We start from the raw sequence: 72,089 nt of genomic DNA on the forward strand, positions 1-72,089 counted from the left end.
TTACGATTTCCGGATAACACAATTATAGCATGAACAATAGACAATTATCATGAACAAAGAAATATAATAATAACCATTTATTATTGCCTCTAGGGCATAGTTCCAACAGTCTCCCACTTGCACTAGAGTCAATAATCTAGTTACATTGTGATGAGTCGAACACCCATAGCGTTCTGGTGTTGATCATGTTTTGCTCTAGGGAGAGGTTTAGTCAACGGATCTGCTACATTTAGGTCCGTATGTACTTTACAAATATCTATGTCTCCATTCTGAACACTTTCACGAATGGAGTTGAAGCGACGCTTGATATGCCTGGTCTTCCTGTGAAACCTAGGCTCCTTGGCAAGGGCAATAGCTCCAGTGTTGTCACAGAAGAGAGTCATCGGGCCCGACGCATTGGGAATCACCCCTAGGTCGGTAATGAACTCCTTTATCCAGACTGCTTCCTGTGCTGCCTCTGAGGCCGCCATGTACTCCGCTTCACATGTAGATCCCGCCACGACGCTTTGCTTGCAACTGCACCAGCTTACTGCCCCTCCATTCAAAATATACACGTATCCGGTTTGTGACTTCGAGTCATCCAGATCTGTGTCGAAGCTAGCGTCGACGTAACCCTTTACGACGAGCTCTTCGTCACCTCCATAAACGAGAAACATATCCTTAGTCCTCTTCAGGTACTTCAGGATATTCTTGACCGCTGTCCAGTGTTCCATGCCGGGATTACTTTGGTACCTTCCTACCAAACTTACGGCAAGGTTTACATCAGGTCTGGTACACAGCATGGCATACATAATAGACCCTATGGCCGAGGCATAGGGGATGACACTCATCTTTTCTCTATCTTCTGCCGTGGTCGGGCATTGAGCCGTGCTCAATTGCACACCTTGCAATACAGGCAAGAACCCCTTCTTGGACTGATCCATATTGAACTTCTTCAATATCTTGTCAAGGTACGTACTCTGTGAAAGACCAATGAGGCGTCTTGATCTATCTCTATAGATCTTGATGCCTAATATATAAGCAGCTTCTCCAAGGTCCTTCATTGAAAAACACTTATTCAAGTAGGCCTTTATACTTTCCAAGAATTCTATATCATTTCCCATCAATAGTATGTCATCCACATATAATATGAGAAATGCTACAGAGCTCCCACTCACTTTCTTGTAAACACAGGCTTCTCCATAAGTCTGTGTAAACCCAAACGCTTTGATCATCTCATCAAAACGAATGTTCCAACTCCGAGATGCCTGCACCAGCCCATAGATGGATCGCTGGAGCTTGCATACCTTGTTAGCATTCTTAGGATCGACAAAACCTTCCGGCTGCATCATATACAATTCTTCCTTAAGAAAGCCGTTAAGGAATGCCGTTTTGACGTCCATCTGTCATATCTCATAATCATAGTATGCGGCAATTGCTAACATGATTCGGACGGACTTCAGCTTCGCTACGGGTGAGAAAGTCTCATCGTAGTCAACCCCTTGAACTTGTCGATAACCCTTAGCGACAAGTCGAGCCTTATAGATGGTCACATTACCATCCGCGTATGTCTTCTTCTTAAAGATCCATTTATTTTCTATGGCTCGCCGATCATCGGGCAAGTCAGTCAAAGTCCATACTTCGTTTTCATACATGGATCCTATCTCGGATTTCATGGCTTCTAGCCATTTGTCGGAATCCGGGCTCGCCACCGCTTCTTCATAGTTCGAAGGTTCACCGTTGTCCAACAACATGATTTCCAGGACAGGGTTGCCGTACCACTTTGGTGCGGAACGTGTCCTTGTGGACCTACGAAGTTCTGCAGTAACTTGATCCGAAGCTTCATGATCATCCTTCCTCCCCAGTCGGTGTAGGCACCACAGGAACATCTTCCCGCGCTGCGCTACTTTCCGGTTCGGAAGGTGACTATCACCTCATCAAGTTCCACTTTCCTCCCACTTAATTCTTTCGAGAGAAACTCGTTCTCCAGAAAGGACCCGTTCTTGGCAACGAAGATCTTGCCTTCGGATCTGAGGTAGAAGGTATACCCAATAGTTTCCTTAGGGTATCCTATGAAGACGCATTTCTCCGACTTGGGTTCGAGCTTTTTAGGTTGAAGTTTCTTGACATAAGCATCGCATCCCCAAACTTTTAGAAACGACAGCTTAGGTTTCTTCCCAAACCATAATTCATACGGTGTCGTCTCAACGGATTTCGACGGAGCCCTATTTAAAGTGAATGCGGCAGTCTCTAAAGCATAGCCCCAAAATGAGAGCGGTAGATCGGTAAGAGACATCATAGATCGCACCATATCCAATAGAGTGCGATTACGACGTTCGGACACACCATTTCGCTGTGGTGTTCCAGGCGGCGTGAGTTGTGAAACTATTCCACATTTCCTTAAGTGTGTACCAAATTCGTGACTCAAATATTCTCCACCACGATCTGATCGTAAGAATTTTATTTTTCTGTCACGTTGATTCTCGACCTCACTCTGAAATTCCTTGAACTTTTCAAAGGTTTCAGACTTGTGTTTCATTAGGTAGACATACCCATATCTACTTAAGTCATCAGTGAGAGTGAGAACATAACGATATCCTCCGCGAGCCTCAACACTCATTGGACCGCACACATCGGTATGTATGATTTCCAATAAATTGGTTGCTCGCTCCATTGTTCTGGAGAACGGAGTCTTGGTCATCTTACCCATGAGGCATGGTTCGCACGTGTCATATGATTCGTAATCAAGAGACTCCAAAAGTCCATCTGCATGGAGCTTCTTCATGCGCTTGACACCAATGTGACCAAGGCGGCAGTGCCACAAGTATGTGGGACTATCGTTATCAACTTTACATCTTTTGGTATTCACATTATGAATATGTGTAACATCACGTTCGAGATTCATCAAGAATAAACCATTGACCAGCGGGGCATGACCATAAAACATATCTCTCATATAAATAGAACAACCATTATTCTCGGATTTAAATGAGTAGCCATCTCGAATTAAACAAGATCCAGATACAATGTTCATGCTCAAAGCTGGCACTAAATAACAATTATTGAGGTTTAAAACTAATCCCGTAGGTAAATGCAGAGGTAGCGTGCCGACGGCGATCACATCGACCTTGGAACCATTCCCGACGCGCATCGTCACCTCGTCCTTTGCCAGTCTCCGCTTATTCCGCAGTTCCTGTTTTGAGTTACAAATATGAGCAACCGCACCGGTATCAAATACCCAGGAGCTACTACGAGTACTGGTAAGGTACACATCAATTACATGTATATCACATATACCTTTGGTGTTGCCGGCCTTCTTGTCCGCTAAGTATTTGGGGCAGTTCCGCTTCCAGTGACCACTTCCCTTGCAATAAAAGCACTCAGTCTCAGGCTTGGGTCCATTCTTCGACTTCTTCCCGGCAACTGGCTTACCGGGCGCGGCAACTCCCTTGCCGTCCTTCTTGAAGTTCTTCTTACCCTTGCCTTTCTTGAACTAAGTGGTTTTATTCACCATCAACACTTGATGTTCCTTTCTGATCTCCACCTCCGCTGATTTCAGCATTGAATATACCTCAGGAATGGTCTTTTCCATCCCCTGCATATTGAAGTTCATCACAAAGCTCTTGTAGCTCGGTGGAAGCGACTGAAGGATTCTGTCAATGACCGCGTCATCCGGGAGATTAACTCCCAGCTGAGACAAGCGGTTGTGTAACCCAGACATTCTGAGTATGTGCTCACTAACAGAACTATTTTCCTCCATTTTACAGCTGAAGAACTTGTCGGAGACTTCATATCTCTCGACCCGGGCATGAGCTTGGAAAACCATTTTCAGCTCTTCGAACATCTCATATGCTCCATGCTTCTCAAAACGCTTTTGGAGCCCTGGTTCTAAGCTGTAAAGCATGCCGCACTGAACGAGGGAGTAATCATCAGCACGTGATTGCCAAGCGTTCATAACGTCTTGGTTCTCTGGGATGGGTGCTTCACCTAAGGGTGCTTCTCGGACATAATCTTTCTTGGCAGCTATGAGGATGATCCTCAGGTTCCGGACCCAGTCCGTATAGTTGCTGCCATCATCTTTCAGCTTGGTTTTCTCTAGGAACGCGTTGAAGTTGAGGACAACGTGGGCCATTTGATCTACAAGACATATTGTAAAGATTTTAGACTAAGTTCATGATAATTAAGTTCATCTAATCAAATTATGCAATGAACTCCCACTCAGATAGACATCCCTCTAGTCATCTAGGTGAAACATGATCCGAGTTAACTAGGCCGTGTCCGATCATCACGTGAGACAGACTAGTCAAGATCGGTGAAAATCTCCATGTTGATCGTATCTTCTATACGACTCATGCTCGACCTTTCGGTCTTCCGTGTTCCGAGGCCATGTCTGTACATGCTAGGCTCGTCAAGTCAACCTAAGTGTATTGCGTGTGTTCCGAGGCCATGTCTGTACATGCTAGGCTCGTCAACACCCGTTGTATGCGGTTAGAATCTATCACACCCGATCATCACGTGGTGCTTCGAAACAACGAACCTTCGCAACGGTGCACAGTTAGGGGGAACACTTTTTTGAAATTATTATAAGGGATCATCTTACTTACTACCGTCGTTCTAAGCAAATAAGATGCAAAACATGATAAACATCACATGCAATCAAATAGTGACATGATATGGCCAATATCATTTTGCTCCTTTGATCTCCATCTTCGGGGCGCCATGATCATCTTCGTCACCGGCATGACACCATGATCTCCATCATCATGATCTCCATCATTGTGTCTTCATGAAGTTGTCACGGCAACGATTACTTCTACTTCTATGGCTAACACGTTTAGCAATAAAGTAAAGTAATTTACATGGCGTTATTCAATGACACGCAGGTCATACAAAATAATAAAGACAACTCCTATGGCTCCTGCCGGTTGTCATACTCATCGACATGCAAGTCGTGATTCCTATTACAAGAATATGATCAATCTCATACATCACATATATCATTCATCACATCTTTTTGGCCATATCACATCACAAGGCACATGCTGCAAAAACAAGTTAGACGTCCTCTAATTGTTGTTGCAAGTTTTTTACGTGGCTTCTATAGGTTTCTAGCAAGAACGTTTCTTACCTACGTAAAACCACAACGTGATATGCCAATATCTATTTACCCTTCATAAGGACCCTTTCATCGAATCCGTTCAGACTAAAGTGGGAGAGACAGACACCCGCTAGCCACCTTATGCAACTAGTGCATGTCAGTCGGTGGAACCTGTCTCACGTAAGCGTACGTGTAAGGTCGGTCCGGGCCGCTTCATCCCACAATACCGCCGAAACAGGATAAGACTAGTAGCGGCAAGAATAATTGGCAACATCTACGCCCACAACTGCTTTGTGTTCTACTCGTGCATAGTAACTACGCATAGGCCTGGCTCTGATACCACTGTTGGGGATCGTAGCAGAATTTTAAAATTTCCTACGCATCACCAAGATCCATCTATGGAGTATACTAGCAATGAGGGGAAAGGAGTGCATCTACATACCCTTGTAGATCGCGAGCGGAAGCGTTCCAATGAACGGGGTTGATGGAGTCGTACTCGCCGTGATCCAAATCACCGATGACCGAGTGCCGAACGGACGACACCTCCGCGTTCAACACACGTACGGAGCAGCGACGTCTCCTCCTTCTTGATCCAGCAAGGGGGAAGGAGAGGTTGATGGAGATCCAGCAGCATGACGGCGTGGTGGTGGATGTAGCGGGGATCTCGGCAGGGCTTCGCCAAGCTTCTGCGAGAGGGAGAGGTGTTGCAGGGGGAGAGGGAGGCGCCAGGGGCTGTGGTGTTGCTGCCCTCCCTCCCCCCACTATTTATAGGCCCCCTGGAGGGGAGGCGCCGGCCCTGGAACCCATCTACATGGGGGGGGGGCGGCCAAGGGGGAAGGGGGGTGGCTTCCCCCCCAAGCCAAGTGGGGCGCCCCCCACCCCTAGGGTTTCAACCCTAGGCGCAGGGGGAGGGCCAAGGGGGGCGCCCCAGCCCACTAAGGGCTGGTTCCCTTCCCACTTCAGCCCATGGGGCCCTCCGGGATAGGTGGCCCCACCCGGTGGACCCCCGGGACCCTTCCGGTGGTCCCGGTACAATACCGATAACCCCCGAAACTTTCCCGGTGGCCGAAACTGGACTTCCTATAGATAATTCTTCACCTCCGGACCATTCTGGAACTCCTCATGACGTCCGGGATCTCATCCGGGACTCCGAACAACTTTCGGGTTTCCGCATACTAATATCTCTACAACCCTAGCGTCACCGAACCTTAAGTGTGTAGACCCTATGGGTTCGGGAGACATGCAGACATGACCGAGACGCCTCTCCGGCCAATAACCAACAGCGGGATCTGGATACCCATGTTGGCTCCCACATGTTCCACGATGATCTCATTGGATGAACCACGATGTCGAGGATTCAATCAATCCCGTATACAATTCCCTTTGTCAATCGGTATGTTACTTGCCTGAGATTTGATCGTCGGTATCCCAATACCTTGTTCAATCTCGTTACCGGCAAGTCTCTTTACTCGTACTGCAATGCATGATCCCGTGGCTAACTCCTTAGTCACATTGAGCTCATTATGATGATGCATTACCGAGTGGGCCCAGAGATACCTCTCCGTCATACGGAGTGACAAATCCCAGTCTCGATCCGTGTCAACCCAACAGACACTTTCAGAGATACCCGTAGTGTACCTTTATAGTCACCCAGTTACATTGTGACGTTTGGTACACCCAAAGCACTCCTACGGCATCCGGGAGTTACACGATCTCATGGTCTAAGGAAAAGATACTTGACATTGGAAAAGCTCTAGCAAACGAACTACACGATCTTTGCGCTATGCTTAGGATTGGGTCTTGTCCATCACATCATTCTCCTAATGATGTGATCCCGTTATCAATGACATCCAATGTCCATAGTCAGGAAACCATGACTATCTGTTGATCAACGAGCTAGTCAACTAGAGGCTTACTAGGGACACGTTGTGGTCTATGTATTCACACATGTATTACGATTTCCGGATAACACAATTATAGCATGAACAATAGACAATTATCATGAACAAAGAAATATAATAATAACCATTTATTATTGCCTCTAGGCCATATTTCCAACAGTTCTCCGCTTAGTTACTTTACCGTTGCCATTGTTACAATTACTACAAAACTGCTACTGTTACCTTTGCCACTGTTACCGTTACTTCCATACTATTTTGCTACTAAATACTTTGCTGCAGATATTAAGTTATGCAGGTGTGGTTGAATTGAAAACTCAACTGCTAATACTTGAGAATATTCTTTGGCTCCCCTTGTGTCGAATCAATAAATTGGGTTGAATATGCTACCCTCGAAAACTGTTGCGATCCCCTATACTTGTGGGTTATCAAGACTATTTTCTGGCGCCGTTGCCGGGGAGCATATCTCTATTCTTTGAGTCACTTGGGATTTATATCTGCTGATCACTATGAGGAACTTGAAAGACGAGAAAACCAAAATTTATCCCTCAACTACGAGGGGAGGTAAGGAACTGCCATCTAGCTCTGCACTTGATTCACCTTCTGTTTTGAGTAAGCTTGCGACACGTAAGCCTGCTTCTGCTATTAATTCTGATATGTCGCATGTTATTGATGATGCTACTTCTGCTATGCATGATACTTATGATGAAACTACTTCTATGCTTGATAATACTGTGCCACTAGGTGAATTTCTTGATGAACAACTTGCTAGGGCTAGAGAGAATGAAATTATTGAAACTGATGATATTGATGAAAGTGATGATGAAGATTCTCCCCCTAGATATGAATTGCCTATTGTGCCTGAGGGTTATGTTATGGATGAAGAAACTGCTAGAGACTTTCTTGCTTGCAATGATAGGAATGATCTTATGAAATTATTAGCTAAGCTGAAAGAAAAGTCTTTGAATGCTAGAATGAAATATGACCCTGCTTTTGTACTTCACCTATCTGTATTACTGATAAGGATTATGATTTCTCTGTCGATCTGGAGATAATTACTTTGGTTGAATCTCATCCTTTTTATGGCTATGAATCTGACACTGTTGTGGCACATCTTAATAAATTAAATGATATAGCTACCCTATTCACTAATGATGAGAAAACTCGTTACTACTATATCCTTAAGTTATTTCCGTTCTCATTAAAGGGTGATGCTAAAACATGGTTTAATTCTCTTGATCCTGGTTGTGTGCGTAGTCCCCAGGATATGATTTATTACTTCTCTGCTAAATATTTCCCTGCTCATAAGAAACAAGCTGCTTTAAGGGAAATATATAATTTTGTGCAAATTGAAGAAGAGAGTCTCCCACAAGCTTGGGGGAGGCTTCTCCAATTACTTAATGCTTTGCCTGATCATCCTCTCAAGAAAAAATGAAATACTTGATATCTTTTATAATGGACTAACCGATGCTTCCAGAGACCACCTGGATAGTTGTGCTGGTTGTGTTTTCAGGGAAACAACAGTTGATCAAGTTGAATTGCTATTGAATAATATGTTGACTAATGAAAATAATTGGACACTTCCTGAACCAACTCCTAAGCCAACTCCGAAGAAAAGGGGTATTCTATTTCTCAGTCCTGAAGATATGCAAGAGGCAAAGAAATCTATGAAAGAAAAAGGTATTAAAGCTGATGATGTTAAGAATTTACCTCCTATTGAAGAAATGCATGGTCTTAATTTGCCGCCTGTTGAAGAAATACATGGTCTTGATAACCCGACACAGGTAGTAAACGTAAATTCTCTCTATAGATTTCATGAAGGTGATATTCCTCATTATAAGTCTGCTAGACAATGCTTAGATGAGTTTGATAATTTTACAAACAAGAAAACTTCAATGCTTATGTTGGTAGACAATTGAAACGTAATGCTTATATGATTGAACACTTGAGTGATTATATGTCTAGAGTTAAAGGTGAACTTAAACTCATTAGTAAACATGCTTCTATGGTTACCACTCAAGTAGAACAAGTACTTAAAGCTCAAAATGATTTGCTCAATGAATTAAATAGTAAGAAAAATGATAATGTTGTTAGAGTTATGACTAGAGGGGGTAAAATGACTCAGGAACCTTTGTATCCTGAGGGCCACCCTAAGAGAAATGAGCAAGATTCTCAGAGAACTAATGTTGATGCACCTAGTCCTTCTAAGAAGAAGAAAAAGAAAAATGATAGGACTTTGCATGCTTCCAGTGAACCTATTGTTGACACACCTGAGAATCCCAATGATATTTCTATTTCTGATGCTGAAACACAATCTGGTGATGAACATGAACCTAGTGATAATGTTAATGATGATGTTCATGTTGATGCTCAACCTAGCAATAACAATGATGTAGAGATTGAACCTGCTGTTGATCTTGATAACCCACAATCAAAGAATCAACGTTATGATAAGAGAGACTTTGTTGCTAGGAAGCACGGTAAAGAAAGAGAACCATGGGTTCAGAAACCCATGCATTTTCCTCCTAAACCATCCAAGAAAAAGGATGATGAGGATTTTGAGCGCTTTGCTGAAATGATTAGACCCATCTTTTTGCGTATGCGTTTGACTGAAATGCTTAAAATGAATACTTATGCTAAGTATACGAAGGATATTGTTACAAATAAAAGAAAGATACCGGGAGCTGAAATTTCCACCATGCTTGCTAATTATACTTTTAAAGGTGGAATGCCTAAGAAACATGGAGATCCAGGAGTACCAACTATACCATGCTCCATTAAAAGAAACTATGTTAGAACTGCTTTATGTGATCTTGGAGCCGGTGTTAGTGTTATGCCTCTCTCTTTATATCGTAGACTTGATTTGAATAAGTTGACACCTACTGAAATATCTTTGCAAATGGCCGATAAATCAACCGCCATACCTGTTGGTATTTGTGAGGATGTGCCTGTTGTGGTTTCAAACGTTACTATTTTAACGGACTTTGTTATTCTTGATATTCCCGAGGACGATAATATGTTGATTATCCTTGGTAGACCTTTTTCGAATACTGCAGGGGCTGTTATTTATTGCAACAAAGGCAATGCCACTTTTCATGTTAATGGTAATGAGTATACGGTACACTTTCTGAGGAAGCAACCTCAAGTCCATAGCATAAATTCTATTGGAAAAATTCCATCAATTATTATTGGAGGTTTTGAATTTCCTCTTCCTACTGTCAAGAAGAAATATGATATTCTTATTGTTGGGGATGTGCATATCCCCGTTGAGGTAACCTAGTGTTATTCGAAATTTCTCTGGACCCATGTTATTCGAAAAGAGTTTGTTAACAAGACTTGATCAACCTTGTTAGTGGATTCCTTTTGATGAGCATGAGATGGATGAAGTTAGAAAGCACAACTCTCTGTACCCTCCTTTTACTTTCTGTTATTTAGATTAAATAAAGAAAAAAATAGTATTTTTGTCTGTTTTTTGAATTGTCCGTGCAATAAAAAGATACCCCAAAATAAAAGTTCTCCAAATGCCCCGAAAATGAAATATGTTTTTTCTAGAATATTTGAGAATATCTGGCACTGAGAACACATCAGGGGGAGCCAGCACCTGGCCACGAGGGTCCAGGGCACGCCCCCTGCCTCGTGGGCCCCCAGTGGCCCCCGCCACTTATTCCAGCACCCACACACTCCTTCCTCCCAAAAAAATCACCAACCAGCTCAAGCACGAGTTCTAGCTCATTTTGCTGCGATTTTCGATCTCCTTGCTCAAAGCTCCACTAACAAAACTGCTTTGGGGGATTGTTCTTCGGTATGTGACTCCTCCAATGGTCCAATTAGTTTTTGTTCTAGTGCTCTATTCATTGCAAATTTTTGCTGCTTAGGTGACCCTGTTCTTGAGCTTGCATGTCAAATTTATATGGTCCCAAGTAGTTCTAATGCATGATATAGTCTCTAGGCACTTGTGGGAGTAGTTGCTATCAATTTTGTTGAGTGTGGTTCACTTTTATTTTGAGTTACTAAAAATTTCAGAAATTTGCAGAAAGTAATGAAGAGATTTTTCAGGGGCTCTTCGAGCCGAAGCTCGAAGGACAAGAAAAGTGAAGAGGATAAAAGGCCCAAATATAATCTCCCTCGCACCACGGAGGTTCGGCCGTGTGAATGGCCTTGTGATGATTTCTTGACAGCAGCCGAGATTCATGATGATTTTTATTATTTGGCTAAGAATGCGGGCCTCACCGACTTCCTCCGTGACCAGCGTGAACAGTATCTCCTACTCACTAATATTTTTGTGCAAAATTGTCATTTCCATGCTATTTGATCACCACCTTCAGTGGATTTTTATTTATATGATGAGTATAAGGAGATGTCCCTTTATGATTTTTGTGAGGTTTGCAAGTTACCCTTTGCGGGCAGCATAGATGAACCACATCGTAATGATGTGGAAGGGTTTATTGATATGATTGTTGTAGGGTAAACAAGGAAGGTTTCCGATGCACGAATCACTAGCATACACTTTCCTGTTCTACGTTACTTTGCAATATTTGCTAGTAGATGTTTAATCGGTCGCGGAAACTGTGGAAACCTTAGTGCCCCTGATATTGTTATTTTGTGCCATGCCTTGTTTCATGATAACACTTTTAGTCTAGGCGCTATTGTTGCCAAGCGGTTAAATCTGAACCGTACGAAGGGTTCCGTCTTGGGAGGTATCTTTGCCTCGCGCCTCGCTGCACACTTGAACATACCTATTAGGCATTATGAGAAAGAAGAAAAGATGCTGTCTCCTGGTTTTCTAGACTATAAGAGTATGGTAGCACATGATTTTATTGTTAAGAATAAGAAAAAGATGCTTAACTATAGACTAATATTTCATAAAAATTACTTTACGACTATTACTTTGCCTGCTCCTTCTTTGTTCAACTTATCTTCAGGCAAGTACCTTGTTTTGCCGGAGGCCATTCATGCCTACCGGAACCTCACACCAGCTCCAAAGCCAGAGCCGGAGCCACAACTTGATCCTCACTGTCAGTCTGTTTACCAGTGGGATCCGGAGGAGATCGCCAACTAGTGGCACCCCGAGGATCCTTCTCAGTACGACCCAGCTACAACTTTGGATATCCGCCAGGCCATCCATGGGCATAGACCAACTTAGGCCAAAATCCTAAGCTTGGGGGAGTACGTATTTCTCACCGACATTACATTCATGTTCACACACTCATTCTAGTTGTCGGTGCTCATACTTTTTCATTGTACTATCCATGCTAGTTTATTTTCCTTTTTCTCGCTTTCTTCTTGTGTGCTTGAATAACCTTAAGAAAAACCAAAAAATAATTAGTTGTAGCTTTTAGCTAGTTTACTTTCCATGCCTGTAGTAGTAATAATTAAAAGAAAACCCAAAAAGATTTTTCGTTCTTCTTTTGCTTGTTGGGAGCTTTCCCGTGTAAATAGTTTTATTTCCTTTCTTTTCTTTGGGGGTCGAGAGGAGAAGACCATAATGAAAATGTTGAAGTAGCTCTTATATGCATTGTTGTTGATTTAACCAGGAGCCCATATTACTTTGTCTTCTCCCTTGAATTAATTGCTTGCATATTCCAGCTTAGTCCAATTGTATGTGCACTATTATTATTATCCAAATTGTTCGGTCGTGCAAGTGAAAGGCAATAATGATGATATGTAATGGACTGATTGAGATGAGAGAAGCTGGTATGAACTCGACCTCTCTTGTTTTTGTAAATATGATTAGTTTATAGTTGTTTATGCCATGCTTAATTAGCTAGGAGTTTATAATGGTTTACCTTGCGTGCCAACATGATATTAAAATGGTTGTGATGTGGTGTGATAGGGTGGTATCCTTCTTTGAACGATTCGAGTGGCTTGACTTGGCACATGTTCACGCATGTAGTTGAAATAAAATCAACATAGCTTCCACGATATTTATGTTCATGGTGATTTATATCCTACTCATGCTTGCACTCATTGTTGATTAATCTTAATGCATGTTCATGACTGTTGTCGCTCTCTAGTTGGTCGCTTCCCAGTCTCTTTCTAGCCTTCACTTGTACTAAGCAGGAATACTGCTTGTGCATCCACTTCCATAAACCCCAAAGTTATTCCATATGAGTCCACCATATCTTCCTATATGCGGTATCTACCTGCCGTTCCAAGTAAATTTGTATGTGCCAAACTCTAAACCTTCAAATGAAATTCTGTTTTGTATGCTCGAATAGCTCATGTATCAACTACGACTGTCTGTATCTTCCATGCTAGGCGGGTTATTCTCAAGAGGAGTGGACTCCGCTCCTCACTCACGAGAAAATGGCTGGTCACCGGGATGCCCAATCCCATGCTCAAACCAAATCAAAACTCCCCCAGGATTGTGTTAGTTGGAGGCACCCGTTGTTTCGGGCAAGCCATGGATTGATGCTTGTTGGTGGTGGGGGAGTATAAACTTTACCATTCTGCTTGGGAACCGCCTATAATGTGTGTAGCATGGAAGATATCGAGATCTCTCGATTGTTATGTTGACAATGAAAGTATGCCACTCAAAATGTTATTTATCTCTATTTCAAAAGTGAGCTCTGGCACCTCTACAAATCCCTGCTTCCCTCTGTGAAGGGCCTATCTATTTACTTTTATGTTGAGTCATCACCCTCTTATTAAAAAGCACCAGTTGGAGAGCTTGCTGTCATTTGCATCCATTACTATTAATTTATATTGAGTATGACTATGACTGGATCTCTTTTACCATGAATTACAATGTTTAGTCAATCCTTGATCTTCAGAGGTGCTCTGCATTTATGTTTTGCGGTCTCAGAAAGGGCTAGCGAGATACCATCTTGTTATATCATATTATGATTGTTTTGAGAAAGTGTTGTCATCCGAGATTTATTATTATTGCTCGCTAGTTGATTATGCCATTGATATGAGTAAACATGAGACCTAAATGTTATCGTGAATATGGTTAGTGAATAATCTTTGCTGAAAACTTGAATGCTGGCTTTACATATTTGCAACAACAAGAGCAAACAGAGTTTGTAAAAGTTTTTCTTTATCACTTTCAGTTTATCAATTGAATTGCTTGAGGACAAGCAAATGTTTAAGCTTGGGGGAGTTTATACGTCTCCGTCGTATCTACTTTTCCAAACACTTTCCCCTTGTTTTGGACTCTAACTTGCATGATTTGAATGGAACTAACCCGGACTGACGCTGTTTTCAGCAGAAGTGCCATGGTGTTATTTTTGTGCAGAAATAAAAGTTCTCGGGATGACATGAAACTTCACGGAGAATATTTTTGGAATTAATAAAAAATACCGGCAAAAGAATCAAGGCCAGGGGGCCCACACCCTGTCCAGGAGGGTGGGGGGTCCGCCTACCCCCCAGGGCGCGCCCCCTGCCTCGTGGGCCCCCTGGTGCTCCACCGACCTCAACTCCAACTCTATATATTCATGTTTGGGGAGAAAAAATCAGAGAGAAGGATTCATCGCGTTTTACGATACGGAGCCGCCGCCAAGCCCTAAACTCTCTCGGGAGGGCTCATCTGGAGTCCGTTCGGGGCTCCGGAGAGGGGAATCCGTCGCCATCATCATCATCAACCTTCCTCCATCACCAATTTCATGATGCTCACCGCCGTGCGTGAGTAATTCCATCGTAGGCTTGCTGGACGGTGATGGGTTGGATGAGATTTATCATTTAATCGAGTTAGTTTTGTTAGGGTTTGATCCCTAGTATCCATTATGTTCTGAGATTGATGTTGCTATGATTTTGCTATGCTTAATGCTTGTCACTAGGGCCCGGGTGCCATGATTTCATATCTGAACCTATTATGTTTTCATGAATATATGTGAGTTCTTGATCCTATCTTGCAAGTCAATAGTCACCTACTATGTGTTATGATCCGGCAACCCCGAAGTGACAATAATCGGGACCACTCCCGGTGATGACCGTAGTTTGAGGAGTTCATGTATTCACTAAGTGTTAATGCTTTGGTCCGGTGCTCTATTAAAAGGAGGCCTTGATATCCCTTAGTTTCCAATAGGACCCCACTGCCACGGGAGGGTAGGACAAAAGATGTCATGCAAGTTCTTTTCTATAAGCACGTATGACTATATTCGGAATACATGCCTACATTACATTGATGAATCGGAGCTAGTTCTGTGTCATCCTATGTTATAACTGTTGCATGAATAGTCGCATCCGACATAGTTATCCATCACCGATCCAATGCCTACGAGCTTTTCACATATTGTTCTCCGCTTTAGTTACTTTACCGTTGCCACCGTTACAATTACTACAAAACTGCTACTGTTACCTTTGCCACTGTTACCGTTACTTCCATACTATTTTGCTACTAAATATTTTGCTGCAGATATTAAGTTATCCAGGTGTGGTTGAATTGAAAACTCAACTGCTAATACTTGAGAATATTATTTGTATCCCCTGGTGTCGAATCAATAAATTTGGGTTGAATACTCTACCCTCGAAAACTGTTGCGATCCCCTATACTTGTGGGTTATCATTGAGCACCTCCACAAGCTACGACGCCACTGCTTTTGCAACAAGCAGTCTGATGATGGCTTGAAACATAATTCATTGGCAGCATCGGATTTGATTTACGACCCAAAAAGCAAAGGTGGACTAGGCATTATCAATTTAAAATTACAGAACCAAGGCCTCCATGTCAAGCAGTTACACAAATTTAATAACCGGATGGATATCCCCTGGGTGAATCTGATTTGGACCAAGTATTATGAGGACATTATCCCGCACGCGTCCGATACTTGTGGCTCCTTTTGGCGGCGTGGTACGTCTCCAACGTATCTACTTTTCTAAACATGTTTCCTCTTGTTTTGGAATATAATTTGCATGGTTTGAATGCCCAAACTAACGTTATTTTCAGCAGAACTACCTTGGTGTTGTTTTTTGTGCAGAAATAGAAGTTCTTGGAATTGGACGAAACGTGGCGGAGAATTGTTATTGAATATGTTAAAAATACTGGTGCAAACATCGACTCGAGGGGGAGGCACTAGCTTCCCACAAGGCAGGGGGCGCGCCTACCCCCAGGGCGGACCCCTAGTACCTTGTGTGGCCCACCAACCTCTTTATGACCTAATTCCAACTTCATATATTCCGTGTTCCCGAGAAAAAAATAAGAGAGAAAGTTTTCATGGCATTTTACGATATGGAGCCGCCACCACCTCGTGTTCTTCATCGGGAGGCCTGATCTGGAGTCCGTTTGGGGCTCCGGAGGGGGCAATTCGTCGTCGTCGTCATCAACAACCCTTCTTCATCGACAGCCTCACGATGCTCAGCACCGGGAGTGAGTAATTTCATCGTAGGCATACTGGAGGTAGATGAGATGGATGAGATTCATCAAGTAATCGTGTCAATTTGTTAAGACTTGATCCCTAGTATCCACTATGTTCTGAGATTAATGCTGCTATGACTTTGCTATGCTTAATGCTTGTCATTAGGGCCCGAGTGCCATGATTTCAGATCGGAACCTATTATGTTTTCACATATCTGAGTTCTTGATCCTATCTTTAAGTTATATGCACATGTTATTGTTCTGATCGTAGGCCACATGGTGACAAAAATTGGGATACTCTCCGGGGATGACTGCAATTTGAGGAGTTAATGTATTCACTATGTGTTAATACTTTGTTCCAATTCTCTATTAAAAGGAGCACCTTAATTACCCTTCGATTTGCATTAGGACCCGCTGCCACGGGTGGGTAGGACAAAATATGTTATACATGGGACGCGGCTTTTTTGCTCATAGATGCATATGCACCCATTGTCGAAAACACACATTTTGAAAAGTTGAAAAATTCGGAACAAAAATCCTGCGTGTATATCCGGACATTTTATGTCCGTTCACAAGGTTTCGGTGAAAAACGACGTTTTTTGTGGCTTGTGTAAAAAAGATAAAGAAATGCCTCGTGAATAGTTAGAATGGAGCATCAGAAATTGTCTTTTTTACACAAGCCACAAAAAATGTCGTTTTTCAGCGAAACCTTGTGAACGGACATAAAATGTCCGGATATACACGCAGCATTTTTGTTCCGAATTTTTTAACTTTTCGAAATGTGTATTTCGACAATGGGTGCATATGCACGTAGGAGCAAAAGGAAATATCCCTTATACATGTTCTTATTATAAGTATGTATGACTATATATAGAACACATGCCTACATATGATTGATGAATTGGATCTATTATAAGTATGTATTCACTAGGTTTTGACTGTCACATGATAAATGTCATACAAATATCCATCACTACTCCATGCCTACGCTTTGCTCATATTGTCGTTGCTAAGTTAGTACTACTGCTGCTATTCCACTTACTAAAAAACTGCTACTGTCATGTTAAAACTACTACTACTAATGTTACCGCTGCTATCAAAATTATCATATTACTGTGCTACTAATAATTCGATGCAGAGAAACAACTTCTCAGGTGTGGTTGAATTGACAATGCAGCTGCTAAGGCTTATAAATATTATTTGGCTTCGCTTGTGTCGAATCCATAAATTTGGGCGAAATACTACCCTCGAAGACTGCTACGATGCCTTATACTTATAGGTCATCACGGCGTGATATAATGCTCATGTTAGATGTTTACCGTGGTGTAACCAGAGTCAAACTGGGCAATGGTAGTACGTTGCTCTTTTGGAAGGATTTGTGGCTTGACCATACCCTCATGGACTCGCACCTGAAAGCTCTCTCATATGCTAGGGATGAAGATGTCTCTGTTCAAGCCCTTCTAAGATCAAGCACTATTGGCCAAGCTTTCCGTCTGCCTCTATTGACATAGGCTAGAGATGAGGCCAGATCAACTCAGCTTCTGACTGCTGGGGTGGATCCTAGTAGCGCCTTACTTGATGCATGGAAATGTGATTGGTGCAACAATAGTCTTGCTCTAGCAAGTTTTATTCTCATTGCTTCAAATATGTCCAGGCCGATGTAGACTTCTCCTGGATTTGGCGATCTAAATGCACTAACAAGTGGAAGGTTTTCGCCTGGGCTCTTCTGGCAGATCGCTTAAACACTAGAACCATGTTACGCAAACGTCACTATGTATTGACCGACAACACCTACAGCTACCTACTGTGTACAAACCCACCCGAGGAGACTATGGCTCATCTGTTCTTCAAATTCCCCTTCATGACAAACTATTGGAGCTCAATTGGTTTGACCTAGTCGAACTAGGATTGTAGACTTGTTGTGATGCATGATGGGAGATCTAGGTGGGGAAGGCCTCTCTTCGTGGAGATACTTATCATTGTTGCATGCACTATTAGGGAAAACCTTATACACAGAATCTTACTAATAGAGAGGGACAAAAACAAGCGCTACTACTACTTACCAGTAGCGTGTGGCAACCAAACGCGCTGCAGCTATGTTCATAGCAGTAGCGCGTCTCAGGGAAGAAGCGCTACAACTACAATTCCCCTACTGTTCTCGCCAGGCTACCAATAGTAGTAGCGGGGTTAAGAAAAGCGTGTTGCTGCAAAGGTTGTTGTAGTAGCGTGTTTCACGGAGAAAGCGCTACTGCTAATGAAAGAAAAATAAAATAAAAAACATATGGAAAAGTAAATGAAAATGAAAGAAATAGAAAAAGGGGAAGGAAAAAAGAAAATGTGAAGGAAAACAAATGAAAATAAAATAAAGGAGAAAGGCATAGCAGCAGCGTGCTTTCAGGACAGGCGCTATAGCTAACTTAGCAGTAGCGCGTTTTACCAGCCAGCGCTATAGCTAAGTTAGCTATAGCTAATGTAGCAATAGCGCCTTTCCTGGACCGCGCTACTGCTACTTTTGACTTAACCTCGCGGTTCTTTCTTCCCCACGGCCACTTCCCCCAAATCGAACTCATCTGTTATCGCCGCCGTCGTCGCCCTGCATTGCCGTCGGCCGCCGTGCGCTCTCCCGTCGCCCTCCGCATGCCCTCGATGCCGCCCCCGACTCCGACCTCGACGCCACCCCCGACCCCGACATCGATGCCGCCGTCTGCCGCGCGCCCGACCCCGACCTCGACGCCGCCTGCCCCTCCCTCGCCGCCGGCACCCGAGGTGAGCACGCCTCCTCCTCCCCCTCCCCTACCTCTGCCTAGCTAGGGTTCCTAGGGTTCATCAAATTTTAGAGTGCATCAAATTAGTTAGGGTTCATCAAATTAGATGCTAATTAGGGCATTAGTTCCTAGGTAGGTTCATCTAATTAGTTAGTAAGAACTAGGGCAGTAGTGTTTAATAGAATTAGTAAGAAAATTAATAGAACTAGTTGAACTAGTTTATTTTTAGTAAGAACTAGTTGAATTAATAGAACTAGTGTATTTTTAGTAAGAAAATTGATATAACTAGTTGACCTAGTTTATTTTTAGTAAGAACTAGTTTATTTTTATTTATAGTAAGTTTATTTTTAGTAAGAACTAGTTGAATTAATAGAACTAGTTGAACATGTCACATTTGTTGTTATTTTTTTAATTGAAGCAAGTATTCCCGCATCGACGTCGACGATGTCTATCCCGCATCCTCGTCGTCGAATCGGCGGAGGACACCTGCTTGATCAGAGGGGCCATGTCCGGGACTGGGCTCCGCCGGGCTGGTACTGGGAGGTGCTACCTACCGGGAGGCGCAGCTTGGTGAGGAGCCAGCCCGTCGTTGACCCGAACCTTCTTTGGTGGCGGTTGCGTGGGCCATTGATGGTGCAGAGTCTTGAGGACCCCGCGGAGGTTGTACGTCACCGTGTCAGCGAGGAGGACGAGCACGTCCGTCGCTACTGAAGGAAATATGCCCTAGAGGCAATAATAAAGTTATTATTTATTTCCTTATATCATGATAAATGTTTATTATTCATGCTAGAATTGTATTAACCGGAAACATAATACATGTGTGAATACATAGACAAATAGAGTGTCACTAGTATGCCTCTACTTGACTAGCTCGTTGATCAAAGATGGTTAAGTTTCCTAGCCATTGACATGGGTTGTCATTTGATTAACGGGATCACATCATTAGGAGAATGATGTGATTGACTTGACCCATTCCGCTAGCTTAGCACTCGATCGTTTAGTATGTTGCTATTGCTTTCTTCATGACTTATACATGTTCCTATGACTATGAGATTATGCAACTCCCGTTTACCGGAGGAACACTTTGTGTGCTACCAAACGTCACAACGTAACTGGGTGATTATAAAGGTGCTCTACAGGTGTCTCCAAAGGTACATGTTGGGTTGGCGTATCTCAAGATTAGGATTTGTCACTCCGATTGTCGGAGAGGTATCTCTGGGCCCTCTCGGTAATGCACATCACTTAAGCCTTGCAAGCATTGCAACTAATGAGTTTGTTGCGGGATGATGTATTATGGAACGAGTAAAGATACTTGCCGGTAACGAGATTGAACTAGGTATTGAGATACCGACGATCGAATCTCGGGCAAGTAACATACCGATGACAAAGGGAACAACGTATGTTGTTATGCGGTCTGACCGATAAAGATCTTCGTAGAATATGTAGGAGCCAATATGGGCATCCAGGTCCCGCTATTGGTTATTGACAAGAGAGGTGTCTCGGTCATGTCTACATAGTTCTCGAACCCGTAGGGTCCGCACGCTTAACATTCGTTGACGATATAGGACTATGAGTTATGTATGTTGGTGACCGAATGTTGTTCGGAGTTTTGGATGAGATCACGGATATGACGAGGAACTCCGGAATGGTCCAGAAGTAAAGATTGATATGTGGATAGTAGTGTTTGATCTCCGGAAAGGTTCCGGAATCCATCGGAAGGGGTTCCGGATGATTCCTGAAATGTTTGGGCACGAGACCACTTTATCTGGGCCAAAGGGGAAAGCCCACGAGGTTTTTGGAAAGCGCAAAAGGAAGTTTTGCGGAGTCCAGGGGCCAGACGCCAAGGTCCCTGGCGTCTGGGTCCAGACGCCGGGAACCCTGGCGTCTGGCCCTGGAGTCCGAGAAGGACTCTTGCCTTTCGTGTGAAACCGGCTTTGTGGAGGATTTTACTCCAAGTTTCGACCCCAAGGCTCAACATATAAATAGAGGGGTAGGGCTAGCACCCAAGACACATCAAGAAACACCAAGCTGTGTGTCGGCAACCCCGTCTCCTCTAGTTTATCCTCCGTCATAGTTTTCGTAGTGCTTAGGCGAAGCCCTGCGAAGATTGTTCTTCACCAACACCGTCACCACGCCGTCGTGCTGCCGGAAATCACCTACTACTTCGCCCCTCTTGCTGGATCGAGAAGGCGAGGACGTCACCGAGCCGAACGTGTGCAGAACTTGGAGGTGCCGTGTGTTCGGTACTTGGATCGGTCGGATCGTGAAGACGTACGACTACATCAACCGCGTTGATATAACGCTTCCGCTTACGGTCTACGAGGGTACGTAGACAACACTCTCCCCTCTCGTTGCTATGCATCACCATGATCTTGCGTGTGCGTAGGAATTTTTTTGAAATTACTACGTTCCCCAACAGCTACATGGTTGCGTTGGACGGCAGGTTCTCCAACACCTGGCAGGTTCTTCAGGGATCTCACTAGAGCTATGATCCTGTGATGGTTCCTTATCTTTGGGTGTCCATCGCCCGCGCCGATACCCGTCGTTCGCTAGGGTTTTAGTTGTATTAGTGATGTTATATGTATGATACTATTGGAGATGTATTAGTGATAATATTCGACGATGTACGGACGCAAGAGATTAATTTAGTTTTGCTTATTGAATGCATGCTAATTTAAATACTTATTTATTTTACTATTTGGTTTTTCTTATTGAATGCTCAAATTGGAGAAGTACTCCTATTTTGAATGTTCAAATTGGACCCCACTATGCAAGGCGTATGCATTTGATTAGTTGATAGCTTATAGGGTTTTGGTTTTTGCAGAAATCAAGGAGCCCCTCCATCGTCCCCGCCATCGTCCCCGTCACCGACCCCCTCCGACCTCGAGGTGAGACCAGCCAAATCTCCAAGTCAATATGAGTCCTATAAGATATTTTGAAACGTTTTTGTTCATATTTTCAACCATTGAAATGCAATGACCATCAAGTTTGAATGCTCATATGATGTAGATAAAAACATGTATATCTTGTGTTGCTCAAATAGGATATGTGCTTGCCCAAGTGGTCGGTCATGTTTGCAGGTTACACCTTCGAGTGGCCTATGTTTTGCCGGAGTGTTGATTAATTTCCGTTCCAGCAAATTTCAGGCGCTCGATATGTCCTTTTTTAGCAATGGTCATGCCGGATTTTTCCGTGAATTTTGGCATGACTTGTGCTACAATATGTACGAAATATCGAGTGGCCTGGATTTTCTAGAAAGATAATTAAACGACATTTTGGGTTGACTTTAAGTCTGTCGAGGCTTCACCATATATGAGAGGACGAAGAATCCCGACTGTTGTCGTGGGGGTCGCTTCTCCTTCGTTCCCGTGTGCTAGACATTTTGGTGTAATGCACTCGGGGACAAAAGGAGGAGCGATCATCACCAACGGTCGAATGTATACACCACGCGAGCTGAGAGTTTTCAAGAAAAAGACTTGGCAGACCGATAGTCAACCGGTGATGAATAATAATGATCTAATTTAGTTTTTGTAGTACATATATTGAATTGTACAAGTTTAATCTTTGAATTATGGACCTAGGAAATGTCGTTATCGGACGACGAAAGTCTCCCGGGGGAGTGCGACTGGTGCAACGACGACCGGGGTCTGTGCGACAGGCCTCACCTGGACGAAGGGCGGCGCTTCAGCATTAAGCTCCAGGAGACCTTCAATGTTGAAACGGTACGCAACGACGACAAGTATTTTTTTTCGTAATTAAGCACGACTTCAACTATTTCAACGTGTAATTTTTATCTTTTACAATTCGAGTAGCTTATCCCATGCCATGCAAGATGCTATGTCTTGGAGAGGATGGATTTTGAAGACCATGAAAGTTTTGAAACAAAGAAAATTCACCTAAGGACCCATCATGGTATGGATTTTGAAGTAAATCTGTACAATTTTGAAAGCGTAACCCATTTTGGTTGCACAAATTGGGAAGCACTTTGCAAGATGTATGGTTTTTATGAGGGTATGCTTGTCACCATGGATCTTGGTGATCCTGACATCGACCAAGACAATATGGACATTTGGGTCCTTGTTGATACGCTTCCAATTCTAGCGCTATGTGAGTTTCTCAAACATAGTTATTAACTAATTTATATTATTTATTTCAAAATAGTTGACAGCTTATTTCCATTGACAGCTTATTTTTATTCTTCAAATAATGTGCGAAGATGGTAGAAAGAACCTACTACACCGATGGCTCTGAATTAACTTATCGGGAGAAAAATCATCTGGTCGCATTTTGTACTGATCTTGAATTACAATATCTATTATCAAACTCCTCCACATTAAGGTCAATACGTGCCACTAGTGCACGTGTTGAACTACGGTAACATCCATGGAGATGCCATGGTAAGATTTTTTACTATTACGACATCCGTGCATCTTTTGCATAAATTCTTCTAAAACTAAACTACATTGCTAACTACGAAGTTATTACTATGTTTTTCAACAGAAAATCCCCAAGGATTGTGTGGCTCATCTGATGTATCAGAATGGTCGCCTTGATGTTTTGAACATACAGGCAGGTCATCCTACGAATCACACATGTCCATATCGGATTTCTAAAACCGATGAAGACATGATAATCAAAGAATGGAAAAAAGTATGGTCAGTCGTAGGGAGGTTCTTGGAAGCAACATTGTGCGAAAGGCAAGAATTGGACACAGGATAATCTCCATTCTCCATAATGGAGAGTCAGGGGCTATCTTGTTTTATGCTATTTTACCTAAGAGAAGGTAGTATGTCCTATGAGAGAGAAGTAGGTCCTAGGTACAATGTTTATTATGTGGTACAATGTGTTAGAGTTGATGATGATGATGATGATGATGAGTTGTGATTATGACTAGTGACCAACTTGCTATGTGATGTCTCATTGATGAAAACGATGATCATGAGGAGGTGTTATATGACAATGATGTATTATGATGATAAGTTGTTAATGATATGATGATGATGATATTTATTATATTATTGGGTGAAAGAACCGCAGATTAGTTTCAGATGGATGGCAAGTGGATGTCCATCCACTTGAAACTAGTACATGGTTCTTTCACCCAGTGATGTAATAACTCATTATGATGTAAAAACAATCTTTAAATTGCTGCTGTATGAAAACTTATATAAAGGTGTATGAATACAACATGAAATAAAAAAGAAATATAATACGAAATAATAGTAGTAGCGCCCTTTCCATGAAGCGGTACTACTAAGTGGATATAGCAGTAGCGTGTGTTAACCCACGCTACTGCTAACCTTTAGCTGTAGCGCCTTACTAGTAGCGCTGCCTCCCGCGCTACTGGTAGGCCTAAAACCCGCGCTACTGCTAGGCTTTTCCCTAGTAGTGATGGGGGGTTTGGAAGGAAAGAAACAACCTGCACTTTAGAGGGGTTGCACCATCACTTGAATCATGGATTCACATGTTGAAAAAAGATCTTTCTATGATGGTGCACAAAACCAAGGATAGTCTCCATCCTTTTATTCACTCCTTTGTAGCCTCCCTTTAGTTATTGTCCCTTCTTCAGACTTGTAAATCCAGTGTTGTATTGCTCTGCTACTTACCCTCCCCCCTCTCTGCTTTGTACATATGTAACCTTGACTGACTGACTACTAATATAAAGTGAATGGCAGCCTCTCCCACTTTCATAAGTGCTAAAAAAACAAATAACCATCAGAAAAAGAAGCAACAGTCCATATGACATGAGAAGGGGAGTGATCCCTCTCAAACCTGCAAAACTCAACATTCTGGAATTTCAAGGAGATAACACTGAACATTGGATTCAGACAATTGAGTAGTACTTTGACACTGTCCAAACACCACTAGAAAAGAGAACTGATTTTTTTTGTATCTTACCTAAAGGGAACAACAGTTCAATGGTGGTGCGGGACTGGGTTTCATGCTCAAACACTACCCTAGCACAAATTCTGCAGACACCAGGACATAGATTTTCTGAAAGTTCTATATGTGATAATGTCAAACATTTTCATGCTTTGCTGCAACAGGGAACTATGGGCAGTATATTGAGAAATTTGAAAGAGCTTTGAATTTAATGAGAAGAGACAATCCAAGCCTACCAAATGATCCCTACACCAACAACTTCATTGTAGGCTTGTCTGACTACATACAAGCACACCTATAGTGTAACAAACCTAAATACCTCCAAGATGTTGTATGGATGGCTAGAAGACTAGAGCAGACAACCAATATTAAAATGCCTGTTTTTATTCCAATGTCTGTGAGGAGGCAATTCAACTTTGGCGTACCAAAGCCTCCAGTGACCTTGCCACCTAATCAATCTCTAATACAACAAGCCGGGCAGAAATGATATATTTCAAATGCAAGGAACCATGGGTTCCAGGACATAGAAAAAATTGTAATCAATTAAAATAACCAAGTGCATGCCTTGCCATCCAAACACTGAACCAACTGAAATCATTTACATAATTGAAAGTGAAGAAAACCTGGCTGAATTTCGAGCCCACTAGGGAGAAGAGGAATGCATTCAGTCATGGCTATTGGTGCAACTAAGAACACATTTACAGTCAATATTCAGTTAGCACCTACCCTAAAAACATTCAGTTAGGACCAGTGCAAGACACTACACTTAGTGATAGTGGCATCACATCCACTTTCATGTCTCCTGGGCTTGCTAATCTCGTTTCTGGTTACTCCAACAGTGAAAGTGAAAGTACTAGTCGCAAATAGGGGGACATTATGGACATAATTTGCTTGCAAATCATGCTCATACAAAATTCAAGGGATTTTTTACAAATGACTTCAGAGTGATTTACCTGACAACTTCTACGAAACCTTCTCAAATTTTTACCACAATATTGATGCCATATGAGGGTCTCATGGCAAATTTCATGTTGTTCAAACTTTGTTTACCTTTTGAACAATTAAAATAACAATGACCTCCATGTTTGGGGTCGACTCTTTGCACCGTGAAGTGTGGAATTCCTTTACTTTCCTTGAATAAGTCCTAATCATAGACTAAAGACCAGAAATAGATTTTTTTACCCAATTTTGCAAAAACAACCATGCACTTGTAGTTCAAATTTGACTGTTTGCACTAAATGCCTAGAAATGCAGTTAATGACTTCAATATAACAAACAGACCCTAAAAATGCAAAAATTTACATGTGTCATGTAATGGTGTATATTGAGCGTAGAAAAAAAATTCAAGGTCAACCGATGAAGCAACCGACACTTTGCCTTCAAATCTGGCATGTTCCCTCCTGAAAACCTATTCTTCCTTCGAGATGGTCCGGTTTCTAAGCAGTGTAAGTGAATTTTTTTGTGAAACCTTCTCAATTTTTTGCCACATCATATTGATGCCATATGAGCGCAACATGCCAAGTTTCATGTATTTCAGTCTTTATTTGAATTCTTTGGAATTTAAATAACATTAACTTCCATGTTGGGAGTCAAGTCTTGCCCCCCCTAGGTGTGAATTCCCTTTTCTTTTCTTGGATAAGACCTAGAAATAGAATAAAGACCAAAAATATGATTTTAACCCATTCTTTCAAAACAAATCATGCACTTGCAGTACGAATTTACTTATATGTACTATGACTAACAATGCAGTTAATGACTTAAATATAGCAATGGGCCCAAAAATCACAAATTTTGACATGTGTAATATGTCATGGTTTATCTTGAGTCTAGAAAGAGTTTCAAGCTCAACCGATGAAGTAACCGCAACTTTGCCTTCAAATTTGACCGATTCCCTCTAGAAACCTAGATACTTCCTCGAAGATTGGTCGGCCTCTAAACAGTGTACGTGATGACTTGTGAAATCTTCTAAAAATTTACCAGAAAACATTAATTCATATGAGGGTACCATGCTAAGTTTCATGTTTTTCATACTTCATTTGCATTTTTTTCAAATTAAAATAGCAATAACATCTACTTTGTGTTGAGTCTTGGGACACCGAGGTGTGGAATTCATTTCGATTAGGAATGACTGGAATCAGGACCCGGGGATATAACGTGGGGCCTGATCTTAGGGCATGACGATGGTCTGACTTTGTCTGCAATCAACAACTTGACTTGTGCACCCCCCAAATGATTAGCGGATGCTCGGTGATCACCGCCAATATGTGATTTTATATATAGTCGTATGTACGCGCGTAAACCGGGCGGTGCCTGTATTCCTCCATGATTCTCTCCGTAGCCATGTGAGCTTGTAGCCCAGAACACGCCATACGCGTAGTCGTCTCGTCGGATGCAACTGCAACTTGCGCCGGCTCGTCGTTCTCACCTCATTTTGCCTGTTGGCCTGCCTATAAATTCTCGAGTCTCCAGCGATCGAGTACATATCCTACGAGTCCAGTAAGAAGGTTCATAGACAACCAATATGGCCGGCGCCTCCACCAACGCCATTGCCCTTGTGCTTGTGGCACTCCTCTCTGTGCTCGTCACGTCCGTCCGTTCTGCGGCCAACTACGACACCTCCGCCGCTAGATCCTACAACTCCGGCTGGCTCCCCGCCAAGGCCACCTGGTACGGTGCGCCCACCGGCGCCGGCCCCAACGACAACGGTACGCCCATATATACACATTTGCATGCATCACGTACCTCGTGCTAATGCTGTTCTCCTCCATTTGGATTTGCAGGCGGTGCTTGTGGCTTCAAGAACGTGAACCAGTACCCCTTCTCCTCCATGACGTCCTGCGGCAACGAGCCTCTGTTCGACGCCGGCGCAGGCTGCGGCAGCTGCTACGAGGTACGTACGTAATACTGCATTAATTAATCCCACACCAGACAGTGTCGGTTAAATTAGTTGGTCAAACTCAAACCTATCATGTGCCTGCAAAGTATGGATCCATCAGGGCGTTGACCTTTAATTTGGTTTGCTCGGCCGGTGTTTCATTCAGATCCGATGCGTCGCTGCCAACAACCCATCGTGCTCCGGCCAACCGAGGAGGGTGGTCATCACCGACATGAACTACTACCCTGTGGCTAGGTACCACTTCGACCTCAGCGGCACAGCGTTCGGGGCCATGGCCAAGAATGGCCTCAATGACAAGCTCCGCCACGCCGGCATCATCGACATGCAGTTCAGGAGGGTGCGCTGCAACTTCCCGGGCATGAAGGTCACCTTCCACGTCCAGCGTGGATCCAACCCCAACTACCTCGCGGTGCTCGTGGAGTACGCCAACGTCGACGGCACCGTGGTCCGCATGGAGCTCATGCAGACCAGGAACGGGCGCCCGACGGGGTCCTGGGAGCCAATGCGCCGCTCCTGGGGATCCATCTGGCGGATGGACACCAGCCGCCCGCTGCAGGGGCCCTTCTCCATGCGCATCACCAGCGACTCCGGGAAGACGCTTGTGGCCAACAATGTCATCCCGGCCTACTGGCGGCCGGACAAAGCCTACTGGTCCAACGTCCAGTTCTACTGATTGGCTTACTAATTACGTACTTCTCTGATCGCTGCCGAGTTGGTGCTCCCAGAGTTCTCACCAAACGGTACCTATTGTTTGATAAGGCCGGCCTTGTAAGTTGTAATGCAATTATGCAAATGCATAGGTCTTCAGAGAGGTATTTCCGTATTTGCAAAAAAAGGAACTGGTATTTTTTCAAGTACCGGTGCTTAAACTTATCATCGATGTTTCTTTTAGTGTGTGAACTTGAAAAATATGTTGAACTTATCATCGGAGCCTAAACTTAATTACCACTCTTGTTCAAGTTCAAATCACGTTCGGATATGTCTGTGTTACTAACTAGGCATGGCAGCTTGGCGTGGGGCCCACTTTCAGTTCCAGGATAGGCCGACTTGCAAAGTATACAGTTCAAACCAACAATCACATGGGTTTCAAAATCCTGAACTGCACGACTGGTGCTACCGCTTCACCCAATTATGTTTGCTATCCTGAATGCATAGATACACTTTTTTTTTGGGTTGAAGCTAGATTTTATTGCTCAAAATCCGCATGTAGCGGGATACAAAACGGACCATGGGGTTGGATCAACCACGAGTGTCTCCCCTGATCCAAAGAATGAGAAAAACAAGGTAGTCCACTAGTTTCATAATTTGCTGCTCTTCCTTCAAAAATAAACTTGCAATTGACGCCCACTACTCTCTCTCTCTCTCTCTCTCTCTCTCTCTCTCTCTCTCTCTCTCTAGTTTCGCTGATTATAGGTCCATAAGCTCCATGCGTGCCTTTTATGATATCATTGACCACTTGTTTTGCATCCGAAGCAACAACAAAGTCTCTTAGATGAAGATCCTCCGCTAATTACAATGTCTCTCGACAAGCTATCGCTTCCAATGTGGGCACATTAGTAACGCCATGAATAACTATCGATGAACTGCCAAGAAGTTGTCGTTTGAATCACGACACACCGCCGCCGCAGAACTGCCAAGCCTTGATCTTGGCTCTCCCGCATCCACGTGTATCTTAGCGTATCCAGCCGGTAGTGCTTTGGGTCTGGCTCAAGCTGAGCTAGCACCTGGTCTTGTCTCCACATTTTTCTTCGGCAGTGAATCAATATCAACGATAAATCTTTGGATAAACTCATTTGTGGCAGCCAGACTTTGGAAAATCGCATCATGAGTAGCACTACGGCGCGCCCACCATATTGCCCATAATGTGACTGCCAATCTGACAAAACCTGCAAGTGATAATGAGTCGAGCATGGCGAACAGCCACTGTTTTGCGTTTGGCTCTGTCGTCTTGCACAAATGTTTAACGAGTTCTCCATCTACCAAGGCCCAAACACACCTGGCCATAGAGCATTCAAGGAGGGAGTGTCGCAGGAATCATGTGCTCCACATAGAGTGCACTGTTTTGTTGTCGACATATTACGCTGAGCCCTAATATCCTCCATGGGCAAGGCGCCACAAAAACATCTGCACCTTACCAGAAACTTCCCTGTTGTTACTGGATGATCCAGCCGTGCCATCCAACCACTCTTCCCTCCCTCTTTTCGTTGCCATCATCATACGATAAGCTGATCTTTTCGTTGGGCATAGATACGCTTTATGAACCCTAAGCTCATCCTGGAGTTAAATGGGTTGCCGTCAATGTGCCCCATTTTCCACATGTTAGTACTTTTTCCTTTTTTTCGAAATTATACAAAAATATGTAAACTATAATCACAATAATAAATAAATGTTTGTGTACTTTTAAATATTCATGTAATTAAAATAATACCTATGAATCATATTTTAAAATTTTAAAAAGTAATCATATATTTAATTAAAATAATGTTAAAGTTTCAAAATGTTAATCTAATTTTCAAATCTTCATGTTTTTAAAATAATATTCATGTGGTCCTTTTTAAGAATGTGTTTTTTCTTTCTAAAATTTATAAGAATTATGTAAATTATTTTAACAGTAATACAAATAAGTTAAACTATTCCTATATTATAAATAATATGCATAAAAATTTAACTTTCTTTTCAAACATGTTAAGGTAGGTTTTAAAGATATTTATGTATTATTTTAAAAAACATGTAACTATAATAATTTTATGAATTATAAAAATGTATGTATGATTTTAAAAGTGCTCATTGTAGGATCTATAATCTTGGCGGCACACTAGGCTATTAATTATGTTTCCACATATATTTTTCAATTTTCATTTATTTAAAAAACATATTTTGAGAAACACCTAAATTTAGTAAAACTCTTGAAATTTTTATTAAAACTATATAATTTTTAAAACATGGACACTTTATATACATCATGAATATTATTGTAAAAACATGATGATTTTTACAAGTGTATTAATATTTTAAATAGAAATGTATACGCTTTTTACATTTATTTTTATTTAGACATATGAATTTTTTTACATATTTATTATTCATAATTATTACTATAGTCACGTGAATATTTTTAAACTAGATGAATATTTATTTTAACCATTAAATGTATACGTGCAATGAACGTTGATATATGGAATAAAATTAATTGCACATTGAAATTAGGTAGGATATCAGTTGCACGTTAATTATGTCATTAAAGCAATTGTCGATATTTGTTATGATATTAATTACACGCTTAACAAGTTGAACACTCACCATTGGAACAATCTAGGTCTTCGGATTGACATTGTTTGATGATGGCACATATTAATTGGATTTGGCCTTTGTGTCTTTTTATATTGATATAGATTATAACATTCATATTTTTATAATTTCCAGAGAATGTGTGATATGGGCGAGGTTCAACACCTAGTTTTGCTCATAGTATTTGTTCTTTGTGTTGTGCACTGACAGGTAGGACATGACGTCATAGAGACGTATATTTTGCAAGTCAGCCTGTTCCAACATTGCAAGTGGACCCCGTGCACATGCTGATATGCCTAGTAAGGAACACGGACGTATCCAAACAAGATTTACACCATATTTGAACAAGGGTGCCAAGTACTAGAACTAGTTCGGCATATTTTTCAAATTCAGACACTAAAGTGAACATCAGTGGCAAGTTCAAGCACCACTGGTCTAATTATCTCTTATTTGAACATAAGTGGCAAGTTTGACATGGTTTATTTTCACAACCACACCAAAACAGCTTACATTTTATATGTTCCATGAACTGCTAGATAACTGAACAATCAACATTGTCTAGCCCTTGTTGTTGGGTTTTCTACATTTTTTTCTATGTTACTTCTTTCTTCATTTATTTTTTTATTATATATATTCTTCCAACTCTAAATTTACATAGATATTTTTATAAATGCATGATTTTAAAAAATATATTATATATTTAAATAATACAATTATTTCAAAAATATTAATCATTTTCATAAAAATGAACTTTTTAATTACATGAACGTTTTTTAAGGCCTGATAATTATTCATAATTACATGAATGCTTCCTGAACAATTTTTACAAAAGTAGACAACCATTGCTCTAAAAATACATGAATACTCATGAATGTTTATGTTATTGCATGTAACTTTTCAGAAATAGGGATTATTTTTAATTACCGAATTTTTTCTCAAAATACCAAATTTTTTTTATAAAAACTTAGTATTTATTATCATACATACTACACCAAAAAAGTGGAACAAATATCTTTTGCCTTTCAAATGGGCTGTACTGAGGCCAACCCATTAGCAGTCGCTACAGGCGAGCAACACTGTTGGGAAAACCTTATTTGCCGCATCATACGACAAATAGTTGGCACTTCGCACAGCGGCTCATTTCTGTTTCTATTGTTTTTTCCTGTTTCTTTTTCGGTTTCAAGTTTATTTTTCAATAAATTCTAAACTTTATCAAAATTTCGTAATTTCAAATTTGTTCAGATTTTCAAAATTGTTTGTTTTCAAAAAATGACTGGAATTCCAAAAATTTATTTGCATTTTGATAAACAATTAGATTTTTCTTTATAATTGTTCAAGTTTTCGAAAATGCTCGGAATATGTTCAAAATTCAAAAATAATTGCTAGATCTTAATTTTTAGGAATATTTCATGTTCGCGAATGGTTCACGGTTGAAAAATGCTCAAAATTAAAAAAAAATCAAGATTTCGTAAAACATTGTACATTATTTTGAAAAACTGTTCAAAAATGGCCGGCCCAATGCGGTTCCGTGCATGCAAAACAATGGCAATTTGTTGCAAAGAGCGGGGAGCAACTAACCAAGGGGTACCCCTTGTGTAAGAGGCATAGATTTGATTTCACAAGAGGCACAGTTGTGCCTCTCGAAAAGGGAAAAACATGTTTTTTTCCCTTCTACGAGTGTCACATATTTGCATCTTGTCGAGACATAGGTTTGCTTTCTCGAGAGGCACATCTCGAAAAAAAAGAAAAAACACATTTTTTGCTTCCATGAGATGTAGGATGTGTTTGGTTGCTTGAATTTCCCTCAACCAGGCCCGCGCGGAAAGTTCGTGACTCCTCTGGTTGCTCGCATGCATTGTTGGGTCTGCATCGCATGAAATTTAAAGTGCCTCTAGGCTTGGCTCGCTGGTAACGCTTAGATCTGCAGTTTCTGCAGAGCCAGGCCCGCTCGATGCATGTGGGCGGCCGGGACTGCATGTGCGGAGCAACGCTCGAGAAGCCACGTAGCTTCCTGAAGCACCGACAGTTATTACCCTCACCGCCACCTCACCACTTCCTATCCCCTCTACCCACTCTCACCGACGGCAGCGGCGGCGACAGCGTTCAGCAGATCGGAGAAGAGCAACGCGGCCTCCGCCCCCTTCACCGACATTCACATCATCACCTTCGGCACAACAATGGCGGTAAGCACTTGTTTCACCTCCTCATGTACTCTTTCGCATTCGATCCACGTTTAGGTTCGATCCGCGTTAGGGCAATGGGGAATCGGGGTAAATAGTCATAGGAGTGAACATAACACCGTCATGAGTTCATAGTACCGATGGATTTGAGGTTACCGAACGTAATTGAGTACAAGGGTAATGTCGGTTGGGGGTAAATCTTACGCAGTAGTTCTAGATCTTAGCCTCGGCTACCCTGGAGGCATGGAGCCGCGGGTACCCTTGCCCTTCTTCTTCTCCTCGAGCTGCACCACCGTCTCTTCGTCCTCGCTGGAGTCCAGATCGATTGGCATGCTGCGGTGTCCTGGCTCTGGTGCCCTTACAACCATCGCCACTGCAACATCTTCTTCCACCTCCATCGCCACCACTTCTTGTTCCTCCTCCACCGCCACCACAGTCCCTGACGTGAAGTATGCTGCGGCATGATGGTCATGAGGACACATGTACTCTCTGTACTTGGCCTACCTTGAACTCCGTCGAGTGTCAGAGTCGGTCTGAATCATGGCCCAGCGAAGGATGACGATTGACATAGCTCCCTTTGCTAGGTCAGGAATCAACGTCTCCAACTCCTCCGGTGTTGCCTTCTTCAGCATCGCGTTTGACTCTTTCTGCATGTCTGCCATGCCCGTGAAGTTGGAGCAGACTTCCATGGTGTCCTCAAACTTGATGTGGTCACCGAGCGAGCACCCAAGAAAGAAAGCGGTCCATCCAATGCCCCAAGGGAAGGGGTTGGAGTTGCTGCTGGAGTTCATGGCGTTAGATAGGAGGGAGAGTGAGAGACAGAGAGATGATCAAGTGAGATGGTGGGTAAGTAGAGGGTGGGTAAATAAAGGGGTTATGGATGATGGCGGTCAACCTCGGAACTTTGTGCTCTTCATAATGCGTGCTCTTTGTAATGCAGATTGACACGGCCGGACAACAAAGGCAAGGAGGTGGGGCAGCCCATGGAGGTTGGGCCGACCACGCCTAAGGATGTGGCCACGAATGAGGACATGGTCCATTCCATCGTTAACCATCGCTCTTCATGTCCTTGTCCTCGGTGTAGAATGTGTAGCCGTTGATATCGTACGCCTCATAGGTCATCAGGTTGTGCTCGGCGCCCTGTGACAAGGCGAATATGAGTTTTTTTCCGCGGAAGAATCCTCATGTAAATGGTACGACGGAAGCTTCTCCTTGAACCAACGCGTGAAACATGAGTTGTGCTCTTTGATTATATCTCCGTCCGTCCTCTGTTGGCCTCGGTCATTGTACGTCTTCTCAATAAAGGTTTTGTGCTCTACCACCCTAGGATAGACCACGTCTATGTGTTGTAGCGTGACTAGGTTTGCTCTTTCAAAGTCGGCGAGTCGACCCTCGAAGTCGACATGCATTTCGCGGCGACCATCGCGGTGACCCCATCCAGTGAGCCTGCCGAGGTGCCTGTTGACGGGCAGACCAACGGGATTCTCGATGCCTAGATAATTCGTGCAGTAGGAGATGCACTCTTCGGTCAAAAAGCCCCTGGGTATGCTTCCCTCTGGATGTGACATTTGCGAACGTATCCTTTGATGACACCATTCATCCTTTCGAATGGCATCATGCTATGCAGGAACGTCGGCCCGAGTTGGATGATATCCTCCATGATATGGACCAGCAGATGCACCATAACATCGAAGAATGCGGGCGGGAAGTACATCTCAAGCTCGCATAGCATCACCATGATCTCTTCCTGTAGCCTTCTGAGTTGCCTCACGCCAACCGACTTCCGAGAGATGACGTCGAAAAAGTTGCATAGGCCAAATAGCGTTTCACGGACGTGCGCGTCCATGATCCCACGGATTGCAACTGGAAGTATCTGCGTCATCAGCACGTGACAGTCGTGAGACTTCATCCCGCTGAACTTCTGCTTCGCTGAGTCTAGGTATCTGCTTATCTTCCCCGCGTAACCGTAAGGAAGTTTTACTCCTACGAGGCAGGTGAAAAACTGCTCGATCTCCTCCTGACTTAGAGTGAAGCACGCGGGAGGGTAGTCATTTCCGGTCTTCTTGGCCTTTTGGCCTTTGCGACGACTTTGCGTGTCCTGCTTCGCCTCATCATCATCATCATTAGCGTGAAGCTCCTCCCTGATGCCCATTGATTTCAAGTCTGCCCTTGCTTTCGGCCCATCTTTGGTCCTCTCTAGCATGTTGAGCAGGGTACCAAGCAGACTCTCGCACACGTTCTTCGTGATATGCATGACATCAAGGCTGTGAGGCACACGGAGGATCTTCCAGTACGGCAAGTCCCAGAAAACAGACCTCGTTTTCCATACCTTCAACAGCGGCTCTGGCTCCTTTCGCTTCTTTCCCGGCTCTGGCGCCTTTCGCTTCTTTCCCGGCAGTGGGCAATCTTTCCAATTTTTCAACAGCTCGTCTATTTCCTCGCCGCTCCTCGTACGCGGGCGTCTTCGGGGTTCGATTTCACCATCGAACATATCCTTGCGTTTTCTCCATGAGTCATCGTCGCGAAGCCACCTTCGATGTCCCATGAACACGGTTTTTGAAGACCCGGGATCTCTATCTAGCTGGCGATACGTTGTGTCATCCATGCACCTGACGCATCCAGAAAATCCGTGGACCACCTGCCCCGCGAGATATCCGAAACCGAGATAGTCGTGCACCGTCGATCGTGAGCAGTGCGGCTCTCATAGGGAACTATTCTTTCTCTGTGGCATCCCACGTATTGGCTGGCGTTTTCCACAGTGTGTCTAGCTCCTCTTTCAGCAGCCCCAGATACAGATTGATGTCGTTCCCTGGTTGTTTCGGCCTTTCAATTAGCATACTCATGTGAATGTACTTCCTCTTCATGCACAATCAGGGGGGAAGGTTGTACATCCACACAAACACAGGCCAGGTGCTATGTGTGCTTCTGTGGCTGCCAAACGGATTGACTCCATCGGTGCTCGCGCCCAGCACGATGTTCCTTGGATCGTCCCTAAATTCTGGGTGTTCGAAGTTCAATACTTGCCACTGGCTCGCATCCTTAGGGTGACTCAGCATCTTGTCTTTTTTATTTATCTCCGGATCATTTCCGTCATCTTCTCGCTTCTTCTGCTCCCTATCCGCGTGCCAACGCAGGAGCTTTGCTAGCCTAGGGTCCGCGAAATACCGCTGCAGACGAGGAGTGATCGGAAAGTACCACACCACTTTTCGAGGAGCTTTCTTCCTCTTCTTGTATCGAGTGACGCCGCACACCGGACATATGGTAGACTCCGCGTGCTCGTCCCGATAAATGATGCAATTGTTCATGCACACATGGTATTTCACATGCGGTAAATCCAGAGGACACACGATTTTCTTCGCCTCCTCGAAACTGGTCGGGCACTTGTTCCCCTTGGGAAGACGTTCGTGCCAGAATGACATGTTCTCGTCGAAGCATGCGTCGGTCATTTTGTGTTTTACCTTCATCTCCAGAGCCATGAGCGTTACTTTCATGCGGGGTATCCTCGGGCCTGCATCCTTCATACAATGGAGTAACCGCGTCTATCTCCAGTTGATCCAGCTTGGCTTTCTCTCGGGCGACAGCTCTTGCGTTATCCGTCTGCTTGAGAAGCAGCTCTTGAATATGAGGGTCCTGCACCCAGCCCATCGATGGTCCATCGTCGTCTGCTCCGGCATCTTCATCTTCATGATCATGCCCTTCGTCTTGATCTTCCTCATCATCATGTCTGGCATCTTCCACATGATGACTGTGTACTGCATCACCGTCGTGATCATGTCCTGGAGATTCTTCGTCTTCTCGCCCGCCCTCTCCGCGGTGGTTGTCTTGCTGCCCTTCCTCATTTCTTGCCCGGCCCCCATGGACGACTTCATAGTCATCTTCATCACCTTGCCACCGATAGCCATCCATGAAACCACGCAAGAGCAGGTGGTCCCGCACCTGTCCGGAATCCGGGTCCGTAATAAGGCTCTTCAGCTTGCATCTTCGACACGGACATCTTATCTCCGTCTCGTTCTTTTGAAGGATCTCGGCCTTCGCGGAGCTCAAAAACCTATTCACGATGCCTTCGGTCATCGTGCGGACCATGGTCGCCTGCGGGGTAGAGCAAAACGATATTTTAGAACCAAGAAAATTTTTGGCATGACTTTGCCTAAAAATAGAACAAAAAAGAATGCATAGTGCCAAATTCTCGCCGAAACGGAAATGAATCAACATTCCGGGAAAATATTGGCAACTATCGCATTTCAAATACCGGTACCTGCAAACACAAATATATGCAACATCACAAACATATGCAACACCACAAACATACGTAGATCTAGGCCATAAAAAGTGCATGTGCGTGTTGTTGGAGAGAGAAAAAAGTAGATCTACAACATAAAGAAAGATTTCCCCTTACTTACCTATCAAAAAAGGTAATTTAACCACTTAATTTAGGTGAATCTATGGTGCAAATGATGTGAGGAGGAGGAGGCAACCGAGACAAGCTTGGAGGAGGAGGTGGAGAGAATGAAGTGGGGAAAGTGAGTGTGGTAGGTGGCTGTCCAAAATATCTAGCTGATCTCAGATTACCAATGGCGCACCACCTAAAAATGCGCCATTAGTAACCCTGGTTACTAATGGCGCACCTGTTACGTGGTGCGCCATTACTAGTTTTGCAAAAAAAAAAATATAATTGTTAGTAGTGGCGCACCGTGGTTGGCCATTACGCGGTACGCAGGTGCACCGTGGTTGGCCATTACTAGTTTTGCAAAAAAAAAAATTGTTACGTGGTGTGCCATTACGCGGTACGCAGGTGCGCCATTACTAGTTTTGAAAAAAAGAAGTAAAAAAATTGTTAGTAGTGGCGCACAGAGCGTGTGGTGCGTCATTACTAATTAACTAGTAATGACGCACTGTGCCCTGGTGCGTCATTAATAGTTTTGGAAAAAAATAAAAAATAAAATTTGCTAGTAATGACGCACCGTGTATCTGATGCGCCATTAGTAATGAGGAGAGGACACTAATGGCGCACCTGTATAGCATTGGCACACTACATACATGATGCGTCATTAATGTTCATATTAGCTATAGCCCTTTTCCTAACAGTGCGGGTGGCAAATAGGATCTGCTGAGCGACACATAGGAGCTCCCATATGCGAATCGGGTGAGCAAGCATGGCAAGGAGAGGGACTGAGCCGTGGCCCGCAACACTGATGCGAGCATCTGTGCGCCAACATGCGTGGTTGTATCTTGCCCACAAAGGGACACGAGAGCTCCTAGGTGAAGCTCGCGAGCATAAGGAGAAAGTGCTTCCGTGCAGGGCGCTATTTTAATGGGTCGGCCCTTTTGAGTGCCGCCATACGAGCAGAAAAATTCCCAAAATCAAACTTCTCTGGGAATCGAACTCACAACCCCTCGACAAAGGGACATTCTTCGTTATAGCATGAGCTACTGAGTGTAAGCGACTAATCTACCGTGCGCACATTTAAGAACTAAATCCAGAGTAGATATTTCTTTTTTTGAAAAGTTTCAATCATTTGTTGGCAAATTGCAAATTATTTTCTCTAAAAAACGCGAATAACGTTTGAAATAGTGAAGAAGGTTTGGAAATTCGAAAAAATAAATAAAAACATGAACAGTTTTCGAAAAAGTGAAGAATAGTTGAAAACATAAAAAAAATGTAAAACATGAACAATTTCTTAAAAAGTGAACAAAATAAACATGAACATATTTTTAAAATATTTCCAATATTTTTAGACCGTGAACAAATTTTGTAAAAATGAAGAAATTTTGAAAATGTGAACAAAATTTGAAAACATGAACCAAAAACTACAATCAATTGTGATTTTTTATTCCCGATTTTTTATCAACTATGAAAATTTTTATAAAAAAGGAAATTTAATGTATGGTGAACTTTGTTTTTAGCGATGAACGGTTTTTTATACACAGTGGACATTTTTAATGTAAGGCGATTTTTTTAATATGCTAATGTACGGTGGACATTTTTTTACAAACAGTTAGTTTGTTTTAATGCACGGTGAACATTTTTGAACGGTAATTTTTTTTGAAAAATATGAGCTTTTCTAGAAACATGAACAAAATTAGTAATTTTATTATTTTTTAAAGATTTTAACACATTTTTAAAACGTGAATAATTTGTGAAAATTTTGAACTTATGAGAAAAAAACTGAAAAAATAGAATAGAAGGAAAAATAAGAAAAAATAAAAATAAATTAAAAATATAATTAAAAATTGTAAAAGAAAAAGAAAATAAGAGAAGACAGGCTTAGGGAACCTTCTGGAAAGTTCCCAAAACCGGTTGATCCCGAAATGGGCCGGCTCGTGTGGTCTTGTCCCGCGCGGGATCCTAACTGTGTTCGCCATCAGGACGCCTAAATGGGCCGGCCTATAAGCATTAAGGTAAATGTATATATTGTGTTTTTTTGTTCGTTTTCCGTTTTTCTTTGCAAGTAGAGAGACTAATAGTATTGCCAAGTCAACTCTACACCGTTTTCAACAACAAAACTAGCTTGTACTACTCCGTACAAGAAATCGATCAAACTTGTAGTACTAACGAATTAAACCAGCAAGTAAGGTGAAAATCTCATCGTTTAAACGCGGTCAACTCGATGGCTTACATGTGCAACGAGAAGTAATTATGGATGCAGTAACCCTGCAGACTACATCTAGCCCTTCAGCAGAGTCAATTCTGTTAGCATGATTTCCACCGCGTGGCCCAACGGCCCATCGGGCCTTTGATCTCAGGGCGCTCAACCACCCATGGTTGACGGGCCCGTGTGGCACTGCGCTATATAAACAGGGTGGGGTCTGGCGGCATGACTCACGAGGCTCGTTGCGTTGCCACGCCCCCCACCAACACTCCGTACCGATCTAGGGTTCGCAGCAGCGACGGGAAGCGCCGCCACCACTTTGCCTACACACATCCTGCCTTCACCGCCGCTACAGCTCCACCATGGCCACTGGCTCGGGCTCCTCGTGTCAAGCGGAAGGTGAACTACCGATCTAATCTAGCCTACCCGATCCAGAGAGTCTATCAATGGTATCAGCCAGATTGGGTTTAGGATTTTCGGTTGAAATCAAAGAATTATCCCTCCCCGAAGAACCCTAAAGTGACAGGCAAACAAACTCACCGGAGAGGGCCTCGAGCTTGCTGGAAAAGTTGCGCTGCCGCACAGGCCGCGCCATTCCTCTCGATCCCGACGCGCCTCGGCATGCCGAGGTTTCGGGAAGAAGAACCACCCCGAGAGGGGCAAAGGGCGCCGCTCGCCAAACCGCTCGACGGCGGCGCACTCACCACAAGGGGAACGCGCCACCGGCGAAGGGGATGGCAACGGCAGCCGCCGCCATCGTCGTTCAACACGAAACAGAAGGGGAGCGGGTGGTGGAAGAAAGAAAGGAGAAAAGGAGGGAGAAAGGGAGGGGGAAGGAGAAAGAGAAGGCGGCCGGATGCGCTGCAGTGGCCTTCCGAGGCCGTCGTAGGCTCGCCGGCGGCGCGAAGGGGCCGCTAGAAGAGCAGCCGGCGGCGGAGAGAGAGGAGCAGCAAGTGGCGCGCACACGCGCCGGGGGGGGGGGGGGGATGAAGTAGGGTTCCCCCCGCCAGCGAAGGATACCGTTTTGATCGGCCGATCGGCATGCTGGACTGTCGGATTTCGAAACCCTAACAGCCGGTGTGGGCTCTTGGGCCGAAAAAGAGGAGGCCCAGCCACACGCGCTGGGCCGACCTCGGCTGGGCTACCTTTTCCATTTTTGATTTTTTCGGTTTTTTTTATTTGTCTAGATTTTTGGGCAAATTTCACATAGTTTTTTCTATTGAAATTGATCCAACGAAATATTTGTCTAGAAAATAGAAAAGTAAAACAGATGCTTCTGAAAAGTAAAAAGTTCATGAATTTTTTATTCATGTTTTTCCGCTGCAAATAAATAAAAGTGCTATTTTTAAAGTAAAAAGAACTAAAGTAAAATTAAATTTTAAAAAAGCATGTTTAAAGATGATTCTGTTATTTTTATGACCAACATTGTAAATAGCATAATCATGATTTTCTATTATTATAAAAGGTGCTTTTATTTCTAGTTTTGCCCAATGGTGATATAGATTTAATTGCATAAACAGTTGTATGTTTTAATTTTGACCAACGTTGGATTAATGCATGCAATTGTTGTCAGGATCTCACTCATTGTGGTTTCAGGAGGGTACCACTTGATGAGTTTCCTCAAGGATGTTCCAACCCTCCGAGGTGATAATTACACTGAATGGAGAAAGAAAGTTGACTTGGCTTTTGTCTATGATGAGGTGGACTGGGTTGTGGCACTCCAATGCCGGTCAAACCAGCAGAGCCAGTCAGAGATTCAAAAGATGATGATACTGCTTGGAACAAAAAGAAGAGGGATCATGCTCCAGTGGAGATGGCATATTCCCTCGAAAACCAAAAGTGGCTCAACGCCAATAAAAAGTGCATGACTTTCATAAAGAACACAATTGAGAACGCTATTGTGGGCTCAATTGTAGAGTGTACTTCCGTAGCGAGTATCTTGAAAAGATAAGGAGCCAGTTCACTGGTTCTTCAAAGATATATGCTACCCAGTTGCTAAAGCAGCTGGTGATAGAAAAGTACACAGGCGGTGGATATGGCATAAGAGAGCACATCCTCAAGATAAGCAACATGGCAGCTAAGCTTAAACCCATGGATGAAGATTTGGAGCTCAAGCCTGCACTCCTTGTTCACCTGGTCATGGCTTCACAGCCAAAAGAGTTTGACACTTTTGTTGTCAACTACAACATGTCACCTGGAAAATGGGACATTGAAAAGACTATAGGCATGTGTGTGCAAGAAGAGGAAAGACTTAGAACCTCATATGATGGTTCTCTGAACTATGTGAAGGATAATAAGAAAAAGAACTACAATCAAAGTGGCAAAGGTTCCCTTTCAAAGCCACATGGAAAAGCTAACACACACTATCAGCATTAGCAAAAATCCCTTCCAGTGGACAAAGATACATGTCTCCACTGCAAGCAGACTGGGCATTACAAGAAAGATTGCCCTGTTTGGCTAAAGTCAATAATGGCAAAGAGAAGTAACAACATTGTTTCCTTTGTAAATGAATCCTTGTATACACCGAAATCTACTTGGTGGGTTGACTCAGGTGCAACCGTTCATGTTGCAAATTCATTACAGGAATTCCATTTGACACGGACTATGCAAAGAAGCAAAAGATGCATTAAAGTTGCAACCTGGTCATGGCTTTATTTATAAGTTCGGGCACTTGCCTTTACTCTAAAATAAGCAAGTTCGCTCGACAGGTGCCAGTGTTGACCCTTGCTAGCTTGATATCTTGACGATGTTTCCATCATACAGCTTGGGTTGTTATTACCTGTCATAATTTGGTGTCGATTAGTATTTCCTTCATAGCTTCTAACTGTGTGGTTCTAACCCAAAATGAGCTCAGCGATTCAACTATCTAATATAACATCATTATCAAGAGCTATGAATATTTTTTTTCCTTCTTCATAGTTTCCATCAGTATCAAGACATTCGCAAGATTGGGCGCTAGTGGATGGGTGACTATCTCCACTTTTGATCTTTCTATTTGACATTGTATAACATATGATGGTTTCTACAGATCAGTCTTCTATGAGCCCGCGAGAGAGGCGTGGTCTACATCAAGGATTATTACGATGGCGCAGACCAGCAGTTGTTCGAGCAGGCGAGCGTCAGCTCAGTGGGGGCAGTGGAGCAAGCGAGTTGTCTGTAATGCATTTTTCATGCCATCAGGTTGTATCTCCGTAGGTCTTCTTTCATGTGCTATAAATACAAACATATTAGCCCCATCCGAAGAAGTTTATATCTTAAATTTATCTAGATATGGATGTATCTAACACTAAATGTATCTAAGACATGCTTTTTGGGACGAAGGGAGTACGTGCTACCTTTGGACCAACTGTAATGGGTGGTCCTCATTATCTCTACAATTAGTTTAAGTTGATTTGAAATTATAATTTTTCAACACATGCCTAATGTCCTCTATACATGTGCACTGGATGCTTGCTTTCCTAACAAATCAATCTGTAATAAACATCACATCGTATAACTTGATTGTTTCTAGAGACTTATCCAAGTGACTTGCGATGCATATGAATAGAAATGCACATGTACAACATGGACCAAACAAGCCAACTAAATAGGCAGCAGCAAACTAGGCACCACCATCACGTCTAAGCGGCGCCACCAGGTGGCGCCCCAACCACTAGTATATATCAAACATAAGTAGCTTGTCAGCCCAGGCGGGATACATATGCATGCTGATAAATTCATCGGCAGTAGTAGATGGCTCGACGATGACAATACATATACGTACGGATGGCGTACGTATTCTCTCGTGTTTTCTGGCTGCAACTTGCACACTCTTGCACATGCAGTGCACTTGGTACCCATATAATCGATTTCAACCACATATAAGCTTACCATATAAGCAGCTTGGCAGCTAGCTAGCCTGTTAAATTCAACGTACGCGCAGGGCAACGGCAGACGCGTAATCTACTCGGAACAAATGTCCTCGTAATACTTTCTTAGTTATTAGACGAACGCTACACAATTATTCAACAACAGAAAGCTACATGTATGGACAAATGTAAACACTATATAGTATACCTCCAAACTAACTAAATGCTTCCGGGACAAATACTAAATATCTCCAGACTTGGTATCATAATTAAGCTAGTCTTGATGCCAACTAATAATGGAGCACATGTCGACACTGATGAATGTGCCGATCCATCCAGAATATGGCAGCACACATAGCATATCCCATCCAAATCCTGCTCGTGGTTCTTCTGCCATGTGCAAGAGAGGCTAATAGTATTGCCAAGTCAACTACTCTCTGCACGGTTTTCAACAACAAAACTAGCTTGTGCTACTCCGTACAAGAAATCGATCAAACTTGTAGTACTAACGAATTTAACCAGCAGATAAGGTGAAACCCATGTCGCTTACACTGTCAGATACACCATTTACCGGTGGACTGTTAAGATTGAATACTTATCGTGGCGGTGAAAAACTAAATACCGACGTGTGTCAAACGTTTATATGTACTTAGAGCATCTTCAGCCATGTACCTCTAATTCGATCCTTCAAACGCCCGCGGACGCGTCCGGTCAGTGACCAGGCGTGTCCGTTTTGAGCCTCTATTTGTTCATCCATGCAGCCGCAATCCCCATTTTCTTTCTCATATGTCCGGTCATTTGCACGTGATTGGTGGAGATAAACAGAGAGAAAGAAAATAACGAATAAAGAAAGAGAATGAGGACATGTGGACATATGTGGCAATTTACCGGGCGCCCCCGGGCGTGTCCGCGGGCCCTCATATCGTCTCCATATTTGAGATGGATAAGGGGGTTCGCGGACAGCTAGGACATATAGGGAAGATATGAGGGGTCCGGTTGGGTCATATTTTTCCTTCTTTTTCCTGTCCAGTCAGTGACCGGGCACGTCTGCGGGCACACGAGAGATGGTTTGAGGCTTCCGGTTATAGATGCACTTATATTTCCTTTATAAAATAATATAAGATCATTTAGATCATTATTTTAGTGATCTAACTGCTTTTATATTAGTTTACAGACAGAGTATTTACGAGCAGAGCAACTTTAAGGGCCGTCAACTCGATGACTTACATGCGCAATCAGAAGTAATCATGCATGCAGTAACCCTGCAGACTACATCTAGCCCTGCAGCCAATCCAGCAGAGTCAACTCTTGATCGTTTTCCTTAGCGTAGAAGTACGTTTGGGATACCTCAACCTGCAAGTTTTGTGGCGAGATCCGATAAATCCTGCAGGATCAACTCATTGCACGGAGCAGTGCTTGCAAGTTGCAACGGCTAATGCAGTCTAAACAATACTATCATATAAGTAGTTTGGCAGCCCTGGACAGATGTACGATCCCTGTTATTCCTTGCAATTAGTTGGGCCCCGTTAATTTTGGAACAGAAGCAGGTCAAACATATAACTAATGGCGTACACCAATGTGAACAGATCATGGAAAAATGGGTGAAATATTTGAACGATACAAAAGGAAGCCACGGAAGCGTAGATGCCAAAGAATATGCCAGCTGAAGTGGTTCCTGCACGCTATAAATACACATCACATTGTAGTCTCTCTAGCACAAACCAAAGCCATTGCAACCCTGAGATTATTAGGCCTTAATTAGAAGCTCTTTGCATCTTAGTCCACAGCTCTGAGAGCTCCAAGAAGCAAGGAAAGGAGGAGCCTAGCTTCCAGCCTTAGGGGAAGAAATGGAGATGGAGGCCGGCTCTATGGGTGACACAGTGGCAGGCAGGTTCTCGCTGCCGGTGGACTCGGAGAACAAAGCCAAGTCCATCAAGATCTTCTCCTTCGGCAACCCTCATATGCGTGCCTTCCATCTCGGATGGATGTCCTTCTTCACCTGCGTTGTCTCGACCTTCGCCGCCGCACCCCTCATCCCCATCATCCGCGACAACCTCAACCTCACCAAGGCTGACATCGGCAATGCCGGGGTTGCCTCCGTCTCCGGTGCCATCTTCTCCAGGCTAGCCATGGGTGCCATCTGTGACCTTCTTGGTCCACGCTATGGTTGTGCCTTCCTTGTCATGCTCTCTGCACCGGCAGTATTCTGCATGTCCATCATCGATGGTCCTGCTGGATACATCACTATCCGCTTCCTCATCGGTGTGTCGCTTGCCACCTTCGTGTCATGCCAATACTGGGTGAGCACCATGTTCAATAGCAAGATCATTGGGACGGTCGGCGGCTTGACGGCGGGATGGGGTGACATGGGCGGCGGCGCCACACAACTCATCATGCCTCTTGTCTTTGATGCTATCATCGCATGTGGGGCAACACCTTTCACGGCATGGCGTATTGCATACTTTGTGCCAGGGTTGATGCTGGTGGTGATGGGCTTGCTCGTGCTCACCACGGGGCAGGACCTTCCTGATGGGAACCTGAGGAGCCTCCAGAAGAATGGTGACATGAACAAGGACAAGTTCTCCAACGTTCTTCGGGGTGCCGTCACCAACTATCGCACTTGGATATTCGTCTTCATCTACGGCTATTGCATGGGCGTCGAGCTCACCACCAATAATGTGATCGCGGAATACTACTACGATAGCTTCCACCTCGACCTTCGTGCTGCCGGAACCATTGCTGCAAGCTTTGGCTTGGCAAACATATTCGCTCGGCCTATGGGTGGCTATCTCTCTGACCTTGGTGCCCGTTACTTCGGCATGCGTGCTCGCCTCTGGAACATCTGGATCCTCCAGACCGCAGGTGGAGCCTTCTGCCTGTGTCTGGGACGTGCATCTACCCTCCCCACCTCCATCACATGCATGGTCCTCTACTCCATTTGTGTTGAGGCGGCATGCGGTGCTGTCTACGGCGTCATCCCATTCGTCTCTAGACGCTCCCTCGGTCTCATCTCCGGCATGAGCGGAGCGGGCGGTAATGTGGGAGGCGGGCTCACACAGTTTCTCTTCTTCACGTCGTCACAGTATTCCACGGGCAAAGGGTTACAATACATGGGCATCATGGTCATGGCGTGTACTCTCCCTGTTGCGCTCATTCACTTCCCACAGTGGGGCTCCATGCTCCTACCGCCCAGCGCCGACGCCACCGAGGAGGACTACTACGGCGCGGAGTGGACGGAGGAGGAGAAAAACAAGGGACTCCACATCGCGAGCCTAAAGTTTGCCGAGAACAGCATCTCTGAGCGTGGCAGGCGCAACGCCATCCTCGCTGCACCCACCACCCCACCTAACAACACACCACAACACGTATGACTCAGATTTTTTTTAACCTCATGTAAACCCTGTATGAAAGCATGTACATGGCCCTGGGGTGGAGGTGGTGCACCCTATGACGACGGTGTGGTATGATTCCTGTCCACACCGCGTGACTTTGTGGGCGCCTAGCAAAACACCCTTAGAGGAGGCCCCTTAGTGTGTGTGTACATGGATGCTAGCTAATCTTTGCTTGTATCATGTGATGAGAAGAGATCAATAAGTGGAAATTAATGCATCGTCTATGCTTGCAACTTGTGTTTGCTTTTGTGAATGTACATATTAGCTTGGGAGATGAAGACTTTTGCAACAACAGTGCAACACGTCGTACAAGTACACAATTTGTCATTGTCCTGTAGCTGGCGTAGATGACCTTGGAGTGTCAACTATGAGCTAGCTACTCCTCTAAACTTGTTTACTCCAGCTAGCAAAACCTATCTGGTGAAGAATATACACCTCCTGTCTCTAGCTAGCCAGCTCTTGATACATGGAGTACCACGTATGGTCAATGGACTTTAGGTCGCCGTACTTGATTATCTTGCATGTGTACGGCCCCAATGCCACGGACTTCATATTATCTTGGAGTGTCGGATAAGAGCACATGGTTGTAGGTTGTAGCTACCTTGCGAAGTTTTCTTTGACGAACCGTACATCGGTCTACTTTTGATCTTCACCAACCGTACGTCTAAATACAACGCACCTCCCCATTTTCATGGGACGTCAGACTTCCGATCGCCGTACCGAGGTACCGTACTCTTTGTTGCACGTGCATGCAAGAGAGAGGCTGACGACGTGCTTAGCTCAGCTCAGCTAGAGTCAACTCTTTTGAGGTTCGGATTTCGTAACGAACGACCGACGTGCCCACGAATACTGCAATGCATTGCTTATCATATTAATGGGTTTGTAGAAGATCGCACAGCTTCATAAGGAACGTACGGCGCGAAAGGGTGCCGCGCAAAGGAGCACGTCTCTCTACTCAACAACTACTCAGGCCATATGGTATCTTGCCTTGGACGTGTGTATGCCGTGTACTGGTTGCCATGCGCTTTACACGGCTTGTTTTACGGTTCACCAACCATCTACAGCTCAGGAGAGCTCAGGCTATAGATCACCCGTCCATGTTTCAGCCAGAATATCATACTACTCCGCACACAATCAGCAGCCAGTCGGCAACCGCCATGCGCTTGCATGTGTTGCAGCTAGAGCCAGCGACCATTTGCACGGTCTACTATGACTTTCTCTACAAGAACTAGGTTTAGACGTCGTATATAGCCAGCTAAAGAGTGATACCAGGATCGAAAGTAGCTTGCAATGGCTCCTCCTCCTTAGAAAGCTGATGCTTTGGATATCAAAACCGTTTTCAAAACATAACTTTGACCACGATTTTCTTTTATAGACCGGCTTGAAACTGAAGTGCCACGCAAAGGGGCTCATCCATCTTATTAGCAGTCAGCAACACATGCATCAACTCCGATCTTTCAGGGGGTCAAATTTTGTGGAGTACTTGTATATAAGACTCTGTTTTCTACAATGAAAATGGGGGCCTGGAGGGAGTAGGGCATGTCGAAGGCCTTAATTTTGAAAAATTCAAAATTCATCCTTTGGACGCCATGAGGTTACCTGTGGAGTGAGAATTAATCATGCAGTGTACTCAGCATTCTCCATCACATGAATACTTAGATAAAAAGATGATGCTTTGGATCTCAAAACCATTTAAAAAAGATAAGGGCACCCCCAACGCTATACCCTAAAACGGAATTATCCGTCCGCACGGACCGCATGCGGACGCGTCCACGGACACGATACGTGAGCCGGCCATCCAACCATGTCCCTTAAGGGCCTGTTCTGCAACGCTCCAGCTCCCAGCTTCATCAACTCCACGCCTGAAGCTGAGCCGAACGCTCTAGCTTCACGAAGTTAAAATCTGAGAAGCTGGCGGACGTCTACGTGCAAAAACTGAGGAGTTTCCGAAGCTAGCATTTGCCAGCTCTCAGAAAACGGAGAAGACAGAGTTGGGTGAAAGTACAAAGCAATGCCACCGCCAAGTGAACGATCGAACCGGTACGAGGGAAATGTCACGAGCGAACATAACGATTCACCAGCCAACCTGCCACATGGGCTGAAAATAACGTCCACACCCACCAATCCGACCAGGCCCATGCCTCTTTCACAGCCACTTGGGCTCTCAGCCCACTCCAAACACTAACTTCAGAAGCTGACGCTGCCGATCGATTTCCAGATCGCCACCTGAAGCCAGAATCCACGCAAGAAGCCAGATTTGAGAAGTTTTGCAGAAGCTGGGACGTTGCAGAACAGGCCCTAAATAGGCATAAAATCCGAACAACAACGATGGGCCAGGTGAACCGAGAGGACAAATCACATGGAGTATGAGGACATGCGGTCCAACTAACAGTGGGCTAAATGGACTCCCACCACTAGTAGAAAAATTACCTTACGTTCGCATCATTAGTCCCGGTTCGATTATAGTAAGGTGACCATTAGTCCCAGTTTCAACGGCTAGGGCACGTGCATCATTAGTCCCGGTTCGTTTTGTACCTCTAGTCCCGGTTTGTGATACAAACCGGGACTAAAGGGGTGCTGGCAGGCTGGCGTCAGGTTAGGGCCCCCACAAGCACCTTTAGTCCCAGTTTGTATCACAAACCGGGACTAGAGATATACCTTTAGTCCCGGTTTGTATAACCAACCGGGACTAAAGATGCCCCTATATAAACCCTTCGTCCAGCCCGAGCCCATTTTCCCATTTCCTCTCCTCTGTTCTTCCCCTTGCTCGAGTTCATCTTCCATTTTTGCCAAGATTTGTCAAGATTTGAAGGCACCCCATCTATCCAAGTGTTCACAAAGGTTAGCAACTTTGTCCTTTCATCTCTCATTGCTAGATTAGATCGTGCAATGCTCTATAATTATAGTGATTTGTGGGTTTTACTTTTGGAGTAATTATATGTGGGAGTTATATTTGATTTATATGCAATTTGAGCTCAAATTAACTTCTTAGTTTGCATATGTAGGTCTGGTTTACTTAATGCCTTCCCGTCCCCGTCCTAACCACCGTCGATCGCCCGCACCGCCCCGTGTCGCCGGCACCATCTTGGTGGGCCTCTTGTTCTTATCCTTTTTATGTAAAAAAAACCCAGGTTCGTATGATTTAGATAGTTACTTGTATAATTTTCTTACCTGTATGATTGTTTGTTATACATAGTGGCATGATTTTGATATCCGTCCCCGTCGGCCCTCGTCCGGTTTATGATTCAGATGTCGTACATATATTCTCTTTTATAACTATTTGTTGCATTTCATGTTTATGACAATTATGCCCATCAAGTTGACATAGATATTTTATCTAGAAGGTATGTGAACCAAAAATTGCGACCGACCCTCTTGTCGAGAAGTTAAATTTAGTTGAAAAAGAAAACGTGTATTTGAAAGAAAAATTGAAGAAAAGAAGATGAAACTGGAGTTGTATGTTGCCGATGTCGTCGATAATCACAAGATCAAGATGGATGCAATGCGCTTGAAGATTAGAAAGATTAGAAGATATGTCGTTAATAAAGAGGCTTGGTATCACTTTGCTGTTGGATCAATTGTTACCTTAGTTGCGATCTTGATCGCATTTGTTGTTGCATTTAAATGCTTTAGTTAGAGAGTTTGTATGTTGTTTTATGAGAATAATTGTGTATGAACTAGGTTTGGACGTCATATGTAGCCAGCTAAAGAGTGAAACCATGCTACTTCTTGAGCTTGCATTGATTTTTCCCTTGAATAGAAAAGAGTGATGCAGCAAAGTAGAGTAAGTATTTCCCTCAGTTTTGAGAATTAAGGTATCAATCCAGTAGGAGACAATGCACAAGTCACCAAATACCTGCACAAACAAACATCAACTTGCACCCAACGCGATAAAGGGGTTGTCAATCCCTTCTAATAGAGATAGATAAACGGTAAAGTAAATATTTTTGGTATTTTTGGTTTATAGATTGTAAAGTAAAAATTGCAAAGAAAGTAAATCGGAAACTAAAATTGTAGATCGAAAACTTATATGATGTAAAATAGACTCGGGGGCCATAGGTTTCACTAGAGACTTCTCTCAAGATAAAAAATATTAGGTGGGTAAACAAATTACTGCCAAACAATTGATAGAAAAGCGCAAAGTTATGACGATATCTAAGGCAATGATCATGTATATAGACATCATGTCCGTGTCAAGTAGACCGACTCCTGCCTGCATCTACAACTATTACTCCACACATAAACCGACTCCTGCCTGCATCTAAAGTATTAAGTTCATGAACAACAGAGTAACACATTAATAAGATGACATGATGTAGAGGAATAAACTCAAGCAATATGATGTAAACCTCATCTTTTTATCCTCGATGACAACAATACAATACGTGCCTTGCTGCCCCTACTGTCACTGGGAAAGGACACCGCAAGATTAAACCCAAAGCTAAGCAATTTTCCCATTACAAGAAAAACCAATCTAGTTGGCCAAACCAAATCGATAGTTCGAAGAGACTTGCAAAGATATCAAATCATGCATATAAGAATTCAGAGAAGATTCAAATAATATTCATAGATAAGCTGATCATAAATCCATAATTCATGGTGCACACGGTTCTATTAAGCCCCCATCCCCGTATTGTACACCGTAACATCAACCTGAGTGCGATGAAGGCATCCCACATGATATAAATTTGAATCGTGTGCTAATAAATTGATCATCTGTGATCCCTGACCCATCATGAATGATTAACTTGGCTAAGCTGTGTGTGATTCCTTTTTTTCTAAGCAAAATATGTGTGATGATTAGAATAATCACAAGCAATTTGCGGCAGCAAGTCGTGTCTGATTTTTAACACATGGTTCTAGTAATTCAATCGAGTGCGATGATGAGGCATGTTACACACATTTCAGCTCAGTTCATCGTGTGTGATGCAGGCACACGATTAGCTCCCATAACCATGTGCTATGATTGGTACCACCAACAATATGATCACGGAATACTACTACGATAGCTTCCACCTCAACCTTCGTGCTTCCGGTACCATCGCTGCATGCTTTGGCTTGGCAAACATATTTGCTTGGCCTATGGGTGGATATCTCTCTGACCTCGGTGCCCGCTACTTCGGTATCTGTGCTCGACTCTAGAACATCTGGATCCTCTAGACCGCATGTGGAGCCTTCTGTCTATGTTTGAGACGTGCATCCACCCTCCCAACCTCCATCACATGCATGGTCCTCTACTCTATTTGTGCTGGGGCGGCATGCGGTGCTGTCTACGACGTCATCCCATTTGTCTCCCGACGCTCCCTTGACTTCATCTTCGGCATGAGTGGAGCAGGCGGTAACGTGTGAGGCGGGCTCACACAGTTCCTCTTCTTCACGTCATTGCAGTACTCCACAGGCAAAGGGTTACAATACATGGGCATCATGGTCATGGCGTGTACTCTCCCTGTTGCGCTCGTTTACTTCCCACAGTGGGGCTCCATGCTCCTCCCTCCTAGCAGCAACGCCACCGAGGAGGACTAGTACGGCGCGGAGGGGGGGGGGGGGGGGGCAGGGACGGAGGAGGAGAAAAACAAGGGACTCCACATCTGAGAACAACATCTCTGAGCGTGGCAGGCGCAATTCCATCCTCGCCGCACAGGCCACCCCACCTAACAACAGGCCCCAACACGTATGAGTCAGTTCTTTTACCTCATGTAAACCCGGTATGAAAATGTGTACACGCCCCAACAAGTCTGACTCAGTTTTTTTACCTCGTGTAAACCCGGTATGAAGACGTGTACATGGCCCTGGGATGGAGGTGGTGCAACCCATGACGACCGTGTGGTATGATTCCCATCCACGGCGCGTGACTTTGTGGGCGCCTATCAAAAGTTCAAAACCCCCTTAGAGGAGGCCCCTTAATTAGTGTGTGTGTACATGGAGGCTAGCTAATCTTTGCTTGTATCATGTGATGAGTAGAGATCAATAAGTGAAAATTAATGCATCGTCTATTCTTGCAATTTGTGCTTGCTTTTATACTATTCACTCATTACAAATGGAAGGTGAAGACTTCTGCATCAACGGTGCAACACGTCGTACAAGTACACAATTTGTCCTTGTCCTGTAGCTGGCATAGAAGGCGAGACCCAGATGACCTTGTAGTGTCAACTATGAGCCACCAGCTACTCCTCCAAATTTGTTTACTCCAGCTAGCAAAACGTACCTGTTGAAGAATATACACCTCCTGTCTCTAGCTAGCCAGCTCTTGATACATGGAGTACCACGTATGGCCAATGGACTTTTGGTCGCCGATGACAATGCATCTTGTATACAGATAGAAGTACCAACCACCGTACTCCGTACTTGATGATGGTGCATGTGTACGGCCCCAAATGCCTGGGAGTTTATATTATCTTGGAGTGCCGCATAATAGCACATGCATGCTTGTAGCCACCTTGCGAAGTTTGCTTTAACCAACCGTACATCGATCTATTTTTTTTATCTTCACCAACCACATTTTCCGTACTCTTTGTTGCACGTGCATGCAAGAGAGAGGCTGGCGACTAGCTTGCGACGTGTTCAGCTCAGCTCAGCTAGAGTCAACTCTTTGAGGTTTGAGCGATCTTGCACTTCGTGTACAAATTAAGAAGCCCGTTTGGGTTTCGTAACCAACGAGTGACGTGCCCACGAATACTGCTAGGAGATCTTATAGGATATGCATTGCTTATCATATAAGGGGTTTGGAGAAGAGCCTACTGCCTAGTGCCTACGGCTTCATACGGAACGCACGGCGCAAAAGGGTGCCACGCAAAGCTTGTCCGGTTCCTGGCATTAGATTAGTGATGACAATGCTCTAGGTCAAACTCTCTGGACGTGTGTATGCCGTGTACTGGTTGCCATGCACTTTACACGGCTTGTTTCACGACTTCACCAAACCATCTACAGCTCATGAGAGCTCAGGCTATTGATCACCCGTCCATGTTTGCAGCCCGAATATCATACTACCCCACACACAATCTACCATGACTTTCTCTACAAGATCTACGTACGTTTAGACTTCGTAGCCAACTAAAGAGTGAAAACAGGATCAAAAGTAGCTTGCAGTGCGGCGCTCCTCCTTGGAAAGCTGATGCTTTGGATATCAAAACTGTTTTAAAAACATAACTTTGACCACGATTTTCTTATAGACCGGCTTGAAACTGAAGTGCCACGCAAAGGGGCTCCGCTCATCCCTCTTATTAACAATTAGCGAACATGCACCAACTCCTATCTTTCGCGCTGGTCAAATTTTGTGGAGTACTTGTAAGACTCTAGTTCCTTTAATGAAACTGCTGGCCTGGAGGGAGTAGGGCGTTTTGAAGGCCGTGGTCGATGGAGGCCTTAATTTTTTTTTAAATTAAAAAATTTCAGTTTTAGGAAATTCTGAAAATATATATATATATACATATACAAGGATGTAATGTAAAATTTTCACGATGAAATACCTTGAATTGCAAGCTGCAAACAAAAATCTAGGACTTTGAGGATGAACAGTATATGTGCTGAAAAGCCGCAAATTTGTTTTTTATCATGAAAAATTGCACATATGTACACTATGCCTCTCGGTATACATGTATTAAAAAAAAACTGAAACGTAAGAGCGTGAATTTGATTTATCTTATCAAAATTATGGCCTCCATAGAGCCCAGCCTTCATTTAGCATTGTTGGGCTTGGAGGCTCCTTTCATTGAAAAGGAAAACATTGTGAAGTTAGCATGCGGTCGATAGACATCACGAAGAGTGCCAACTATGGGCTAGATAGTCCTCTAAACTTGTTTACTCCAGCTAGCAAAACGTATGCTCTCGAAAAAAAAAAGCTAGCAAAACGTACCTGCTGAAGAATATACACCTCCGGTCTCAAGCTAGCCAGCTCTTGATACATGGAGTACCACGTATCGTCAATGGACTTTAGGTCGCCGATGACAATGCATCGAGAAGAATACAGATAGAGGTACCAACCACCGTGCTCCGTACTTGATGACCTTGCATGTGTACGGCGACATGACCTGGGACTTTATGTTATCTTGGAGTGCCGCATAATAGCAGCACATGCATGCTTGTAGCCACCTTGCAAAGTTTGCTCTGACAAACCGTACGTCGATCTATTTTTTGATCTTCACCAACCATACGTCTAAATACAACGCACCTCCGCATTTTCATGGGACGTCATTCAGACTTGCGATCGCCGTACCGTACTCCTTGCGACGTGTTTAGCTCAGCTGGAGTCAACTCTTTGAGGTTGGAGCGCTCTTACAAAGAAGCTCTTACCACGAATACTGCAACGAGATCTTATATACAGCTAATGAGAGCTCAGGCTATAGATCACACGTCCAGGTTTGCAGCCAGAACATCATACTACTCCACACACAATCAGCAGCCAGTCAGCAACCAAAATGCGTTTGCATGCATTGCAGCTAGAGCCAACGACCATTTGCACGGTCTACCATGACTTTCTCTACAAGAACTACATTTAGACTTCGTAGCCAACAAAAGAGTGAAAACAGGATCGAAAGTTGCTTGCAGTGCGGCGCTCCTCCTTGAAAAGCTGATGCTTTGGATATGAAAACCGTTTTCAAAACATAACTTTGACCACAATTTCCTTTTATAGACCGGCCTGAAACTGAAGTGCCACGTATTGAGGTTCATCCCTCTTATTAGCAATCAGCGAACATGCATCAACTCCTATCTCTCCGGGGGCCAACATTTTGTGGAGTACTTGCAAGTCTCTATTTTCTAGTACAATGAAAATGGGGGCCTGGAGGGAGTAGGGCATTTTGGAGGCCTTAATTTTGAAAATTCAAAATTAATCCTTTCGACGCCATGAAGTTACCTATGGAGTGAGAAGTAATCATGTAGTGGACTCAGCATTCTCAATCACATGGATAGTTAGATAAAAAGTTGATGTTTGGATAAAAAAAATTCTAAAACATAAGGGCATCTCCAACGCTATACCGTAAAACAGGCAGACTATCCGTCCGCGGACCGCGTTTGGAGCCGGCTATCCAACAATGTCCCTTAAATAGGCATCAAATCCAAACAAGATCGGCTAGGTGAACCCAGAGGATAAAGCACATGGATGTGAGGACATGTGGTCCAACTGACAGTGGGCCAAATGGACTCCCACGTGGTGTCTGGACTCCTGCAAAGCTCCATCAAATTTACTTCCGGTTTGAAGGAAAATGGACAATGCAGACTGGTCCGCGAACATTTAGGGGACCATGTTAGATGACAAAAAGTATCCAGACCGCGTGGTCTGGACATTTACGGGCGCTTTGAGGTACTGTGTTGGAGATGCCCAAACCTGCATTAACTCCTATCTTTTGGAGGTTTCAAAATAATGTGGAGTAGCACGCAACCATGCATAGGAGAAATCTAGCTCAACATGCAAACTTGAATGAGAATTTCCAATTTATTATGCTATTTATATTTAATACGTATTTTACAAATATACAACAACCAAACACATTGAATCATATGTATTTTTCAATTTTAGTTATCTTATTATTACTCCAAATATTCATGTTTTACGCAATCAATCTGACTGAAATATATTTTGAACATTTCCACAAAAATGTGGGGGGGGGGGGGGGGGGGGGGGTGGGGTATCATCTAGCTATTCGTAGTTTTGCAGCCCCCCCAAAAATTAAGCGATGCATTTCTCTATGTTATCACCGCATACATTAGACATCCCTGTTTGATAAAGTAACATACAAGTCCTTTATAAGACAAATCAAATGTTAGACTTCATACGAATATTGGTATCGTAGGTGGTGATAGTTTTTTCTTCTTCTACAAACTAGATCAAAGCTACAAAATTTTAACTTAAAAACTAAAACACCAGATAAAGAGGAACATAGAGTGTAGTACACCCCCATATATAGGGGAAATACATCCTACTACCGAGTGTAACTACACCCATGTCTTTGAGTATATTCACATACTATATATAAGACTAGATCAAGATCGCGCCTTGGCGCAAGGGTGCCGGTCCCAACGTTTTGATCAAGCAGGTAATGCCAAGATGGAAGCCAAATTATTAATGTGATACAGTCGCTCCAATATACTCCCTCTATAATAACTTAATGTATAAGGAGCTTTGGTATAAAAAAGGTCTTATAAGATACAGAGGTTTGTAGCTTCCATAATTTCATCTGAATCTCTTAAATAGAAAGAAACACACATACATTTACTCATTATGTTCCAATCAATAAGGTGTTAATTGGAAGGACTGGCTAAGAATAAGCCACTTCTAAGAAAAAGTGGCCCTTTCATGCCTGTCATAAGAAAAATGTACATTAATAGTCATATTATTTTAGCACCCAAAAAACTAAATTTATCAAATTACAGTACTCAGATCCCTAGTTGCCTGATCTCCTTTTCCATTTTGAGAGCAGGAGTAGGAGAGGCCTGGTGCTTGATGTATTGAGAAACTCAAGTAGTCCACGATTGAGTCTACAGCTCTTCCTTTCTGCTAGTGCTGCATTCCACTCTTTTACAGGCCTTGCAAAAAGTTTGGGGGGCTCAGCATACACAATACTCACTCACCTTATATTCCATATTGGCACGCTGATTCTTATCGAACATGTTTCCGTATGCATCACTTCGTCATCACTAAACATGGTGAGAGAGAGAGAGAGAGCAGTAAATATTTAAATTGTTGCATTCAAAATAGGCGCTTTCAATACCCAATTGTAGTAAGACAGAACAATGGAGTGCACAGCAGAAACATCTATGTTCAGGCAGAACATAAGATCGTATCTGAAAGAGAAGAAATGGAGCTCATTTGCATGCTAGCTGATCATTCCAGTAACATGCATTGCCGACTCCATAACTAAAATAGCACTACATTTTTCTACCTTATGATATCTGGCATTAGTACTGTAAAAAAGTAACTACATGCATATGTATATTTAGAAGCAATATCAATATAGAATGTGTTGGGGAACGTAGTAATTTTAAAAAATTTCATACGCACACGCAAGATCATGATGATGCATAGCAACGAGAGGGGAGAGTGTGTCCACGTACCCTCGTATACCGAAAGCGGAAGCGTTAGCACAACGCGGTTGATGTAGTCGTACGTCTTCACGATCCGACCGATCAAGTACCGAACGCACGACACCTCCGAGTTCAGCACACGTTCAGCCCGATGACGTCCCTCGAACTCCGATCCAGCCGAGTGTTGAGGGAGAGTTTCGTCAGCACGACGGCGTGGTGACGATGATGATGTTCTACCGACGCAGGGCTTCGCCTAAGCACCGCTATAGTATTATCGAGGTGTTCTATGGTGGAGGGGGACACCGCACACGGCTAAAAGATCAACTGATCAATTGTTGTGTCTCTGGGGTGCCCCCCTGCCCCCGTATATAAAGGAGCAAGGGGGGGAGGTGCGGCCGGCCAGGAGGGGCGCGCCAGGAGGAGTCCTACTCCCACCGGGAGTAGGACTCCCTCCCTTCCTTGTTGGATTAGGAGAAGGGGGAAGGAGCAAGAGGAGAAGAAGGAAAGGGGGGCGCCGCCCCCCCCCCCCCTCCTTGTCCTATTCGGACTAGAGGGGGAGGGGGCGCGCGGCCTTCCCTGGCCGTCCCTCCTTATCTCCACTAAGGCCCACTATGGCCCATTAAACCCCCGGGGGTTCCGGTAACCCCTCCGGTACTCCGGTAAAATCCCGATTTCACCCGGAACACTTCCGATATCCAAATATAGGCTTTCAATATATCAATCTTCATGTCTCGACCATTTCGAGACTCCTCGTTATGTCCGTGATCACATCCGGGACTCCAAACAACCTTTGGTACATCAAAACTCATAAACTCATAATATAACCGTCATCGAAACTTTAAGCGTGCGGACCCTACGGGTTCGAGAACTATGTAGACATGACCGAGACACGTCTCCGGTCAATAACCAATAGCGGAACCTGGATGCTCATATTGGCTCCCACATATTCTACGAAGATCTTTATTGGTCAGACCACATAACAACATGCGTTGTTCCCTTTGTCATCGGTATGTTACTTGCCCGAGATTGGATCGTCGGTATCTCAATACCTAGTTCAATCTCGTTACCGGCAAGTCTCTTTACTCGTTCCGTATACATCATTCCACAACTAACTCATTAGTTGCAATGCTTGCAAGGCTTAAGTGATGTGCATTACCGAGTGGGCCCAGAGATACCTCTCCGACAATCGGAGTGACAAATCCTATTCTCGAAATACGCCAACCCAACAAGTACCTTCGGAGACACCTGTAGAGCACCTTTATAATCACCCAGTTACGTTGTGACGTTTGGTAGCACACAAAGTGTTCCTCCGGTAAACGGGAGTTGCATAATCTCATAGTCATAGGAACATGTATAAGTCCTGAAGAAAGCAATAGCAACATACTAAACGATCGTGTGCTAAGCTAACGGAATGGGTCAAGTCAATCACATCATTCTTCTAATGATGTGACCCCGTTAATCAAATGACAACTCATGTCAATGGCTAGGAAACATAACCATCTTTGATCAACGAGCTAGTCAAGTAGAGGCATACTAGTGACACTCTGTTTGTCTATGTATTCACACAAGTATTATGTTTTCGGTTAATACAATTCTAGCATGAATAATAAACATTTATCATGATATAAGGAAATAAATAATAACTTTATTATTGCCTCTAGGGCATATTTCCTTCAGAATGGGTGGAAGAGGGATGTCATAGCTAGTTTTTAGCATAAACATGGTACTACATGAACTATAAGCGAGGCAAGGGGACCAGTAATAAATTGTTGCAGACTGGAAGTAGCATATCATCCCTACTATTTCTAATAGCCTCAAAGTATCAAAGTGTATATTGCTGTTTTTCACATCCAACATATGCAAGTGACCGGCAATATTTTGTGGAAATTATAAGCACGACACCGTGTTAGATCTAAATGGAAATTAAAATTGGCAAGCGAAGTACATCTGTACTATGTTTAATACAATATTTACTTCCTTTCCAGTAAATTAGCTTTCTTACCCTGAATTACTCATCTAGTAACCATATCATAATCATCACTCATTATTATAGGTTTCACTTTTGCTTGCAAAAGTCCACAACATGTATGTATATGGCAAGGCAATGACGATAGACGCTATCGATGCAGATACATAGTAAAAGATCATGGTGAAGTATAAAGCCCAAAACACATTATCTTTCAAATAAATTTCGAAACATAACAGCTTGCTACTTGAAGGTTACTCATGGCTTAGCTGTGTGGATTTTAGAACGGCAAATTAATCAAGTATGGTCATGTACTTGGAATTATAAAGGCAAATTAATCAAGTATCTGCTGCTGATAAAAAAACTATAACAGGATTTGGTGAAATGTCAGTAGGCTGTAAGGATCAGGGCAGTAGTCTTCGCAACATTATGATGGACATTATGCAACTGACAAAGACAATTGTACTTAGATGCAATAATTAGATGGATGATTCAGTTGTAGGAACAATTAGAGAGAAGCAGTATAGGATCATGGAGATTCGGTTGTAGGAACAAATCTGATGGGAGGGATAAACCTACAATCAGCAGTGCATGAATAGAACATTTTCCATGGATTTGAAGAAGTATTTTTCAAATGGGTAAACTACAGAGTACTCGCTACTATGCAAAGGGCAAATGGACATAAACAATGTTCTAACCAGCTGACTTCTTTGTTCGAAATGCCCTTCTTCCTTGAATTCCATGCAGGTTGCATCTGACCAGTCCATTGGAAATGAAAGCAAACATTATAAGGAAAACTGCTGAGAAAAGTGGCCCTCACAGAAGTATTAAGTACAATTCTCATTAGTGTTCGGTTTATAATAGAGATAGTGTTACCATTTCGTAAGGAATCATGCATTAATAAAAAGAGTAGTGTGAGAAACTTACAAATAGGACCAAGACCAGCATCAACCTTTCCCTCCACCATGAATACCTTAACGACTGTCTTCAAGTTCATCATAAGCAAATAGTCACATATACACACATGAAGCCTGCACCACCACAACCAGGATTAACCCAAAATCATTTACTGATTTATGCATCACAAATCCTACTGAATAAGTTTGCTTGACTGCAAATTAGGAACACATTTGATGTGAAAACTGAGAAAGAGAACACTACATTTTGATATGCCAGAGCATCTCCGGGCTGACCTCGTTCGCCCGGTGGAGCCTGTTCACGGTTATCACCCCGCACCACAGGATCCCCTTGGCCACGTTCTCGGCACCGGACGCTACGGGCCTGGCCACGGTGCTGCCGCACTCCTCGACGTTGGGCGCGACGGTGGTCTAGTACGTGGCAGCCTCGACCTTAGCCATCACGCCAATATCAATCAGACTGTCACTTAGCTCAAATCGGAAATGTGCTTCAAAAGAAAAGAGATTATGCGCAAGGAGACTTGCAGTTTTTATCTCTGACCCATTCCAACAATGACAGAGAAGTTGATTGCAGCAGCAAGCAACCATGCGGAGGTGTAGAGAGAGTAGGTCTTGCTTGGCTGATCGGCAGCCATGCCGCCAAGTTGCCACAACCTCGTCGCCCCACCCCGTGTGGAAATTTACTTCACATCAAACAAAAAAGGCACCATGGACATGAGAATGCGTGGTAGACATAGCATTGAAAATGGAAGAGAAAACGTAATCAGGAAGAAAGCTAACTAATCTTGCCATTTGATCTGTTCAATATATTTACATTTCAATACTGCAATGAATTCTGCCAATGCCATCATTGCGTAGCAGACTACCCAGAATTTAAGAAAGCAATAGAGGACACTTTATAGGTATATATACTTAATAACCACAAATAGAAAACAGATTTCAAGCAATAGCTATTGGAGTGCTGGTATGAATTTGAACATATCTTTAGTAACCGTTAAAAACAACAAGCTATAACAGCAACCAGCAATCCGACAGTCAAGACTCAAGATCACCAGTAGGCGGCGATGACTTTTGGATCCAGCAACAAACACTAACCACATCCATAGTGAAAAATTAGTGTAGATGAGCAGCAGGACGGCAGAAAACTGACTTCCCTGACGTGTAAACAGATTGCGGAACAATACCAGCAGTGTATCTGAAAAATGGATTAGAGATGTTAACAATACGGGCATGCAGTTCCCAACACACACGTCATAACAGTACGGGCATGCAGTTAACAAATTGAAAATCGTAATATCTACAAACCTAATAACAAAGTTAAGTAACCAACAGAATCTAGCAGATTGGAAGAGCTTATGCTAAATAACATATTTGGTGTGTCAACTGCAGATCTTACTCATCTTCTATGAGTATTTTCGAACATTTTCACTAACTGAGTAACCAACAACAAATATTTCACTTGTTTACCTGTAGGAATATCCATAGCTTTCAAGGGTTGTATCCTCACATAATCAGTTCTCTCTAGCTTCTACACCCCTTAAAAACAAAGATAGGAAGAATAAGTTTCCGAGAGAGATCTCCATAAAATGGAACACACCAAACTGCTAGAAAGTTAACCTTGCAAATCAGTGTTCCTACAAAAGTTAACCTTACAAAGTAATGAACAATATGGGCTAGTATATTCAAAGTGTTCAAAGGTGAAAGAAATAGATAATAGATAAATCACAAAATTTGCATAACTATTTGCCAACTAAAATATAAATATCCTAGGTATGCTTAAAGTTCACAACCCTGCAGCTGCAATCAGCTTATGAGCAACGGTGTTTTTCAAAGCAAAAAAGGCAAGGAGATGCTATAACAGAATTATGACTCCAGAAAAAATATTGGCCAATTAATAGAAATCAGAGGATAACTGTAAGTGATGCATCTAAAGAAAATATGACATCAAATATTGGCCAATTAATAGAAATCAAAGCATGTCTCAACACAATAATAAAAATCCACTCGTAGAGTTTGATGCCAACCTAAAAGGATTAAGATGTCATACGGTCGAAAGAAAAGCGTACAGTTTTGCAATGCAGTTTTTTTGGTGACTCGCGACATAATGATACGTGAAGCTCTAATGTAAGTTCAGAACATATTTGTACCTCAAAGCTAGGGCATATTTGTGCTTGTCGCTGCCTCCATTATCATAGACATGGTATGGTAAGAACAGAATAACATGATAAAGTTAAACTGCTAAATGCGTATAAGTTGAATCAGAGAGCAACATAATACATGGGCATTCGAAAACAGAAGGTAAATTCTACAATGAGATTCTGTCATGGAGACTGATCAAATTTACAATATGGGCTTCCAAGGTATCATACGATATGTATGAAGCTAAATTCAAGTGTCTGATTATAAATTCAAATAAAAAATCAAGTGGTGTCTAGCCTTAAATTTCTTCCATTATTTAGTTATATTGTCACTGTGGTCATGCAGTTCAAAGCTTCGAAATATTCAGTAAACTGATGTACTGAAACGAAGTGACTGTCATCTTTTTCTTACCTAATTCAGAATCTTCAAAGGTACAGATCATGCCATCAGTCCACATAGCAAAGATAGTGATGCAGCACATGCCAACAATATTCAGAATCTTCAACCTTAGGCATAGATCATGCCATCAGTCCACATAGAAAAGATAATGATGCAGCCCATGCCAACAATAGAGCTCTATCCTCATATCCCTAAAGAAATGGAAAACAAACAAATGGTTGTCATCTTTTTCTTACCTAATTCAGAATCTCCAAAGTTAGGTACAGATCATGCCATCCGTCCACCTAGCAAAGATCAACCATATCACCTTGCGGAATGATGCAGTCACCACCAATAGTAGAGTTCTCTCCTCATATCCCTAAAAATGAAAAACAAACAAATCAAAATTTATGTCTAAAAGCACACTCAAATAAGCAAATCCGAGGCAATATGCACCATGGATTGATCAAAGTGCAAGAAATCAGAGGCAATATGCAGCATGGCTAATATGGACATAAATACTGAATGTCACATGGCATCATCTTTTTAACCAAACTAAACCTCCAATTAAATCTGGCATTAACCAAAAATATGGCCTTAACTAAACCATATCAGTACCCAAAACACAACCAACTACCTATACACAATCAGATAGAAGCAGAAAGGACAACCTGAGATCTGACCAAGTCACAAAATTATATATTGTTCTCATCCAAAATGAGTTGCTTCCTGAGCCGAGAGGATGAACAGATTAACATATTTAATCGAATAGATCTTGAGCGGATGAATAGGTAAACCCATAAAAGAGAGAGGGGGATGGGGAAGTGGACAGGGTGCTCACCGATCCAGAACCCAACCGGTCGCCGCGCACGATGCAGTGGACGGGATGGATGTGGCACAACTTCTCCTTCCCTTCTCCTGTTCCTCCCATCTCCTTCCAAACATCCCTCTCTCCATCTCGTGTTGGGTACAGGAGGATATGACAGGGAGAGTCGATCTAAGAAAGGGAAGTATGAGAGAGAGAGAGAGAGACAGAGAGATGCGAACCTAGACGGAGACGAGACGTTGATGCCGTCCTTCCTCCCCTGGTTGTCCTCCTCCTTCTCGCCGTGCTCCTCCTCCTCGCCGTCGACGGTGGCCGCGCCGGGGTGGTCGGCTGGGTCGAGGAGCCGACGGGGCGGCGGCGGCCTGGTAGGCGAAGGAGATGGCGGCGCAGCGCGGGGCGGGGCGGCGGCGATGCGGGCGGGGCAGCGAGGACTGAGGGAGGGAGAGGGAGAGGAGAGGGCGGGGCGATGCGGGCGGGGCGGCGAGGACGAGGGAGGGGGCGCGACTGCGGGCCGGGGAGCGGCTACGTCATCTCCACGCGGGCCGTTGCCTTTTATACACCCTTAGGCGAAATTACGAAAATGCCCTCGGCGGCTATCCAATTTTACAGGCTGTGGCATGAAACGGGGGTAACTATTCATTCCAGCAGTAACTTTTTTTTTTGATCCGACGGACGAGGTCTTCCAGGAGCGATATCCAACGGTCCAGAACGCATCAAGCAAACCGATCCGACGGCCGAGAGTGCCTGAGCTCTGAGAGAGCTCGGTGGATGCTTCATCTCTTATTTCTGGATACTCCAAAGTGTGTTACATGAAAAGTTTGTAGGTGAGCCCATAGTTTTTATTATATTTGTGAAATATGTACATATTTTTATGTAAAAATGAGTATGCCAAAAATATGGTACATACTACCTAAAAAATTGTGTATATACTACATAAATATTCTTATATATTACATACTACACGTACATACTCTCCTATACTATACGATAGATACTACCTAGAACATACCAAACAAAAGTGGGAGTAACTACACCCGGTGGTAGGAAAGACTTGTTATATATATGGCCCAGTCAAGCAAGAGACTGACTAAATTTCACAGAGCTAGCAACGCGAGTGACTGACTGTGCCGACCCCATTTAGCCCGTTAGCCATTCGTACAAGATTCCAATTTGGGAAGGTTCTGACTCTGATTTTCCTGGTTTACGAACTTTCTAAGAGGTTCCTGTATGCTTTTTTCTTTTTATTCTTTTTGTTTTTACTTACCAGTTTTTACTAGGGTTTTTCAGTTTTTATTTTGTTTTTCTTATTTCCTTTTAATTGTTTAGATTTTACTTTTATTTTAAAATGATCGCCTTTTTATGAAAAGCATTCTCATTTTCCTGTTTTAAAAGATTTTTTAAAAAACATTTCCTGTTTAACGAAAGTTCAAACTTTTGAATAATATTCAACATATAAAAAAATCACAGAGTTCTCAGAAATGATCTCGTTTTATAAAAATGTTCATATATTGTTTTAAATGTTCACAAAATTCAAGGGATGTTCAGATTTTTTTCTGACCTTTTCTACTACACCGGATTTTTTTGGAACTAAACCGCCCCAAGAATGGGCTAGAAAACTGAAGGCACGAAAAAGGGAAGATGGTTCGGCTGGTTTGGGGGGCAGGCCGAAATGGGCTGGCCAAGGAGCGCAAAGAGGTGGCCTTTTCACTTAACATAGCCGTTAATCGAGGCAACCGGGCCTGTCTTCTTTGGACCACAACATTGGCGATTGTCTGGTTTCTGATAGGCAATGGTGCCCAGCACCACCTCCGGCTATCTGGGCCGGCCCCGACTCGCCCCAATGATAGGTCCGCCACCTTGTAGCCGGCATCAAGGCGACGACCTTGTAGTATCAACCATAAGCTAGCTAGTCCTCTAACTTAAAATTTGCTTACTCCAGCTAGCAAAACCTTCCAGCTGAAAAAAATACACCTCCGGTCGCTAGCTAACCAGCTCTTGGTACATGTAGTAAGCATGTTCACAGGACTTACTTTGTAGGTTACCGATCACGATGTCCACGGTCCCTAATGCATGGGACTTATATTATCGAACGTGTGCTTGTTGCCACCTTCCAAAGTTTGTGCTGACCTGAGACTTAATAATGCGCACCTTTAAACCAGTCGGTACTCGGTAGCAACTGTTTTGATCTCCATACATGTATGAGTCCATGGCAAATTAATGGGACTTGAGACTTCAGATCGCCGGCCCATGCTAGCTAGAGCCAACTCTTTGAACGGTTCTCTACATTGATTTGTGTGACAAAGAAGTACATTTGGCTTTCGTAACCAACCAACCTGCCCACGAATACTGCAAGGAGATCTTCCGCGCAAAGGAGGTCATCTCTCTAATTATCTGAAGTTCCGCCCAAAGGAGGTCATCTCCTATCTTCCTGGGGTCAAATCTTAGAGGAGCAGCTAGCCATGAAATTATCTCTGGAGTGAGAAGAAAGCGTGCAGTGCACCCAACAATCTGAATCACATAGATAGATAGATAGATAGATAGATAGATAGATAGATAGATAGACAGATGGCTTATCGTAGTGTACGTAGTTTTGCAGCCCTGGGAAAATTCAACGGGAGACGTACCTGTATTTTTCTTTTTAACATACAAGTCCCTGTTATAAACAAATCAAGACGTCAATTATTTAACTATAAGCATCAATTCATGACGATGTCCGATTTGTATCTTAGCTAAGATTCAGCTTTGTCCTGTTTTCGCCGAAAGTCCCCCTTTCACGTCTTTTTCTTTGAGTATGACGCCGTAAGATTTTCGAGAATATATATATGCCCGCCGCATATCGTTTTCATCACACTTGTTGTGTATAGCATGCTGAAAGTACATCTTTGGTTGCTGGCTACAACTTGCTGCCAACTAACGGAGTGTGATGATGATGCGTGTACGCCAGGATCCATATATGTCCTTGGAGTATGATATGACAACCGCCACCAACAATCGTTTTCACCAACGTTGGTCAAATACCGAGCTACCACCCTATTGAATTGACTAAGCAACAAAACGTGAAGCAAAATACCCGGGATTTGAAGCACACAGGGGTGGGTCAATTTTTTTTTCTTTTCGCTTTCAATTTTCAGTATTCATATCTTTTGAATCAAAATTTCAAATGAAGTTCTGTTTGCATATTCATGTTTCTGGTGACGAGGGCTTTCAAATGATATCTATTTCGAATATGTTTTGATGAGTTTTTTATATTTTGTTAAGTTTCAACTTCTAAAATTTGGTACGAGTGATTAGCAAACACCAGTGGTACGTGTGATCGAAAAAATTGTAAGTTTCAGCAATTAAACCTTAAACTTGTTATGCGCTTGTGCGGGATCCAATGACTTTGTGGATCGCGACTCAATCGGGTGGCCGGCATGGCTTGGCAGGTGTGTGCCCTTGCGAATTTCCACTGCTGTCACTCACACCAGTGGAAAATCTACTAGGAGCGCCTGCATGCCAGCCCAGTCCAATATGTATGCACGACCAAGCTGCTTTGAGCCTACCCACCATTTTTTTCTAGATTCGCCACTGGCTAACACCAATCTATAGAATACATAAATTAGGCTGCTGAATCATGACGTAGAGAGGGTTATATATGTATTAGTAAGTACCATACCGTACTATTAATTGCATATGTACGGGCCATGGTGCATGTACTTGCAGCTAGAGTCAATTCTTAGTATGCACTGTAGTTTGACTTGTACTACCTACGGGCTATGGCTACCTAGTCGATTTCATCATTGTTTGATAAAATGTAGTATATCGCTATATAATCTCTTATTAGAATCCGACGATATGATGCAGACCAGTACAGAAAGCAATACAATATTCTTGGTCCTTAACATGGATGCATGTACATGTTCTTATCCTCAACCGGCCAGAGAACCAGCCAAGGAAGATGAACAAGCACAACCAGAGAAATATTGCACAAGATTGAATTGGACTTTAATCAAACATGACGGTGTAAACTAGCCCTTAGACCTGACGTCTAGTTTGACCGCTCCATCTCGCTAGAGTGATCCATATCTACTCGAGTACGTTTGTATAGAAGACTTGAAGAGCACACGAACTCGCCAAAGTGGAGTACTAGAAGACTTTAACAGCACATGAACTCACAAAATTAGGTCACCACTCACAGGAATACATCTTTCGTATGCTCTTCATCGGTGCCGCAGAGGACACCACCAGGACCGATAAGTACCACAAAGATCTTTTTTGCATGTGCCGATGTCATCACCAGCATGATGCTTTTTTAGCATACACCAACATGATGCTACCATATAGACACCAAAGTACAAACATGTTATGTGTGAGGTATCACCCCCTCACCCACTTCAACACGCGCGCACACTAGTAGAAAAGAGGGCTTTGGTTCAGGCCGGGTCAGCCCATTAGTCCCGGTTCAATCCAGAACCGGGACCCATGGGGGCACTGGTCCCGGTTCGTGAGGCCAGGGGCCTGCCGGGCCTCGTGGGGGCATTGGTCCCGGTTCGTCTGGCCCCTTTGGTCCCGGTTGGTGGGACGAACCGGGACCAATGGGCCTCGCTCCTGGCCCACCACCATTGGTCCCGGTTAGTGGCTTGAACCGGGACCACAGGCTGCACTTTAGTCCCGGTTCATGCCACGAACCGGGACCAATGAGATGCCTATATATACCCCTCGCCCGCGAGCAGAGCACTCCAGTGCTCTGTTTTTCTCTGGCCGGCGAGGGGAGGGCTTTGTGGTGCTCTAGCTCACCTCTTATGCACATGAGGTGTTCGATGAAATGCCCGAGCCACACTAGTTAAGCTTTTTCCTCTCGAAGCTCTGATGAACCGGCAATGGATGTACGGTGACAGACACACCTCCGAGTACATTAAGGGCGTGCATGATTTTCTCGAAGTGGCTGAGGCAAACAAGCAGAATGGTTTTATGTGTTGTCCATGCCCTAAATGTGGGAATACGAAGTCTTACTCTGACCGGAAAATCCTTCACACCCACCTGCTTTACAAGGGTTTCATGCCACACTATAATGTTTGGACGAGGCATGGAGAAATAGGGGTTATGATGGAAGACGGCGAAGAAGAAGAGGACGATGACAACTATGTGCCCCCTGAATACGGTGATGCTGCAACGGGGGAAGCTGCTGAAGATCAAGAGAACTAGACGATGTGCCCAATGATGCTGCAACGGGGGAAGCTGCTGAAGATCAAGAGGAACCAGACGATGTGCCCGATGATGATGATCTCCGCCGGGTCATTGTCGATGCAAGGACGCAATGCAAAAGTCAAAAAGAGAAGCTGAAGTTCGATCGCATGTTAGAGGATCACAAAAAAGGGTTGTACCCAATTGCGAACATGGCAACACAAAGCTTGGTACCGTACTAGAATTGCTGCATTGGAAGGCAGAGAATGCTGTGCCTGACAAAGGATTTGAGAAGCTACTGAAAATATTGAAGAAGAAGCTTTCAAAGGATAACGAATTGCCCGACAGTACATACGCAGCAAAGAAGGTCGTATGCCCTCTAGGATTGGAGGTGCAGAAGATACATGCATGCCCTAATGACTGCATCCTCTACCGCGGTGCGTACAAGGATCTGAACGCATGCCCGGTATGCGGTGCATTGCGTTAAAAGATCAGACGAGATGACCCTGGTGATGTTGACGGCGAACCCCCCAGGAAGAGGGTTCCTGTGAAGGTGATGTGGTATGCTCCTATAATACGACGGTTGAAACGTATGTTCAGAAACGAAGAGCATGCCAAGTTGATGCGATGGCACAGTGAGGACCGTAAGAAAGACGGGAAGTTGAGAGCACCCGCTGAAGGGTCGCAGTGGAGAAAAATCAAGAGAAAGTACTGGGCTGAGTTTGCAGCTGACCCAAGGAACGTATGGTTTGGTTTAAGCGCGGATGGCATTAATCCTTTCGGGGAGCAGAGGAGCAATCACAGCACCTGGCCCGTGACTCTATGTATGTATAACCTTCCTCCTTGGATGTGCATGAAGCGGAAGTTCATTATGATGCCAGTTCTCATCCAAGGCCCTAAGCAACCCGGCAACGACATTGATGTGTACCTAAGGCCATTAGTTGAAGAACTTTTACAGCTGTGGAATGGAAACGGTGTACGTACGTGGGATGAGCACAAACAGGAGGAATTTAACCTGCACGCGTTGCTGTTTGTAACCATCAACGATTGGCCCGCTCAAAGTAACCTTTCAAGACAGACAAACAAGGGATACCACGCATGCACGCACTGTTTAGATGACACTGAAAGTATATACCTGGACAAATGCAGGAAGAATGTGTACCTGGGCCATCGTCGATTTCTTCCGACCAACCATCAATGTCGAAAGAAAGGCAAGCATTTCAAGGGCGAGGCAGATCACCGGAAGAAGCCCGCCATGCGTACCGGTGATCACGTACTTGCTATGGTCAATGATTTACACGTAATCTTTGGAAAGGGTCCCGGTGGACTAGCTGTTCCGAATGACGCTGGGGGACACGCACCCATGTGGAAGAAGAAATCTATATTTTGGGACCTACCCTACTGGAAAGACCTAGAGGTCCGCTCTTCAATCGACGTGATGCACGTGACGAAGAACCTTTGTGTGAACCTGCTAGGCTTCTTGGGCGTGTATGGGAAGACAAAAGATACACCTGAGGCACAGGAGGACCTGCAACGTTTGCACGAAAAAGACGGCATGCCTCCGAAGCAGTATGAAGGTCCTGCCAGCTACGCTCTTACGAAAGAAGAGAAATAAATCTTCTTTGAATGCCTGCTCAGTATGAAGGTCCCGACTGGCTTCTCGTCGAATATAAAGGGAATAATAAATATGCCAGAGAAAAAGTTTCAGAACCTAAAGTCTCATGACTGCCACGTGATTATGACGCAACTGCTTCCGGTTGCATTGAGGGGGCTTCTACCGGAAAACGACCGATTAGCCATTGTGAAGCTATGTGCATTCCTCAATGCAATCTCTCAGAAGGTGATCGATCCAGAAATCATACCAAGGCTAAGGAGTGATGTGGCGCAATGTCTTGTCAGTTTCGAGCTGGTGTTCCCACCATCCTTCTTCAATATCATGACGCACGTCCTACTTCATCTAGTCGACGAGTTTGTCATTCTGGGGCCCGTATTTCTACACAATATGTTCCCCTTTGAGAGGTTCATGGGAGTCCTAAAGAAATATGTCCGTAACTGCGCTAGGCCAGAAGGAAGCATCTCCATGGGCCATCAAACAGAGGATGACATTGGGTTTTGTGTTGACTTCATTCCTGGCCTTAAGAAGATAGGTCTCCCTAAATCGCGGTATGAGGGGAGACTGACTAGAAAAGGCACACTAGGAGCGGACTCAGTAATATGCAGGCACGGGCATTCTTGGTCTCAAGCACACTACACAGTTCTACAGAACTCTACCTTGGTGACCCCGTATGTCGATGAACACAAGAACAGTCTGCGCTCCAAACACCCGGAGCAGTGCGACGACTGGATTACATGTGAACACATCAGGACTTTCAGCAGTTGGTTGGAAACACGTCTCAGAGGTGACAACACTGTTTGTGATGAGCTGTACTCGTTGTCCAGGGGACCATCTTTGACTGTATTGACTTACAAAGGATACGAGATAAATGGGAATACATTTTACAAGATCGCCCAAGATCAAAAGAGCACCAACCAAAACAGCGGTGTCCGCTTTGATGCAGCAACCGAGAGG

General features: G+C 43.7%; 2 protein-coding genes and 1 pseudogene across 2 annotated transcripts; all 3 read left to right on the forward strand.

Moving 5' to 3' along the window:
* Window positions 1-27,283: 27,283 nt before the first annotated feature.
* LOC109760386 (expansin-B2) lies at window positions 27,284-28,705 on the forward strand. The gene is made up of 3 exons (XM_020319217.4): window positions 27,284-27,623; window positions 27,699-27,808; window positions 27,960-28,705. The coding sequence occupies exons 1-3, from the start codon at window positions 27,440-27,442 to the stop codon at window positions 28,485-28,487; spliced, it is 822 nt and encodes a 273-aa protein (XP_020174806.1). The 5' UTR covers window positions 27,284-27,439; the 3' UTR covers window positions 28,488-28,705.
* A 16,739-nt stretch (window positions 28,706-45,444) lies between these two features.
* Window positions 45,445-47,321, forward strand: LOC109760391 (high-affinity nitrate transporter 2.1-like). Its single transcript, XM_020319223.4, has one exon. The coding sequence runs from the start codon at window positions 45,568-45,570 to the stop codon at window positions 47,089-47,091; it is 1,524 nt and encodes a 507-aa protein (XP_020174812.1). The 5' UTR covers window positions 45,445-45,567; the 3' UTR covers window positions 47,092-47,321.
* A 4,753-nt stretch (window positions 47,322-52,074) lies between these two features.
* On the forward strand, window positions 52,075-55,607 carry LOC109760395 (high-affinity nitrate transporter 2.1-like; annotated as a pseudogene).
* Window positions 55,608-72,089: the final 16,482 nt, after the last annotated feature.

This window comes from Aegilops tauschii, chromosome 6 (assembly GCF_002575655.3).
Source record: "Aegilops tauschii subsp. strangulata cultivar AL8/78 chromosome 6, Aet v6.0, whole genome shotgun sequence".
In the NCBI taxonomy this organism is placed as follows: domain Eukaryota; kingdom Viridiplantae; phylum Streptophyta; class Magnoliopsida; order Poales; family Poaceae; genus Aegilops; species Aegilops tauschii.

Coding starts and splice junctions, on each gene's coding strand:
- LOC109760391 (XM_020319223.4), top strand. CDS start 45,568: ATGGAGATGGAGGCCGGCTCTATGGGTGACACAGTGGCAGGCAGGTTC.
- LOC109760386 (XM_020319217.4), top strand. CDS start 27,440: ATGGCCGGCGCCTCCACCAACGCCATTGCCCTTGTGCTTGTGGCACTC. Junction 27,624..27,698: donor CGCCGGCCCCAACGACAACG/GTACGCCCATAT, acceptor TTGGATTTGCAG/GCGGTGCTTGTGGCTTCAAG. Junction 27,809..27,959: donor GCTGCGGCAGCTGCTACGAG/GTACGTACGTAA, acceptor TGTTTCATTCAG/ATCCGATGCGTCGCTGCCAA.